The 70299-nt window shown below is 37.9% G+C and overlaps 7 protein-coding genes and 5 long non-coding RNA genes across 36 annotated transcripts; 7 read left to right on the top strand and 5 right to left on the bottom strand.

Annotated features, from left to right (window-relative positions):
* Positions 1-614: 614 nt before the first annotated feature.
* LOC112165512 (aspartic proteinase A1) lies at positions 615-4844 on the top strand. 2 transcript variants are annotated; one of them, XM_024302057.2, is made up of 14 exons: positions 615-751; positions 1371-1747; positions 1837-1897; positions 2019-2113; positions 2194-2306; positions 2457-2625; positions 2724-2763; positions 2861-2925; positions 3273-3386; positions 3513-3577; positions 3760-3916; positions 4004-4123; positions 4269-4357; positions 4525-4844. In XM_024302057.2, the coding sequence occupies exons 2-14, from the start codon at positions 1376-1378 to the stop codon at positions 4607-4609; spliced, it is 1545 nt and encodes a 514-aa protein (XP_024157825.1). In that variant the 5' UTR covers positions 615-751; positions 1371-1375; the 3' UTR covers positions 4610-4844. The 2 variants fall into 2 exon arrangements, with proteins under 2 accessions (XP_024157825.1, XP_024157826.1); XM_024302058.2 differs by having other exon boundaries at positions 740-864.
* A 2833-nt stretch (positions 4845-7677) lies between these two features.
* LOC112165916 (mitogen-activated protein kinase kinase kinase 18) lies at positions 7678-9453 on the top strand. Its single transcript, XM_024302620.2, has one exon. It carries the CDS (start codon positions 7981-7983, stop codon positions 9436-9438), a length of 1458 nt encoding a protein of 485 aa, XP_024158388.1. The 5' UTR covers positions 7678-7980; the 3' UTR covers positions 9439-9453.
* Positions 9454-27570: 18117 nt separating this feature from the next.
* LOC112165165 lies at positions 27571-28742 on the bottom strand. The gene is made up of 2 exons (XM_024301602.2): positions 28321-28742; positions 27571-27916 (listed from the first exon to the last, which is right to left on the bottom strand). The coding sequence occupies exons 1-2, from the start codon at positions 28685-28687 to the stop codon at positions 27825-27827; spliced, it is 459 nt and encodes a 152-aa protein (XP_024157370.1). The 5' UTR covers positions 28688-28742; the 3' UTR covers positions 27571-27824.
* Positions 28743-30813: 2071 nt separating this feature from the next.
* LOC112165166 (agamous-like MADS-box protein AGL30) lies at positions 30814-32012 on the top strand. The gene is made up of 5 exons (XM_024301603.2): positions 30814-30937; positions 31028-31096; positions 31314-31397; positions 31735-31796; positions 31914-32012. Exons 2-5 carry the CDS (start codon positions 31046-31048, stop codon positions 31978-31980), a joined length of 264 nt encoding a protein of 87 aa, XP_024157371.1. The 5' UTR covers positions 30814-30937; positions 31028-31045; the 3' UTR covers positions 31981-32012.
* A 4699-nt stretch (positions 32013-36711) lies between these two features.
* On the top strand, positions 36712-38630 carry LOC112165167. Its single transcript, XR_002922693.2, has 3 exons — positions 36712-37304; positions 37835-38031; positions 38192-38630. It is a non-coding gene; the product is annotated as an uncharacterized LOC112165167 (long non-coding RNA).
* A 3398-nt stretch (positions 38631-42028) lies between these two features.
* LOC112165163 (L-type lectin-domain containing receptor kinase IX.1) lies at positions 42029-44434 on the bottom strand. The gene has a single exon (XM_024301600.2). The coding sequence runs from the start codon at positions 44230-44232 to the stop codon at positions 42199-42201; it is 2034 nt and encodes a 677-aa protein (XP_024157368.1). The 5' UTR covers positions 44233-44434; the 3' UTR covers positions 42029-42198.
* Positions 44435-44709: 275 nt separating this feature from the next.
* On the top strand, positions 44710-46628 carry LOC121049405. The gene is made up of 3 exons (XR_005800041.1): positions 44710-44944; positions 45811-46311; positions 46392-46628. It is a non-coding gene; the product is annotated as an uncharacterized LOC121049405 (long non-coding RNA).
* LOC112165164 lies at positions 46052-47430 on the bottom strand. The gene is made up of 2 exons (XM_024301601.2): positions 46644-47430; positions 46052-46274 (listed from the first exon to the last, which is right to left on the bottom strand). Exons 1-2 carry the CDS (start codon positions 46915-46917, stop codon positions 46084-46086), a joined length of 465 nt encoding a protein of 154 aa, XP_024157369.1. The 5' UTR covers positions 46918-47430; the 3' UTR covers positions 46052-46083.
* A 337-nt stretch (positions 47431-47767) lies between these two features.
* LOC112166635 (L-type lectin-domain containing receptor kinase IX.1) lies at positions 47768-50225 on the bottom strand. Its single transcript, XM_024303510.2, has one exon. The coding sequence runs from the start codon at positions 49972-49974 to the stop codon at positions 47902-47904; it is 2073 nt and encodes a 690-aa protein (XP_024159278.1). The 5' UTR covers positions 49975-50225; the 3' UTR covers positions 47768-47901.
* A 6760-nt stretch (positions 50226-56985) lies between these two features.
* LOC121049130 lies at positions 56986-63406 on the top strand. Of its 23 annotated transcripts, none has more exons than XR_005799482.1 (9): positions 56986-57249; positions 57346-57419; positions 57785-57890; positions 58774-58818; positions 59990-60449; positions 60535-61882; positions 62027-62091; positions 62881-63035; positions 63272-63406. It is a non-coding gene; the product is annotated as an uncharacterized LOC121049130 (long non-coding RNA). The 23 variants fall into 23 exon arrangements; XR_005799481.1 differs by having other exon boundaries at positions 57746-57890; XR_005799480.1 differs by having other exon boundaries at positions 57732-57890.
* Positions 63407-64245: 839 nt separating this feature from the next.
* Positions 64246-64970, top strand: LOC112164680. Its single transcript, XR_002922422.1, has 2 exons — positions 64246-64438; positions 64567-64970. It is a non-coding gene; the product is annotated as an uncharacterized LOC112164680 (long non-coding RNA).
* Positions 64971-67944: 2974 nt separating this feature from the next.
* LOC112167475 lies at positions 67945-68778 on the bottom strand. 2 transcript variants are annotated; one of them, XR_005799251.1, is made up of 2 exons: positions 68519-68778; positions 67945-68347 (listed from the first exon to the last, which is right to left on the bottom strand). It is a non-coding gene; the product is annotated as an uncharacterized LOC112167475 (long non-coding RNA). The 2 variants fall into 2 exon arrangements; XR_002923785.2 differs by having other exon boundaries at positions 67945-68334.
* Positions 68779-70299: the final 1521 nt, after the last annotated feature.

Raw genomic sequence — 70299 nt, 5'->3', positions numbered from 1 at the left:
ATTAACCACTTGGTAGCATCACATTTTCAGGAAGCATAAAAACGATTTTATACATTAAAGAAGGCTGATGGGTTATTGCAGCTTTTGAGGGCATTAGAGAAAGACTGGCCAACTCTCTGTTTTTAATTCTCATTTTTATTTTTTGTTGGCCTTGATTTTATCTTATTGGCAAATCTTGATTATGTTAATGAATTTTGTAGCGTTGTTGTTGGGTCCCAAAAACCTAAAGGATTGGCTCGTTTAATAACAGTATGGGCTCTAGTGGTCCCTCAAAATGAAAAACTAAATTTGAGCCCGACCCGAGATACTCAGGCTTGGTCCCGGTCCCTGTAAAATTCATATCGGGCTCGGCCTGTGCCCAGGCCTAGGACTACTTTATAAGCTGCCAAGGTCTGAATTGGGTCGATGAGAACATTATAAGCGCCAGAAGCCCAGAAGGTCCATGTTTGACCCAGCCCGTACCCGTAGCCCGCGAAACCCTCTAGTCTGCTGGGCCTAGTCCATTCAGCACCGAATCAAATCCCCCTTTCCGTTTTTTCTTTCTTTTTTTTTTTAATTTCCAATTCTTCTGAGATAAGCAAAGTATATGCTTTTTTTTTGGACCGTACCGATGAGTCACCGCTTACACGTGTACGGCAAAGGCCTGGAGTTGTCCGCTTCGAGATACAAGTATCTTTCCACAACCCCCCACAACAGTTATCTGGCAAAAGCTCTGGTTCTCTCTCTCTCTCTCTCTCTCTCTCTCCCAACTGTGAGTTCGTCTCAATCTTTTTCTATTTTTAGTTTCTGTTTCTTTAATCCTCTCTGTAATTTCTGCTTCTTATAAACCCTAGCTAGCTTTCTTTCTTTGTTCATGATCGCCAGGTACTTATAGCTTTCTTATTTTTTTATTTTTTATTTTTCCTGCTTGAGCTTTGTTTCTTGTGTAATTTGATCTTGGAGACTCTCTGAGAGGTTAGGAGATTGTTGAAGTCAACGATCGTGTGAATTTCAGACGGGGTTGAAACCTTGCATGATTCAGTGTGATCGACTCTAGATTTTGTTTTTGTTTTTGGAAAATCGGATTATTTTGTTGAGCTTATGCGGAATTTTACCGACTTTGATTTTTGCTCTCTCTCTCTCTTTTGTTTTCTAATTTTTCTGGAAATTTATGGAAAAAATATGATGAAAATTGATGAGTTACACAGTGTTGACCTGTTTAAGCTTTTGAATTTATATCTGATTATATTAGTCAAGGTTTATGAGGTCCTAGTAAAGTTGACTACTCTGCTGTTATCGTTTTTTTAATTTTGGTTTCTGATGGATTTGAGTGGATGTGATGATTGATTGGTGTTTTATGCAATTTGGTAATCGGATTCTTCGGCGTGCAGATAACATGGAAGCCGAGCTTAGGTCTGTTACAGCGACGCTGTTTCTTTGTTTCCTCCTGTTTCCCTTGGTTTTTTCTGCATCCAATGATGGGTTGCTCCGGGTTGGACTGAAAAAGAGGAAGTTTGATCAAAACAACCGGGTTGCTGCTAACCTTCATTCCAAGAATGGGGATGCTGTGACAGCTGTTATCCGGAAATATAATCTTCGTGGAACTCTGGGAGATGATCAGGACATTGATATTGTATCTCTCAAGAATTACATGGACGCTCAGTACTTTGGGGAGATTGGTATCGGCACTCCCCCTCAGAAGTTCACTGTGATCTTTGATACTGGTAGCTCAAATTTGTGGGTGCCTTCTTCCAAGTGTTATTTCTCGGTGAGTTTCTTATTTCTAAATTTGGTTATAAGTGAGTTTCTGAGTTGGGAGACAACCAGACATCTTATGTATGTTTTGTATGAGTGCAGATTGCATGCTATCTGCATCCAAAGTACAAGTCGAGCAGTTCAACCACCTACAGCAAAAATGGTTTGTTTCTGCCACCACATTCTTTTGTCTATCTTTACTTTCTTTTAGACCTGGTGTATTTGTTGGAGGAACATTCCCAATTGATGACGGAGAACATGTTCTGGCTTTTTCTATTGTGCAGGTAAACCTGCAGCAATCCAATATGGAACTGGTGCAATCTCTGGCTTCTTCAGTGAAGACCATGTTACAGTTGGTGACCTCGTGGTGAAAGATCAGGTAAATCTAAGATCTTTGTCCTACATTTTTAACTTGTTGAATTTACCTTTAGTGGTACTGATACATGTGGTTTGTTTCAGGAATTTATTGAGGCAACCAAGGAGCCCGGCATCACATTCTTGGTAGCCAAATTTGATGGAATACTTGGCCTTGGATTTCAAGAAATTTCAGTTGGAAATGCTGTTCCTGTGTGGTATTTCCCATATCCTATACTGTTAATTTTCGTTCCTATTCTGTTGTTAATCTTGTAGGTTGTGTATTCCATCCGTTCTGGAGGAAAATTCATGGTATATGAATTACAGATGGTTCGTTTTCCAAGATTTTGACTTTAGGGGTTCTACAGGTATAACATGGTCAAGCAGGGTCTTCTTAAGGAACCTGTTTTCTCATTCTGGTTTAACCGCAATGCTGACGAAGAAGTAGGAGGTGAAATTGTTTTTGGTGGAGTGGATCCTGATCATTATGTCGGAGAGCACACATATGTTCCTGTTACACAGAAAGGCTATTGGCAGGTTGGTGTTCCAAACTTTCATTTGCTGTCAATATCAACAGTATGTTAGATGATTGTTAAAATATTCTAATTTTGTTCATTCTGATACTTTTGTTTCAGTTTGACATGGGTGATGTTTTGATTGATGGTCAAACAACTGGTAAGGAAAACATTTTTATGTTTGCTCTTTTTTACAGTTAGTATTTTCTTTCATACACTTATGTTAGTATCCTGTCTGACTGGGAGAGTTATTTCAGGATTTTGTGCCGGAGGCTGTGCAGCGATTGCTGATTCTGGAACTTCTCTGTTGGTTGGCCCAACGGTATGTATTCCTGTATCTGTGTCTTTGTTTGATTTCTGGAGTTCATTACCAATGATAGCTTTGTCATTTTACTTGCTGTTTGCTCTTTTGTACATCATTGTATAGAAATTTCACTCAGCAATTTGTCATCTATTGTTTTCTACATTCATGATCAGCCATTGACGATATTCATGCTCTATCCTCCTTGAAGTTATCTTTTGTTTTCTTCTCCATTCTATTATGATACATCATTGTATGTTCACATGTACATCATTGTTTGTTCCTTCTAATAATTTTCGACGTCTAGCGTGTGCATACTTGCAGACTACCATTTATTTTTGCTTAATTGTGTTTTATATCATTAATAGACAATTATTACTGAACTCAACCATGCCATTGGAGCCACCGGGATTGTAAGTCAAGAATGCAAGACTGTAGTTGCAGAATATGGAGATACCATAATTAAGATGATTTTAGCAAAGGTAACACCTTTTGACCTGCCATCTTAATACGTAAAGCCAGTAAATCATTTGGTTTTCACAACTCCTGAAGAGACTGTTTTGCGTACTTGTGATTTTTAAGCAGTTTTTTATTTTCAATTGTGGCAGGACCAACCACAGAAAATCTGCTCTCAGATTGGGTTATGCACATTTGATGGGACTCGCGGTGTAAGGTTGGATCCAATTTACTTCTTGACTTCAAGTTGCTTACATGTTTGAAATAAGTTCTTGTGAAGTCTTAGCAATAACTAGTTAACCTTGTTCTAAATGTATTTGTCTGTTATTTCATGAATCTATTTACTCAACATATCTGTTTTGTTCTAACTATGCACTCTAATCATGTGATTGTGGTCAGTGTTGGAATCAAGAGTGTTGTGGACGAGGACAATCACAAGTCATCTGCTGGCTTATCTGATGCAATGTGTTCTGCTTGTGAGATGACTGTTGTATGGATGCAAAATCAGCTCAAGCAGAATCAAACACAGGATCGCATACTTGACTATGTGAATCAGGTGAAGCAACTCTAACATCTAATGCGTCTCTTTAGGTTGCAGTTTATTGGCTTGCTCGTACTCATGGTTATAAGCTCATAATTGCAGCTCTGTGATCGGCTGCCTAGCCCAATGGGAGAATCTGCTGTTGATTGTGCCGGTTTGTCTTCCATGCCTAGTGTGTCCTTCACAATTGGTGGAAAACAATTTGATCTAGCCCCTGAGCAGGTCAGTCATAATGGTTATACATGTTCACATTTTTCTGAGACCAACTTGTGTTTGATGTCTATTGTTGTAAAAGAGTAAAAGATTACACCTTTGTTGACTTCATCACTAATCATGGTATACTTTTTTCCTTTTTGATGGAAAACAGTACGTGCTCAAAGTAGGCGAGGGGGAGGTAGCACAATGCATCAGTGGATTTACTGCTTTGGATGTCCCACCTCCTCGTGGACCACTCTGGTATAGTCCAAACTTTCTTCAGTTTCTGGAATCTTTTTGCTTATATGATCTTTAGATCCTTGAATGTGGTCGTATATTCTTTTGGTTGGTCTTTCGAACGTTGAGCGTGCGTTATCAATTTTGGAAGACTTTGTTCACTAATTAATCCCTTGTCTTGTTTGCAACAGGATTCTGGGAGATGTGTTCATGGGTCAGTACCACACTGTGTTTGACTATGGCAATGAGAGAATTGGATTTGCAGAAGCTGCATAGATAAAGCTTACCTTCTATAGTTACAGTTCAGCTTGTCGCGCTGTTGTGCCCCTTTTATAATGGCCACTACTATGTTTTCAATTTTGTGAAAAGATAAAAAAGAAAAAACACTTATCTAGTACTGGAAGCAACGGTAGTGAATGGTGTTTTCATGTAAATATTAATCCATCCGTCTGGCTGTTGAATATTGTCTGAAGACTGCACTTGAAATAAGAAAATGGAACTTTTGAGACCGTCCCATTGTGTACTTTATTATGCTGTGTATGGTTTGTATGCTTTGTTGCTTCTGCTCCTTGGGCTTAGATGGGGAAGCCATGTTTCCTTCAGTCTCTTTAATTGATAGCTGTCTTCTTGAATGCTTGACGTTTCCTCATAACTTGGTGAAGACATATTAGAATGTTACACAGGTACCAACTTATGGAGCAAGGTTTTGTTCAACTTGGAAAGGTCGGCCTCGTCCTGCATCTTAAAAAGCTCATTCGTTGGGCTTTTCCAATTGGAATAAGTTTTGTTTCCTCTTAGTGCATGAGAACTGTGTTTGTTGCTGCTTTGGGTCATTTATTTGGTATATCGTGTCTACCGTGTTCATGATATTTAGAACACGATTGCTTGGTGCGTGAGCACACTCCCCGACACGAATAAATCAGTAGACCCTGCGTGGAACAATTTAATACTTGTGTCGAGTTCCGAATTGTGTTGATGCTGATACACACTGTAAATAAGCATTTCGCGGTTGTATTTCACATGGCCTGTCTGAAATTCTAGGCAAATGTAATGAAGGCTCATTCATGTGTAGTTACGATTGTGAACTCACAACACTCTTTGTAATTATATGCTTGTACGTCTTGTACACACAGCTAGCTTAGGACAACGAAATGTCACTGCTAAAGTGATGGTCCGATTGCTTCTACACGCAATGGTGTGATCAAGATTCAGTCTCTCATTTCATTATGACCCAAAAGAATTTCCATCTGACATGAAGCTTTTGGGCATCTACGTTTTGCCTCATTGAGCTGTACTCAGATCTCACCCAAATGGGTTTGAGCGGTTGGTTGGTCTCTTTTCGCAAACAGATAAAAAGGGAAAGGTCGGTTGGTCTTTGGCTCAAAGTCTAGTCTGTGTGCTCCCATCTCATAGCTGTAAAGGGTTGGTTTGTGTTCAATGCTTGGCCTCTGCTGCACCACGCCACCCAGGTTTGTCTTGCACCGACACGACCATCCTTCGAAGCATAGTTGATGGCCTTCTTTCACATTGTGATTCCATTATGCTACTTTCTGTCACTAATGGGAAAGGAACTTGAATTCGACTTTGGCTAGACTGAGAATCTCTACTTTAGTCGTGGAAAAGTGATACTAGAATCCGATATCGGTCGAGTTCAAATCTCCATGCAAAAGCTAGCCGCGTAGAGCTTTTGGAGGAGGCCTTGGCAACATTACAAATGGTATTAAACCAATCTCTATCATGAAGAAAATCTTGCCTGGGGGTGCCGGTTGCCACCAAACTAAAATGAAACTTTAAAACATTTGCCGACTACGTACCAAGATGTCCTCTACATTTCTAAGATTATCCACGTGTCAATGTTGGCCGGATCGATCAGACATGCATGTTGATCAGCACATCTGATCGAAGATTGTCCATGTACGACCTTTTTTCATCCCTTCGGGACATTCAATAGAATTGAAATGATACAGAAAACATTAACATGATCTCTAACAAGAATAAAACATATAAATAGAAAATGAACGATTATTGGCAGTCCCATAGAAAAGGGTATCATCCTCCAAAGCAAAACCTAAAATGAAAATGGCTGCGGTAGATAGAAAACTGTGAAGCCCACATCGGCTAAGAGATTTAGAGCATATTTAGCAATGTTAGTAATTTTTGGTTAAATTTTAGTCAAAATAGCTAAAAAGTCATTTTAGCTAGTCACTCTAGAAATACGCAGTTCTCTCTCTTTTATCTAGATTTTGATTTATATTATTTATTGAATGAAGAAAAAATAATTTAAATGTATTTATAAATGACATATAATGACTTAAAAAAATTATTTTAAATTAATAAGATCTCGCTCTGGCTCCTTATATTTAGGAGCGAGATAGCTAAAAGTTAAAATGAAGAGTCACTGAAGAGTCTGGTGCAATCGTTAAAATTGATAAAACAATTAAAGATGTTCTTCAAAATATTTAAGAAGTCGAGATAGAGAGTATTCTAAAGATGTTCTTAGGTCATTTCATAGTCTTGTTTAGCTTTGCTTTAGATTCCTTCCTTGAAATGGTAACGTCTTGGTTTATTTATTAACCTTTCTACAATGGTCACAATACGCTACCCTCTGCCTGATTAGATGCATATACCTAGTGCTGTAGTTAGTACATGAATGTTCGTCAATTGGACAAAGTATTGTGCTGAATTTCCTCTCAAGTTTCCTAGGGTCCCCCGAAAAGATTAAAGATATTTGTTAGCTTTCAATCAAGATCAACCAGCCCACCATACATGAATATAACACTTACTAGTCACTATTAACCATCTCCTGTGTTGCAATCAGAAATTGTAAGACCAACGCTATACCTGATTTGTGAAGAATTGTCGATTTCAATTATATGCACATGCCAAAAAAAACCGATAAACTTGATGAAACAGAGATCAATGTCTTATCGACTTCACTTTAAATTTGGTCTTGAATTACATATCATATCAGATGCACCGGTCAATTTGTGACGCAGTACACATCTCAAGTTTACATCATCAATCGAAGAATCGCTCAAACACACGAGGTCAAAACTCCTGTATCTTAGTTTACTAACCGCAACCAACTTTGTCAACCGACGGAAGTTTCACCAATATCCTTTGTCCATGGCGAAGTGTGAACTCATTCTCCTATTCATACTAACAAGAAAAATTCAAAAGAAGCGTGTTGAAAGAGTAGAATAGAATCATAGATTAAGTGCTTTTGGCGCCGCAAAAATTCACTTGCCAAACAAGCAGCCTAATCTGTTCTTAATCTTGGCATGTGCCACTTAAAACACTTTCATGTGTCGCCATGTGGGTGGCTTTATTACAACCCCAAGTAACTGCGCTCCCAGACGGCCAGAGCTGTCAAGCTCCCTCTCCTTTTGACACATCGGCTCACTTCCAAGTTCCAACCCTCTTCACAGCTTGACATTTTGGGCAGCAAGAAATCTAGAAAACTAAATTATCAATCTTGATTAGTTTATACCCTAGTTTATACTTTGGTTTTTTTACTTTTTCGACCTACCCAAATGACCCCAAAGTCACATATAAAAATGTTGCATCGCGGAACCATTTCATAGCAATTTCAAAACCACACATACCTACACCAACAAAACCCAAAGAAAAACCTCTCTCTATATGCCATGGTGATGGAGTGGACTAGAGGACCAACGATCGGCCGCGGCTCCACCGCCACCGTCTCTCTAGCCACATCAGCCCTCTCCGGTGAGGTCTTCGCGGTGAAGTCGGCCGAGCTTTCGCAGTCGTCGTTCTTGCAAAAGGAGCAGTGTTTTCTATCTAAGCTGAGCTCTCCTCATGTGGTCAAGTACATAGGTTGTGATGTTAGCACTGAACACAATGAGCCTATGTACAACCTTTTCATGGAGTACATACCCGGCGGCGCGCTTTCCGATGCTATTCAAAGCCATGGAAAGGAGCTCGAGGAGTGTATGATCCAATCATACACGCGTCAGATTGTGCAGGGTTTGGAATATCTTCATTCAATTGGGCTGGCACATTGTGACATTAAGAGCCAGAACATTTTGGTGTCTGAAGAGAGTGCCAAGATCAAAATTGCTGATCTGGGTTGTGCTAAATTGGTGCATGAAGCATCCACGTCGGCATTTTCCGGCACGCCGGTGTTCATGGCGCCGGAGGTGGCACGCGGAGAAGAGCAGGGTTTTGAAGCAGATATATGGGCACTTGGCTGTACATTGATTGAAATGGCCACAGGGGGCAATAGCCCCTGGCCGGATGTAAGTGACCCTGTTTCCGCTCTCTACCGGATTGGATTCTCCGGTGACTTGCCGGAGTTTCCGAGGTGGCTTTCGAAAGAGGGTAAGGATTTCTTGAACAAGTGTTTGACGACATGCCCAAGAGAGAGGTGGACAGCTAAGAAGCTTCTTGAGCATCCATTTCTTAAAGACTACTCAATGGGGTCTACGACTCTGAGCTCATCTCCTATTAGTGTGTTGGATCAAGGCCTTTGGGATTCATTTGAAGTCTTTGAAGAAGCTCCTCAGAATCAAGTTTGTGAAAGCATTTGTTCCAGTTCTTCTCCGCAAGAAAGGATCAAGATGTTGATCGGAGGTACTTGTTCTGCATTTTCAGGTATACCCAATTGGGAATTTGATGGGAATTGGTGCACTGTTAGAAGCAATGGTGCTGAGGATAGCCAAGCCTTACTGAAGAGCAACAATGTCATTGTTGCTATTTCAGAGCAGGAATATATGACGGCAACTGTTGCATCAGATATGGATTCCATTATTGATGAGGAGCTTCACAGTTCAATGTGTGATGATAATGAGGAAATAGATTCTGAATGTTTTGTAGAGTCTAACAGTAGAATTGGCAGTGATGGAGATTTTGTAATTTCATACATTGTTACAGACGATTCTTTCGTAAACAATCTTGATATTGAACAAGATACTCGGAATTATTCTTTTATTCACTCCCATTGTTATCATTCGTGTTTTGATTTTTCTGGTCAATCTGTGGTGCTTAAGTTCCTCTTGTTAATGTCTTCTCTGTTTTGTGTTAGTTTGGTACAATGCCACATGACAGATCAATTTCTCTACAGGGTAAATGCATTTATATGTTAAGGGCCAAATGCCTTATTCGAGCATAAGGGTAAATGCTCTTAGCAACTAGAGTTATAAGTCTCCACACCAAAGTCGCATATCTTTACAAAAAGCATTTGGTGATCATGGGCACTGCTAACTTATACATCATTAGCTGGTTACTGTTTAGCATAGGTGTAATTGTGCAAGTGAGTTGATTGCTCCATGGAACTAAATTTATCCTTAATTTACCTCAGTGTTTTAAAATAAATACAAAGTGTTTAATGAAATATCTCAAATACATTAAATTAAGTAGTTAAAACAAATTTGTTTTTTTTTGAAATAGTCACCGGCTCGAGTTAATTAACCATTACCCATAATTTGGATATACATAAACTTTCCACTCCTTTGGCATCTAATGGCAATATGGCATCTCTCCCATAAAATTGAGGAGCAGTAGCTGTCTCTTGGAGTCCTGTCATAGCCAAAAGGAGAAACAAGACCAGCTGTCCCTCTACTCTCCTGCATCTGCATATATCTAGTCTGTAAGCATCTTCCTCTCTTCTTGTTTATATCCCCCCAATCACATACTCTTGGAAAATCTCATCAGATCAATCTGCACCTAAATTTCCCCATGCCTAACTACGCTTTTTGTTTCTATCATTACCAAACTTTGTGCTCTGATTAAACAAATTGTGTGGTTTACATAATTTTAGTCTCAGGAACATTATGCTAAAAAAAGACAGTATCATGTGGCTCATTAGGCTTTTACTGACATGCATGTGAAAGGTTAAATGCATTAGCTGTCTGTGAAGGCCATTGCTGTTGTAATTCCTTTGATTTTGCCAGTGAAGCAACAGCAACCTGTATTTTTTTTTTTGGGGTAAATACAGCAGAAGCCAGCTTTTATTTTGTTTTTTGGGTAAATAGAAAAACAACATTGTCTGTTTATGTAACATTTATACAAGTCTTATATATTGACTTGACATGGAAGTCAATTTAATTAATTGATATTTTCCTCTCTTTGATGAAGCTTCCTTGATGTGTGAACCAAAGAGACTTTTGTTAGGCAACTTGGGAGGGTCAACAAGTTTCGTTCTCTCTCCCTATTCCAATTCCATTATTATAGTAGGTGAGTTATACACTTAGAGCAACTCCAACAGCTTCTCTATAATTTTTGTATTATAGAGAAGCAAAAGTCAAACTTTTAGCCTATTTTTATTCTCCAACTCCAACAGATTCCCTAGTTTACAGTAATTTATAAAATCTCCATATTCTTCTTTAAAATTTTGGAGTTTGCTGTAAATATAGGGAATTTGGTTTTCTCTCTCCTCACTTTCCCTAAAATAGAGATAGTTATAGGGAATCTGTTGGAGCAAAAGAGGCTCATTTTTCCCTAAAGTAGAGAAAAATCAAAATATAGAGAATCTGTTGGAGTTGCTCTTATACTCTACCAGATTAATGTAAGTTTGTTGCTCTGATTTATTCTATCATGGACAGATACATGAATCTGTGCTAAAACAAAAATACAATGCCACCAGATTTTAATGGATTTTACTCATAAATGTAATCAACCAGATTTTCTGACATTATTCTATCCAGCTAGTATAGTTGGATCTAAAGACATGCAGACCTGTATGAGGCAACCGCTTTAATTTGCAATTTTTTTGTTCTAGATTTGTCTCAAATTTGGAGTCTAAATGTCGTATAGCTATAACTATATGTAACTCATTTATTAGCTCGTAGACCTGTGAGAATGTAAGACGGGTATTTTTAGAAATTCTCAACTATTTTATCTTTACATTAAATTAATTCATTGACACATTAGTGTTATTGAATTAGTGCATTATTTCAACAACTCTTAAAAACATCTTTTCCTTTTCTTTTGTCAAAAATTTAATTGTGTTGCAAGAATAGCTAGTCTGAAATTTGTGCACAATATTTATTTAGAGTATCTTCACATTTTCGATTCATTTGAGCCTCTAAACATTACTCAAGTCAACAAATAATAATTCATATTTACTTCCCTATATGTATGCCCTACAATTTTAGGGTTATTAATACGTACATGAGCTAAAGAGCAACAAAACCTTATCATTTGCTCAAGTTTAAATAGAAATTAGGTAAGACTTCTATTGAGGGATGCCTTGAGTATGTTCATTATTGATCACTTAGCTTAGCTTCAGTAGGGTTTTGCGGGTGGAGGTTCATTTCCTGGTCGATGGCCCATTTTCCGGCCGGCCTACTGATCTCGGCTGAATTTCTAGTGTCAATGCTGATAGCTAGAGGATCGTCTCTTTGTTCCAAAGGTGATCAGGAGTAAAGAGTTTGTAGGCTTTGTTTTTGTTTATCAAAAAATAGCCACATATTGTCAAGCAATTAAGGTTATCTCTGCTCGATCAGCCTTGAGTTTTTTCTCCATGAACTAATATGAAATTGCTTCAAAACAAAACAATCAACGTAATTGGATAGGCACGCACTTTCTGAAATTAGTTCCAATTCCATATTTGTGTTGACACCGCTAACTAATTAAAATTCGAGAAGAGTTTGAATTCAGTTGGCTAGTACATTGACTACAATAAACTAATTTAATTAACAGACTTTAAACAAAGTCAACTAATTCAAAACGTCAACTGACCTCCACCCCATGCATGAATCTTCCTATTCAAAACAAAATTAAAGTAAAGGAGACTTGGAGTTGGAAGTTCAACACCAATACGTACATGCATATACACCTTTTAAGTTTTCACACAACTTTTCCTCTTTCTCTCTTCAATAACAAATGCCAACATACTGACATTAAACTAATTAGATGAGTAATGAGACTAGTTAGATTTGCGGTCATTGTACGTAACCAAGTATCTAAATTACTCAAAGGTTTCTGTAGACGTCAATGCACATATAATGAGTGCATGAGCCCAAACATATATGAAGTCTGGTCAATGCATGCCATTCTGCTCAGCACCATCGATCTATCAATTGAATTTCCTCTAGAAATTTGAAGGGATGTGAGTTGAACCAGCAGCCATATGGATTTTCCGTCTAACCGTCTTCATATGTATCATCTAGAAAACAAAAGCTAACTAGGCTAAAATCTCTTATACAAATTAAGGTGATCAAAGTAGCACCACTATATCATATATATTAGTTTTGACTGTACATACACGGTTGGCCGTACTAGAACAGGTACACACTGATAACTTCTTAATGTTGGGTCAATATGGTTAGAACATGTACTGTGATTATCGGCCTGCAGGTGAGCTCAGCATGACGGATTGAGTCTTAGAACTCAGGATCGTAATTGAGTTTAGACTGCGCATGCCTTCACTTTGGTACGTATTGGATTTATATCTTTGTTCGACTATGAATCAATTACCATCCATTAGAACTTAGTCAGGGAAGTGCATGGAGAAGATGAAGCAGCTTTCACCTTCATGATTCCATGAATTTTCAGAACGAGGTGCTTTTGTTTAGAGATTTAGAGAAGTCGATTGAGCAAGAGTCTAGGGTTAGGGCCACTTATCCACGTCGGTATGCAGAGAACTATATGGTGAACCCTATAAGATGGATATTAAGTGTATATGTTTTAAATATGGGGCTCTCTCTAATGAGTATCTTATAATAAGGATTCATTGAGGACGTTCAAGTTCAAACAAGAAACTTTACACCCATCTTTTGAGAAAATTTTACATTTGATTTGTAATGGAGACATGGAAAAAAAAAATATTCAGTGATCATTCGAGCCCCTTTGAATCCATTATTCCTGGTAAGATCCTAACTGAAATTATTTGGTGTATTTGAATCCAATGAGCCACTATGGAACTTTACAACAGCCTAATAATGATGGCCTTATGATTATAAACATGATTTGTTCTCCTATATTATGCTAGTAGAACATAATTTTGTCCCCACATGAAGATTCAACTCATTGCATTCAATATTATGTAGAGCATCTCCAAATTTTGTGTACGTCATCAACTGCAGTGTGGAAGCTTGTGGTTGAAGTGGATAAAACGTTGATTCCATATATATATTTTTTTATTATTTGAGGATGATGCGCCTGGATTAAGAGTCATAAACAAACAAGCATTGAGTTTCGTACTTTGCAATTTGGATTCAGTTGGGTGAAGACCTGGGAAACATATTCTTTGTCTAATAAATTAATAATACAGGTCATTCCACTTAATAAACGTATTATTTTTCCTTCATTTATAGGTTAAAAAAAATTGATTTATTTTATAATGATGTTTGATTCATGATTGAATTGCCAAATAGAAAAAAGAAAAAAGAAAAAGAAACATATTTACAAGGGAGGGTAATTAGGGTAATTTATAAAATAAATTGAATTAAAGTAATAGAAAATTAGAAGGGGTGTGTGAATAGAGAAAAATGGTGTGTAAATAGCACCACCCATATTTTCAAGGGGTATTTCATAAGTTAATAAGATATTCTATTTGTAAGGTATGTATGTTATCTTCTTGTCTGCCTATGCCTTTAAATGATAGCGGAATGGTATGTAACGGCCTATTCTGGCTTGTGATGAATATAATATTAATCATTGATCTATTGATTCAAAAAAATGGGTATTTCATTTTACACCCAAATTTAATTACACCTATTAGATTAAACCCATTCATTATTTTTTTTTTAATGCCACAAGCTCTAAACAAATACACTTGATGAACGTACTAGACCCTTGATTGAACGTCTCGTAATCAATACCTAAATCAAGGTTTATTTCTGATTTTCTGTATTTTGTGGTATGTTTTTTCTATATAAAAGGTATGTTATTTTTTTCATATAAACACTTGAATTGGAAGCAAACATAAGTTAATAAGATGTGCTATTTGTAAGGTATGTATGCTATCCAATTATGTACAATCTAAAAGTTTTATCTAAAAAAGGTACATGATCATTAGAATACTTTTTTTCTAGATAATTTGATTTTAGTTATGTACCTAACATATAGGAAGTTTACTTTTTGTTTCTATATATTAGATTACAGCCTAAATGTTAATAGTTTTTTTTTTTTTTTGAATCAAGAAATAGTAATTTCTCATTCATCTCAAACCAGAATAGCACGAATACATACATTCAACTGCCAAAACAACAGGTAAGTAAGAAAGTGGCATGCTAGCACCACTCATTATACATTAAATGCTCACTTATTAAAAGTGAGCCTATAAAACCATGCAATAACCATAGTAAATAGACCCACCCCAAACATAAAGAAAATGGTGACCGACTGACTACCTATAAACCTATGCAAAAACCATAGTACATAGACCCACCCAAACATAAAGAAAATGGTGATTTGAGTCGATCTCCTGAATCCCAAATGCAAAACCCCATAGGACCATAACTCGATCATCACTTTGGGCCTTAGGTTAGAAATTAACTTGAGTAACCAAATTTCTTCGGACACCCAAAGTTGGTTGAACACCCAAACTGAATTCGGTCTCCAAACTGATGTTGGCACCCATCTGTGGAGACCAACGCCATCTGTGCAACCGAGCTGGACGTGCTGCCACCGATCAGCAAGACACCCACCGGTCAGTCTTCCACCTGCGTCCCTCATAGTCCCACATACATATTTCTTTCCCGTACGCACAGTACGGAGCTCCAGGAGTCTTTTCACCGCCATTGCCTTCCAGCCAATGCTAGTGCTGCTAAGGTGCACCACCACAACGCGCAACAGTTGTGGTCTTCTCCCTACATCTGGACATAGCCTCCCCATGACGAGGCCCTCATTTGACTACACATTCTATAGGGATTTGAGCACAACAAGCTCAAGCCTAGTTGTCGTGGTCCAAGCACAGACAAATTGCGACTGCCATGATTGATTGATCTTTGAAGGTGCCAAATCGAGGCGACCTCTCCATGATTTTGTGAAGTTTGATGCTTCGATCAAGTCTAGGTCTGCCTTGAAGTGATCTCTACGCGGATGAAATCAGATTAACCATTTGTGCCACCATCGAGCTTTGGGTCTCCCCGGATTAGACCACCGGCCAATCCCATCCTCATCCTATATTCCATTCTGATGGGAATCAATAATGGTAATGAAAGTTTTTGGGTTAGTTTGGGTGGTCGCCGCACAAGATCGGTGTTGGAGGGCCATCATTAGATGGCTTAGAAAGGAGACCAGTGCCGGCCGCCATTGTTGACACGCAAAGTTAGAATGGAATTTATTATTATTTTTTGTATCATGCCTCTTGTATCATAACATCTAGGCAGAAATATCACTTTGGTCATCGAACTATGGCTCGCTCGACACTTTGGTCATCCAACTTTTAAAAATTTCATTTTGGTCATCGAACTATATCATCACATATCACTTTGGTCATTCTTTCTGTTTTCTCTGTTAACTCCAAGGGTATTTTGGAGATTTAAAGGTTTACTCGCCATTTTTATAACTTAATCCAACTTTTCCCGCCCAAACATAAAACTTTAACCAATTTTGCCAACTTTTCCCTCCTTTTATAATTCCTCAATTTATTAAATCAATATTTTTCTTCCTATTATATTCCCTCACTTTGAATCATTCTCTGACTCAATTATTTTTCTTTGTTGCATGCTTTGATTATTGATGATGAATGCATGAATAAAAGGAAGGAAAAGTTGGCAAAATTGGATGGAGTTTCATGCTTAGGCGGGGAAAATTAGATTAAGTTATAAAAATGGCGGGTAAAACATTTCATCTCCAAAATACCCCTGGAGTTAACAGAGAAAACAGAGAAAATTGACGGAATGACCAAAGTGATATACGGTGATATAGTTCGATGACCAAAATGAAGTTTTTAAAAGTTGGATGACCAAAGTGTCGAGCGAGCCATAGTTCGATGACCAAAGTGATATTTCTCCCTAACATCTATGTATTAGCATTTATTATTATTTTTTGTATCATACCTCTTTGTTATGTTTTCTATTATATTATACCTATAATTTTACAAACAAAAATATTATATCTATGATTGTGGTATATATATCATTGCGATACGACCTCTATTAAGCTTGAATTTTTCTATTATTTAAGCCCTACCAACATGTACATATTTAATAGGTACATTAGACATGAATTATTTGAGAGAATGTAAAAGGAAAAATTAGACATATATGAAAATAAGAAAAAAAATATTGATTATAAGCATACACTCTATATGGAAGGTTTATCAATGTGACTTGGGTGTAAATTAAAAGAAAAGTATGTATAGCCATAAGGCCACCTAGTATTTCTTGTATATATAAGGCCACTTTCATCTTCAATTTATTTTAATCTGGACTATTTTGCCCCTCTACAAACAAAACAAACAATCTCTCTCTCTCTCTCTCTCTCTCAAATCAAAACCGTATCTCTCAATCTCTTTGTAAAATCCAACTACAATTCTCTCTCTCCCACACTCTCTCAGCCGTGAACCGCCTTGCACAAACCACCCACCAGTCCTCACCGAACCGGTCTGAGTTGTTCCTTAAATACCTAGGAGCCCTAGCTCAAATCCGAAACTAGCGAATCAACAACTCCAGATCTCACAGAATCAACTGGATCTCCCATATCCGTTCGATTCCGTCGTTGTCTCCCTTCGCCGACTCTTGTCTCCCATAGATCACTGTAGCCGCCGATGGATTCCCTTGCTTCTCCCATAGATCGACAGCGACGACATCGTCTCGGCCTTCGAAGGAAACTCCAACCCGGCGAAATCTTGCCTCTCTCCAGCGTCGCCGAACTACAACTCCGATGTGGAACGTCGAACTCGAAGAGACGCGGTCGATCCGGTGTGCTGTCAAAGCCATCCAAGACGAAAATCCAGACCTTCACTGGCGACAACGACTTCTCCCCTGACTCATTGACCGCCCGAGCTACATGTCGATCGGTTTTAGAAAGCTTTTTGATTGCATATTTTCTTTAGCTGAATTTTAGTTCAAATTGAGATAATGCTGCATAAGGAACAATTGAGGTGGAAGAACTGTGAACTTTTTTTTTTTTTTTTTTTTTTAATTTATGTGCTAATTTTAGGTCGATTTCAAATTAAACATATTATGATCCGATGCAATTTTTTGTTTTTATTCTCACCCGGAATATGTATGGTAGCATGATTCTTGTAGGCAACTGTTAACTGGGAGGTATTGTATACCTTTCGTCTAGTTTATCGTACCATTTTACAAGTTTTAGTTTTATATTAGAGTTTACAACGTGATCTTGTTTGTGTGGATTCATTTAGCAGTTTGAGATTCCTTTTGGCAACACCACACAATTTCAACCTATTTGATTTTAAATATGCTACTCTTTTGCCTCCTTTCTACCAACTTTCTGTTAAGAAGGAATATTGTAGTTTTGTTCCCGTTTAGATGGATGAATGTGATGATTACTTTATCAAGTCCTTGTTGTGTTTGGTTGAAATCGTAGTGTTTTGATTGGAGTATTTGATATTGCAAATTTATAGTTGTTTTGATGTTTTGAGTGGAGTGTTTGGAGTGTTTTTATCAAGTCCATTTCATTTTGATAGATTTCACGTTAGTAGCTCTTTATAACTGTTACAATGGTTTTTCAACAAAGTGATAGTAGCTTTCTATGTCTCTGTTAGTATATTTTCAAGTTGATGATGTTAGTAACTTTTGTTATAATGGTTTTTTAGCATATTGACAGTAGCTTTCTACATTTATTGTAATAAATTTTCACAACTATGGTAGTAGATTTTTAAAACTATGGAAGTAGTTTTTTATTTTCATAGCTTCGTTAGCTTCGTTAGACTTTGAGAATAGCTTTCTCAGTCTATGAGAGTAGCTTTTTTTCTACTTGGTAGTAGCTTTTGGTTTTTGTGAGAGTAGGTCTTGGTGTTGGTTAGTGTAGTTTTTGTTTTGCTTGATAGTAACTTTTGGTGATGGTAGGCCTCATCATTTAGCCTTTCGACTCTAAGCCCGCCCTAAACCCGCTCGGCCCGTAGGGTAGAAGCCCGACCAGGCCCTTGCATTAGGGCGGGCCGGTCCTACCCTTCAAATAGGGTAGGAGGTCATGCAAATGAAGCCCAGGCCCGGCCCGGCCCTAAAAGCCCTACCCGGCCCAACCCTAAAATTTATATATTATTTTCATTATTTTCTATTACATAGGCTTTGTTTTCTTTAATTTTTATTTTCTTTCTTACACAACAATTAATATTGGGAGATTTAGAAAAATAGTTAATTGAATATAATCACCTTAACTAAATTAATAAATGTTATAAGTTAATTTATATATATATATATATATATATATACGTGTGTGTGTGTGTGTCTTGTATTAAATATGATCAACAAAAAACAATGAGTCTTGTATTATCTATATAATCATTGAGCCACATTTTGAGGAAAAAATTTATATATATATATATATATATATATTTGTTAAACAAAATAAGGCCCTTTTCGGCCCTATTCAAAAGGTCGGCCTGATCCGGCCCTTTCGGCCCTAGCGGATCGGGCTTTTCGAGCGGGTAAGGGTTAGCATAGCCCCGGTCCGACCTTGCCCTGCCCGGCCCGGCCCGACCCTAAGCCCTAAAATTTAGGGTATGGCCGGCCCTAGCCTGGCCCATGATGACCCTTAGGTGATGGTGAGAGTAGGCTTTCGTTACTGGTGATGGTGACAGTAGCCATTTGTTGCTGGTGAAAGTATCTTTTTGTGTTGTTGACAATAGTTTTTGTTAATGGTGTTAGTAGCTTTTGATTTTTAGGAGCGTATCTTTTATTAGTGATAGTAGCTTTTGTTAATGGTGATAGTAGTTTTTGTGACCTCGCCGGAAATCTCACTAGCGTAGCTTTTGTTGCTAGTGGCAGTAGCTTTTATTGCTAGTGATAGTAGTTTTTGTGACCTCGCCGGAAATAGCTTTTATTGGTGACAGTGGCTTTTGTTAATGCTAATAGTAGCTTTTGTGACCTCGCCGGAGGTTGCCGGAAATTTCATCAGAGTAGCTTTTGTTGCTAGCCATAGTAGCTTTTGGTGTTAGTGACAGTAGCTTTTGTGGTCACCGGAGTTTGCCGGAGGTTGGCCTGAGACTCGCCGGAGTTGGCCGAAGTTGACCGGAGATCTTGCTGGAGAGGAGAGAGAGAATGGTTATTGACTTTTTGCTCTAGTGACATTTATGTAAATATGTTAGTTTTTATATCCAAAATATAACACCATTTTTAATCTAGTGGCTTTATGAGGGGAAAAATTAGTTGGTGGCCTTATGAGTAAAAAAAACATTTAAAGATGCACTTATATGTAATTAACTCTTGATTTTTTGGGTGTTCTATTAAGGTTGAATTTTTGGGTTTATATCTAATTTTCTCATATTTAAAATATTAATGACTAATCTATTTAAACAATTGAACGTTTTTGTTGTTTTGTTTTTTGAATCAACAACTCAATTCTCAGCCAACTCAAACTAGAATGGCACAGATACGTACCTTCTCTGTCATTTTTATGGGCAAGTCTAGGATGTGGCATGCTAACACCGCTTATTAGACAATCAGTGCTCACTTATTCAAAAGCGAGCCTATACACTATGAAAAGAAACATAATAAATAGGCTAAGTTCAAAACAAAAATAGGCATAACTCTGAATAATAAAATATCTGAAACTCATTGACCCTCATTAAAACTAACAAGCATAGGTCTCTATAAAAGTAAGGGATTAATAGAAATAAAAACAACTATTTCGTTTGCAGCCTAGAGGACCCCAAAGGAAAAGGCCCGGACTCAGAGCCCAACAAGCCGACCAGCCCTAGGCCCAATGCTCCATCTATCCACACAGAAGTCGCATGACATGGCAGAACCATCACGACAATGACCTAAGTCGCTACTGATATCGCACTGCCACCGATGTAGAACATTGTCGACGAAGCACTCCAACCCCATGAGCCTCAGTCGCTGGAAATCCAGACACAGTAGCCCATTTGAAGCCATCGCCGCTTGGAAGCAAAGTGAACCGAGATTTATCGCATCCCAATCCGTCGCAGACAACCATCAGACGCCTGACTGCAGTACCACAGAACTAGGGTATTCTCTCTAGTTTTGGTGATCGAGTGTACTATTTTAACGGTTGAACTTAGTCAAATAGAACAAGGTTAAAAGAATGAATTTACTGATAATCTTATTCATCTCACAGTGGAGGTATATAAAGAGGATTACATGAATACAATTGACTTACGTCTCTATTCTCTACCACACACAGAAAAGGTAAGTACTAACTACGATATAATTACAATATATTCTATTTCTAATGTTAAGCTATGACTCAGGCTAACACTCCCCCTCAAGTTGGCGCATACACATCAACCATGCCCAACTTGCTTAGTGAGTCATAAAACACCTTCCTGGAAACTCCTTTGGTAAGTATATCTGCAAGTTGCTCTTCAGTTGAAACAAAAGGAAAGCTAATAGTTTTGGCATCTAGCTTCTCCTTTATAAAGTGACGATCAACCTCCACATGCTTAGTACGATCATGTTGTACTAGATTCTGTGATATGTCAATGGCTGCCTTGTTGTCACAATACAACTGCATAGTACTTTTGAGTTTGAAACCCAGATCACGTAACAGATTCCTCAGCCACAACAATTCACACACTCCGTGAGCCATACCTCTATACTCAGCCTCAGCACTAGATCGTGCCACAACTTTCTGTTTCTTACTTTTCCATATAACCAAATTACCTCCCACAAAGGTAAAGTAACCTGATGTCGACCTTCTGTCTGTAATATTTCCAGCCCAGTCTACATCTGTAGAGCCACAAACCTCAAGGATGTTGTTGTGTTTAGAAAACAATACTCCCCTTCCTGGAGCTGACTTCAGATACTTTAAAATTCTCATAACAGCATCCATGTGACTCTCACTCGGGTTATGCATGAACTGACTCACCACACTCACTGCATATGCAACATCTGGTCTAGTATGAGCCAAATAAATCAAGCGCCCAACTAACCTCTGATAGCGAGCTCGATCAGTAGGCACCTGATCTGGATACTCAGCCAAACCATGATTCTGCTCAATGGGAGTATCAATAGGTCTGCAATCTAACAAACCTGTCTCTGTTAGCAAGTCAAGAACGTACTTCCTCTGGCATAAGTAGATCCTTTCTCTCCCCCTGGCTACCTCAATTCCTAAGAAGTACTTAAGTTCACCCAAATCCTTCATCTCAAATTCAGAGGCTAGCTGTCTCTGTAGTCTATCCATCTCAACAGTATCATTGCCGGTGATTACCATATCATCCACATAAATAATTAAAGCTGTTACCTTCCCTTGTTGATGCTTGAGGAACAAGGTATGATCTGAGTTGCTCTGTTTGTAACCAACCTTCCGCATGAACTGTGAAAATCTCCCAAACCAAGCACGAGGCGACTGTTTGAGACCATACAAAGACTTTCTCAATTTGCATACAAAATTACCAGGAGAAGCAACTACATACCCAGGTGGAAGGCTCATGTAAACTTCCTCAGCTAACTTACCATGAAGAAATGCATTCTTGACATCAAACTGTCGGAGTGGCCAGTTGAAACTAGCAGCAAACGAGAGCAGAACCCGAATAGTGTTCATCTTGGCAACAGGAGCAAACGTTTCATCGTAGTCTATACCATCGTAGTCTAAACCCCTTTGCTACAAGGCGTGCTTTGTACCGATTCACTGATCCATCTGCATTATGTTTCACAATAAACACCCAACGACAACCTACAGCCTTCTTGCCTTGTGGTGGAGGCACAAATTGCCAAGTATTGTTCTTTTGCAACGCCTCCATCTCTTCCTCCATTGCCTTCCTCCACTTTGGATCCCCCAATGCATCCTGCACTCTGTTAGGTACTGATACAGCAGATATTTGATTCACGAATGATTCATATGACTTAGACAACCTCCTAGTGGACATATAATTGGCTCCTAGGTATTTTGATTTGGTAGTAAGAGTAGGTTCATATCTTTTGGCTGATTGACCTCGAGTGGTCCTATTTGGTAACACATATTGCTCAACATTAGACTCACTACTGCTAGTACCAGTGGCTGGACATACCTCAAATAGGTGATCTTCAGTACCAGGAAGTTGTGGGTCAGGGGTAGAAGTGATGGCAGGAGGGGCAGTTGCATCTTCAACTTCATTTTTAGTAGTTTCAGTGATTGAAACTGGTGTCTGGATGTCTGCAGCTTCTGCTTCTGGAGATGACGAGCTGATGGTCTCAACTGGATCCGTCAAAATACCTCCTGCCTGTGTGACTTCTTCTCCTCCTTCTGATTCCTCCCCCTCTCCATGATACAGCTCTTCAAAAAATGAATTCTCCCCTTGAAGAGCTGTATCTGAAGAGGAAAAATAACTCATGTCTTCAAAGAAAGTAACATCCATAGTGACATAGTACTTTCTGGTAGGTGGATGATAGCACTTGTACCCTTTCTGATAACCTCCGTAGCCAACAAACACACACTTAAGTGCTTGAGCATCCAACTTAGACCTCTGGTTTTTAGGAACATGGACAAAAGCAACACAACCAAAGACACGAGCTGGAAGATTATGAAATGAAGGTAAAGAGACATGAGATGCAAGAACCTCAAATGGAATTTTTCCCTGAAGGACACTAGATGGAAGACGATTGATAAGATGGGAGGAAGCATAAACAGCATCACCCCAAAGATACTTAGGCATATGAGCACTAAAAAGAAGGGCACGAGCCATATCAAGTAAATGACAGTTTTTCCTTTCGGACACTCCATTTTGTTTTGGTGTTTGTGGACATGTAGTTTGGTGAACAATCCCATGGGTTTTAAAAAACTCTTGGAAAACATGATTAACATATTCTCCCCCATTGTCCGAACGAAGAACATTAATGGTGCTATGGTATTGGGTTTGAACAAGAGTGCGAAAGGTTTGAAAAGCTGGAAATACTTCATCTTTGGTTTTAAGAAGAGCAACCCATGACAATCTCATACAATCATCAATAAACAACACAAAATATCTCATACCCGATACAGTAGGCTCTCTAGAAGGTCCCCAAACATCAGAATGAATCAACTCAAAAGGAATAACACTCTTATTAGAAATACTAGGAGAATAAGTAGCACGATGACTTTTGGCCAAAACACATGTTTCACAATGTAAGACAGACTCATCCACACCAATAAACAAAGTAGGCATGGTTTTTCTCATGAGACTAAAAGAGGGATGCCCTAAACGGCGATGCCACAACCAAATTTGACTTAGCTTATCAGAACTCGAAGTCAAAGCAGCGCGGGACAGTGCTTCTGGTTTCTCCCCTACGTATGTCTGATCCAGATGGAACAACCTGCCCCTCAGATACCCCCGACCAATTACCTCCCTGGTGAGAAGATCCTGAAAAATCACATACATAGGATAAAAGGTTACGGAGCATTGAGACTCAGTATTCAACTGAGGAACTGATATCAGATGATGAGATAAGTCAGGCACATATAAGACATTATGAAGTTCTAAAGTAGGAGTAATACGAACTGACCCTGACCCTAACACAGGAAAAGCCTCACCATTGGCATTGGTTACATAGGACACTGGTGGGGAAGACAATTCAGTAAAATATGATTTATCATAAGTCATATGATCGGAGGCACCAGAATCAATAATCCATGTATCAGAACCAACAAAGTTAGAAACTTTTAAAACCATACCAATCTTACCACGACCAGCTATAGAGGCTGTAGGATGATAACCCTTCTTTTTAGGGTATCCGTTCAGTTTCCAGTCTTGTGGGACAGAAACCTCAACCTTCTGGACCTCATGGATCTTGGAACTCTGATCGTCATTGTCACCACCACCCATTGCAATAATACAATTGCAAAAACACACAAATCCCAAAGTATGCAGCGGAAATAAGAAGAAAGAAGGCTCCAAAAATAATAACAGATTTTTTTTTTTTTTTTTGAGACTTGTGGGAGTTGACTGGGCTGATGGGTTGACCGAGTTAGGCTGACTCAGTTGACCGAGTTGAGGTGTGTTGACTGGGCTGTCCAAACTGAACGATTGGAAGGCGCACTGAAGAGACCGGGCTGAGTGCGACCAGAAGGATGAGGACGGCGATCTGAAGGATGAAGCCGACGATCTGGGTGCTTTGGGGTGTCGCCGGGAACTGACAAACCTTGTTCTGAAAAGATGACGGCGATCGGACGGGACCTCGAACTGGTGCGGCGCACGTTGTGTATGCCCCGCCTTGTAGCACGGGTCGGGTCACCTTGACTGCAGAAGACGTCGACACCAATCTGGACAGAGAAAGTCGACGCCAGTATGGTGATCAAGAAAGGGACGATTCTGGGCTGGTAACCAAGAATGACTCCGGGCTGGATCAAGAGAGGATGGCGCCGATATGGATTGATGAGAGGAGCGGCGGTGGTCTCGAGCAGAAGACGAAGCCGACTCGGCAAGAGGAGCGACGACAGTCTTGAAGACGAGGCCGATTGGATTAGAGGAGCAACGGCGGACTTGGGCTGAAGGCGAAGCCAATCGTCCCTGTGAGATGATAAAGTTGACGGAGAAGAAGGATGACGTCTTCCAACAGTTGGAGAACGACGTCGTCTAACCCACAGAAGGTTCCAAGTCAACTGTCTTCCTCGTATTGAGAGAAGACTGAAGAAGAAAAAAGACAAAGTCCTTTGCGGATCTTTGCTCTGATACCAAGTCAAATAGAACAAGGTTAATAGAATGAATTTACTGATAATCTTATTCATCTCATAGTGGAGGTATATAAAGAGGATTACAGGAATACAATTGACTTACGTCTCTATTCTCTACCACACACAGAAAAGGTAAGTACTAACTACGATATAATTACAATATATTCTATTCCTAATGTTAAGCTATGACTCACGCTAACAAACTTTAAAGTTCTTTATTATATAAGGTTCTTATTAGAGCCTCTTCCTTTAAAACATGAAGGACAATAATAACGTATCCATGAAAATGGGACTATTAAAGGTATTGATTTCATCTTCTTTTTTATAAGGCATTGATTTCATCTTCTGTCCAAAATGGGACTATTAAAGGTTTAGTGATGTCACCCTCTGCTCCTGTTATATATCCACCATTTACTTTTTGCGGATGATTGCTTCTTGTTTGGGGAAGCTTCTGTTAGAGAGTGTCAGGCTTTCAAAGATATTATTTCTACTTATGCTCAGGCTTCTGGTCAAAAGATAAATCTTCAGAAATCTAGCGTGGTTTTCAGTGGCAATGTGGGGTTGCACTCAAGAAATCAACTAGCAGGCATTCTTGGTGTGGAATGTGTTAAGGAACATGGTATGTACCTGGGATTACCTATTCATGTTGGTCATAACAAAACAACTATTTTTGCTTACTTGAAGGAGCAACTTACTAAGAAATTGATTAGTTGGAGGTCAAAGACCCTAAGTGTAGGAGGTAAGGAGTTATTAATTAAAGTTGTGGCCCAAACCTTACCCAATTATGTTATGAATTGTTACTTGTTGCCAAAGTCTCTTTGTGATGATCTTCAGCAGCTCTGTTCTCAATTTTTTTGGGGTAGTACGGATGAAAAGAAAAAGATCCACTGGAGATCTTGGGAAAGAATGTGCCTTCCAAAGGAAAAGGGTGGGATGGGATTCAAGCATTTACATGCCCATAATTTAGCCATGTTATCAAAACAGTGTTGGAGAATTTTATCCAATCCTAGCTCACTTGTGGCTCAGGCATTCAAGGCTGTTTACTATCTCCATGGTTCGTTTCTCACTACGGATATGGGGGATAGACCTTCTGACTCATGGAGAAGTATCCTGGAAGCTCGATCTATTATTCAAGCTGGTCTATTTTGGAGAGTTGGGAATGGGACTTCAGTAAATATCTGGGAGGATGAGTGGATCCCAAATGTTGCTTCTCATTCTCTTATCAAACAGGTTGATACCATTTTTGAAAGAGTTTCGGATTTGATTGACACTAGTACTTGGTCTTGGGATAACACTGTTGTCCATGCATGTTTCGATAATGATGTGGCTCTGCAGGTTCTATCTATTCCACTGAGTAGAAGACTAGGCTGTGACAAGGTTGTTTGAAGCTTGATAAGAAAGGCTTTTTCTCAGTCAAATCTGCAGACTTAGTGGCTCGTGACTTCTCTATTGGCCATATCTTTGCTTCCTCATCAATTGGAGATCCTTATGCTCCATTATGGAAGGCTTTGTGGAAGGCAAAAGTCCCTAACAAGGTGGCTATATTTGGATGGAGGGCTGCTCATAATCTCCTTCCAACAAGAGTAGCCTTGACTGCTAAAGGTACACTGGCGAATTGCAGTGTGTAGTTTGCTCTCAACTAGTGGAGACACTTGAACACTTATTTTGTGAATGCAAAATTGCTCGGGAAATTTTGGGTTCTCCTCCACTTTCTATTCCCTCATCCTCTCTGCCTTGGAAAGAATGGCTTTTGGAGAGAGCCACATCGTTATCCTCTACTCTAATTGATAAATTGCTTATTCTTTTGTGGAGCATCTGGCGGAATCGAAATGATGCTTTGTGGAGAAATCATTCCCAAAATAGCTCTAATCTGGTGGCTTCTTCATTAGCTTGGTACGAGGAATATACGCAAGCTCAGGAATCTTCTAATGTTACACATGTTCGACAAAAAGCTAGTAAAAGATGGTTAGCTCCTGAAGGGGACATGCTGAAATTGAATGTAGATGGGTCTTTCCTACCAAGTATTCAGTATGGAGGCACAAGTGGGGTTCTTCGAAATGCTTAAGGGCTGTTCCTCGCTGCCTTTTCTCATAGGGTGTACTTTGTAAGTTCTCCTTTACATTCCGAGCTGTTGGCCTTAAAGGTGGGTTTGGAGTTACTTCGGGCTATGCAAGTAACGAAGGCTGTAGTCGAAACTGACTGCTTAGTATAGCAGTACAGGCAGTCAACTCGGAACAGATTGATTTATCCCCTCTGAGTGCTTTGATTGCAGATGTTAAAAGCTTACTAAGTTCGAGTGAAGATCTTAGTGTTAGGTTTGCTCCTAGACAAGCAAACACAGTAGCTCATAGATTGGCAAGCAATAGTTTTGATTTCAATGTCCATCATGATTGGTTTGTTAATGTTCCAGAGTTAATCCTGGATGCCCTCATATACGATTTAAATCGTACATAGTAATGAAATTTTTGCTTCTTCAAAAAACGTATCCATGAAAATATGGTCAATCATTCACTATGTATATCTATGTTACAAATTCAGCAGCCTCATTCTTTTTTTTTTCTCAGAAGTAATGTAAAATATTTGCAGCATATAATTCTTCATATATCCACATGTAAACGATGTAATGCGTATATACAACCTGTATTTATGATTTTGTATTAATCTTCGATATTTTAGTTAGTACCATCCAAAGGTTCTGCCTGCAGGGCTGCTTATTAGGCTCTTATGTCGATCTTTTTTATCACTGGGGCAGCACCGTGCATACTGCTTTGCCTGATCTTGCTCTGCTCATTGCATTCCTTTTTCAGTTTTCTTCCCTGTAATTTCTAAGTCGATAGAGCTCCTTGATATAGTAGTGCAGCCTATCTATCATCAGTGCCAAGAATAGGGAAAACCCTGCAGTACAAAATCGAAAACAATTGAAAAAAAAAAAAAATCGTTAATAGCACAAAAAAGGTAATGAGACTACATATATTTTGCATCATGATTGAGAATATTTATATTCTGAATCACTTTTTGAATTCATATCATGACAAGGAGTCACATTCTACAATGCTACATGAAGAGCATAAGAAAAAATTAAGATGGTCGGTCCAAAACTCCAAATTCCAAACTGATTTGGACCCGAGGATTGTCCGGTGTATATGAGATAATTTTCAATTCATTTGATTCATAGGAAAAAAAAATCCAATTAGTAAAAAGAAAAAATTACAAGAGATCGACGAATGTAGAAATTATTCTAGAAAAGGGTAATCAATGAGTTATTTGGATATAATTAATTGATGAATGATGATCATCACCTATAAGAGATGCTTCTAATAGACGGTATGCCATAAGAACCTCATCAGTGTGATTAACAAAGCCTGCATCAATTGAGCGTTTCTTCTGCACACTGAACACACTGTATATGGTAGAGCTAAAGAAGACGAGAATGGTTCCTCCCACACTCTTCACCACCAATGGCCCTCGTCCCTGCTTCGAACGATCCAATCCCATGATCACCAACTGCCTCAAAGGGCTTCGAAACAGAAGGCTCAGAATCAATACCATTTCGGCACACACAAGTGTAAATAAAATTTGAATCATTTCTTCAAATAGATAAAGTGCAACCGGAAAGCAAAGATCGGTTATCTTTTTATTTTGTTGGTTGAATGATTTTACTGACATGAAAAGACTTTGGAGGATGCAGATGTCGGAAATGTAAGTTCTGAAATCCAATCTTGTGATCGGGGGTACCTTTGTTCAATGCATGTAGATTGGGTTCCACATCTAGATTACTTTTTCCAAACTATTGCTTTAGTCAAAGAATTATACTTTCTAACACCACATGAGGAAAGAATGGAATGACTTCCTCGGGTTAACTTCATGTATACACTATACCAAAAAAAGCTATCAGAAAACAGAGTTCAGACGACAGAATAGTCATTTTCTGTCGTCTGAGTGTTTCAGACTAAACTCAGACGACACATAAATTAAATGTGTTGTTTGATTACAATGAGAAACCATGCTTGTTTCATTTTGAAGATATGGTCAGACTCAGATGACACTTAAATGTCGTCTGAAAAGATGAAATTTTTTTTAGCAAAAGGTTTAGATTTCCCTCCAACAAGATTAATTCTTTTCCCTCCTAATTGCTCAAACCCTATCGGTGACCAGTGAATGTAAAACTATTCAGACAACAGAGCTAAGAAATTCTGTTGTTTGAATAAGGAGTGTTTGACTTTTTTTATTTGAAGTCGATCTGTTTTGACATAACACAAAACCTAGCAGCTTCGTGTTTTTCATTCCCACAAACCTCTTTGTCTAAAACTCTCTTGCGCCAACCAGAAACTCTATACCTCTCAAAAATCGGCCCTCTCTCAAATCAAATCTAATTTCTGAAACCCAGTCCTCTCTCACCCAGATTTCTCTCCTAATCTCCTTGACGAATCGATGATCGACGGCGGTTGCATGACGGGCAGCGACACATCTCTTTTCGGGTTGCCACAGAAAGTCTAGAAACCCGTAGAGCAGAGAATCGTAACCCACCCGTGTACTTTCTATGTTTTTAGCCTCCACTGACCCTTCCAGAAGTTCCATGACTTCTAGATGTTTACCGTGCCAAATCTATACATAAGAGAAAAGCATCGGAGGAGAAGAGGTTTTTCATCGGAGGTGATGTTTTATTGATGCTTGTAGTTTTGTGGTTTTGAATCGGTGGATTTTGTTGTGGTTGGGTTTCAATTGATCTTGGTTTTTATGTTTTGTTGAGGTAATGATTTTGGTTTCTATGTGTTTGGGTATGGTTTTGTGGTTTTCAGTGGGTGGTTTTTGTTGAGGTTTGGATTGTCAGTTTTTATAGATGTTTGGGTGTTTTGTTGTTTGAATGGTGATGATTATTTTGTTCTTATTGTGTAGGTTTTATGCAAAGGAGTATTTGGGTTGTTCTTTTGGTGTTGTTAGTTGGTTTTACTTGGTTGTGCTACTGTGAATCAGGTATTTAAGTTTTGTTTTCTGATTATTGATGAATCTTCTGTTCTTTAAATCGGAGGAAAACAGAAAGCAAATAAGCTCGATGAGAGTTTCTTCTATTGAGTTGGAATGACTTGGAAACAAGGAGATTGAGCGATGAGCTCGCTATGTCAAATTAATGTTTGACAGGAATTGAAGTACTATAGAAATGTAGGAAATAGATTCTATATATATATATATATATATATATATATATATATATATATATATATATATAAAGCACATATACTAAACCTCTTTCTTTGGTTAACATAAATGGATTCTATTTGCTTTGAAACAATAAGATCTATATGTCAGGAATCACGATGCAAACTAATCTCTTGCTACCTTTTCATTATCTTTGCCTATTCATTGATGATTTTGTTATTTCATTATGTATTCATCATCCGATGATATCTCTGAGGTCCTTATGCTTTGACTCTTCAAACTTCACCAACCTTTTCTACCATTTTTCACAACCCTGGCTCAACTTTGTAACAAAATGCATTACAACTTACTATATGCTACCACAAGTAACGAACCAAAATCCTATTACTTGAATAAGAAAATGGCTAATCCATCATCTTGGGGAAGCCTCTGTCAACATATAGTGATCTATTATCCAGCCTCTGTCAACATATAGTGATCTAATACCATATCGGAATTAGATGGTATGCCAGATGGTCGATTCATAATCCTTTATGTGGATGAGATGCTAGAGGTTTAATTTTTTTTTCATCTACTCTTCCACAGATGCAAAGCCCAAACCTCAAGGTCAAAAATCCTCTCAGCAATGCCTCCACCATCGTCTCTCTCCAAACCCCCAACCTCGCCGCTGTCCCTAGACGCCTCCGACCCCCTCCGCGATGCCATTGAGGAGCTCCAACTTTAAGCAGACAGTCCTACTCTTCCCTGCTCGATCTTAAGGTATAGAGTGGCCTTTTTTTAATTTATATTTGCATTTCGTGGATGATTGGTTTTGTTCATGGTAGTGAATTTTTTTCTTTTGTTCATTAGTGCAATCTGCAAGACGGGATGGAGGGAAATCCTGTTGCTAAAATCATCCAACCCATCGATATGATGAAGGTGAGTGTTGAAATGCATCAAGGTAGTAATTTCTGTGAGATTTGGATTGGACCCATGATTCCAACTCGGGTCTTTGAGCTTAAAGTTGGTTTCTTTTGATGGGTTTCAGATCTATGATTGGTGGGTCTATTTCGGATTTTGATTTGGTTTAGTGGTGTAATGTGGTTTAGTGGGATCGATGGTTTAATTGGTTTTTGTTGTATTGGTTTTGGTGTAGTTGAGAATTCAATTGGGTCTGGGATCAGCTGGACAAGTTTCCAGGACCATGATCAAGGAGGAGGGTTTTGGTTCATTGTATAAGGTAAGCTTATTTGGTGTGAATACAGTTTGACTTTTTGATTCATGATTTACTTGATTTAGTGCTGGATGAGGAATTTATGTCTGTTTGAGGTCTCGAATTTTAGATTCTTCATGCCAATCAGATATGTATTCCTTTCCATTAAAATGGGGACTGTTAGATTGGTAAAGGTTAATATATATATATATATATATATATATATATATATATATATCAGGCTGAGACACTAATATATAGATTGGTAAAAATTAATATATTTTTTTCCAGACAAGTATCTTGATCTTAACTGTTTATGGTTGCAATTTTTTTTTCCCTTCGGCTCATATTATTCTCTGCACAGGACCTGAGTAACCAACCTAGGTTATTGCAAACCCAACGTTCCGAAATAAAGAAGAGATTAAGGTGAATGCTAGAAAATTGGGGTTTGAGTTGTGTTTTCTGGTTTCATTCACTTATGTTGCTGTAGAGCCCTTGGTTAATAATCCCATACTAATGTTATGCAAATCTTGAATTCTGCAGCTGTTGGACGAACCCTGATATGATCAACAATGTAGATCAGTTGGGGCAAATGGATGATTCAATTTGAGAATCGCGTAACCAGATTCGAACACATAAGGTATCATCCTGCTTCAGTTGTGGATCTCATTATAAGAAATTATGTGTATGCCCTGCTGATGTTAGGATTGTGTTGTTTGAATAATGTCACATGATTAATCTTTTGCATTTAATGTTATGTGGATCTATTTGGTCGTCCGTTTGATTCCAGTAGTTTTGTAGGAATAAGTTGAAGATTCTGTTAGTTTTATAAGTTAGGTGATCAGTCTGCAGAAACTGTCTGCAGTTTGATCTGTGCTTCTTGTTTTCAAAAAAAAAAAAAAAAGGTGTATTTAGCTGATCTTGTTTTGGTTATAAGTTCCGTTGGAAAACCTGTCATGAAAGACCAAATTATTTTCAGAAGGGCATTGAAATTGAGGTAAAAGAATAAAAGCATACTCAAATCTTAAAGGAAGCAGTTAGTTGGATGTACAAGGCCTCCTAAAGTACTTCCAGAACTGTAATTGAAACTGTGAAATACTGAAATGCTTCGAAGACTTTAAAAAGTATGCTTAAAGTAGCTTTTGGGCAAGTTCTTCTCTATAAGTTAGAGCCAAATCAGCATATCCAATTGGTTAACATTATACACATCCTCATCTTGGAATTAAGCTTCTGCTGGTGTCATTGCTCCTTCTGACTTTGTGAATCATTCACTGAAAGAATCTTTTCCATACTTGGTTTTCAGCTAAGAAGTGTGCCCAGCTTTTTTGTCGATTATACTAGATGTTTCACAAACTAATAGAACTAATGAACAAAAGTTTTGATCATGTGGGAACTGCATTTGTAATTTGGGCTATTTTGTGTCAAAGGTTCTTAATCACATGTCAAGAACCTTATTTCTAGTTATTGTATCGCCACTATAGTAATTATGCAGATCTTTGGCTCAATCTCATGCTTTAGGTGAAATGTTTACTCGCATTCCTTGTATGGAATGAAAATTATTTTTCTCAAACTGTAATCATGCATTCCTCATATGAACTGCCATAACTGTGCCCCAGCATTGTCTGATAGTTGTTGACTTGTTGTCGTCTTTCAGATCAGTTGAGCAGCACCGTTTCGCCACCAAAAAACAACACCGTTTGATTCTGTTGTTCCCCATTCTTTCAAATTCATCATTCTCCAATGTTATCTCAATACTGTTACTCTACTTGGTTCTCTATGCTTAGTAATAAATGTGAGTTGATGTGGTAGTATTAGTGACTTGGTTTTCAAGTGGGAAATCATCTGCATGTAAAATGTGTATGTTGCTGTCAATACCTGTTTTGTGCGAGTTGGTTTACTATTGTGCTACAGATGTGGCCAGATCATTGGCCTGTAATTTGGTTGCAACCCTCTTCATTCTTCAAATCAATATTTTTTTTTGGAATAAACATTAATTATTATGCATTTCTCACTTAAGGAAAGTATTCTTTTTCTTTTTACTATACTTCTCTTTATTATTTACATGTACACTATAACTTAAATTGTTCCTGAGTTCACTATGTATTGCTGCAGTATTTGGACGAGAACAAGTCATTGATTCTGAAGATTGTTGAGAGCCAGAATTCAGGGAAATCACTACTAGCAAAATAACAATACACACGGATTTACTGTAGTTAAAAGCCACAGAAATCCGTGTGAAATAGAAATACTAACAGAAATCCGTGTGAAATGAGCATAATCGGGCCCACAATAATTTATACAATAACAATATCAACGGAAATCCGTGTGCATAAACAATAGTCACAGATATCTGTGTAAAAACAAAAACATTTTCACACGGATATCTGTGTGAAAATCAATTCACACTGATTTCTGTACATATTATAAATTAGTTTATTTCGAAATAATTAATTTTTATGTTATGTGAATTATGGAGGGACGGATGTCCGTTACAATAAGTATTTGATACAGATATCTGTGTGAAAAGAACATAATTGAGCCCTACAGTGATTTATACAATAACAATACCGACTGAAATCCGTGTGAATAAACAATAGTAACAGATGTATGTGTAAATGATAAAATATTTTTACACGGATATCTGTGTGCAGATCAATTCACACTGATTTCTGTGTGAAAATCCGAAATTAGTTTATTTCGGGATCATTAATTTTGTTTGTTATGTGAATTACGGAGGGACAGATTTCCGTTATAATAAGTATTTGATACAGATATCTGTGTGCAATGAGTAATACACACGGATTTCTGTGTGAAATGAGTAATACACACGGATTTCCGTGTGAAAATATTGACACAGATATCCGTGTGAAAAGAACAATGAGCTACAGAATTCCGTGTGAAAAAAGAGACTACACACAGAAATCCGTGTGAATAAACAACAGTAACTGATGTCTGTGTAAAAACTAAAACCTTTTCACACAGATATCCGTGTGCAAAGAACAATTAGCTACAAAATTCCGTGTGAAAAAGTATATGTGTATATAAGGTTAACCACTTATTTGATATTGAAAGAACGGCGGATTGAGTTAATTTTTTTACACCGTACCTATTAATACATTATTACCAAATACCAATATCAAATTTATCAATTTTTTATTTTTATTTTTTGGATTGCACAAAATTCTTGTATGTCTACTAATGTGGTATAACTAGTTTTTTAGTTATAATGAAAAGTATATCTTCTATAAGCAACAATGCGTAGGAAATAGACTTTATCAAAATCGACCGTAGGATTTTATCATGATAAAAATAAATGGTTGTGTTCAAAATTTCAGCTATTTTCGTCGTCGTTTGGGCTTCGATCTAGTAGGTCAACCCTAAACCTTAAATACTACATAAAACTAATATGTTCATCACCGCTCACTCGTAACTTATTTTTTCAATCTGTCAGCTCTCATACTCTCATGAATATGAGATATACCAAATAATGTAAAAATTTTGAAAAGTTTATCTCCTCGTGGTTTTACTCCCCTTAGAGAAGTATAGGTGTATATAAGGTTAACCACTTTATTTGATATTGAAAGAACGGCGGATTGAGTTAATTTTTTACACCATACCTATTAATATGCTATAAATACATGGGTAATGTCAAATTTATCAATTTTCAATTTTTATCACATGTATGACACAAAATTCATATATGTCTACTAATGTGGTATAACTAGTTTATTAGTTATAAAGAAAAGTATACATTCCATAAGCAACAATGCGTAGGAAATAGACTTTATCAAAATCGACCGTAGGATGTTATCATGATAAGAATAAATGGTTGTGTTCAAAATTTCAGCTATTTTCGTCGTCGTTTCGGTTTCGATCTAGTAGGTCAACCCAAAACTTTAAATACTACATAAAACTAATATGCTCATAACCGCTCACTCGTAACTTATTTTTTTGATCTGTAAACTCTCATGCTCTCATGGGTAGAAGCTATATCAACTAATGTAAAAATTTCTGAAATTTTATCTCCTCAAGGGTCGGCTCCCCTTAGGGAAGTAGAAGCGTTTAAAGGGTTGACCGGTTTTTGGTACAGACATCTGTGTGAAATGAGTAATACACACGGATATCTGTGTGAAATGTTAACACGGAAATCCGTGTGAAAAGAACAATGAGCTACAGAATTCCGTGTGAAAAATGAGACTACACACAGAAATCCGTGTGAATAAACTACAGTAACTGATGTCTGTGTAAAAACTAAAACCTTTTCACACGGATATCCGTGTGAAAAGAACAATTAGCTACAAAATTCCGTGTGAAAAAGTATATTTGTATATAAGGTTAACCACTTATTTGATATTGAAAGAACGACGGATTGAGTTAATTTTTTTACACCGTACCTATTAATACGCTATAAATAGATGAGTAATGTCAAATTTATCAATTTTTTATTTTTATTTTTTGGATCACAAAATTCTTATATGTCTACTAATGTGGTATAATTAGTTTATTAGTTATAATGAAAAGTATACCTTCCATAAGCAACAATGCGTAGGAAATAGACTTTATCAAAATCGACCGTAGGATGTTATCATGATAAGAATAAATGGTTGTGTTCAAAATTTCAGCTATTTTCGTCGTCGTTTCGGTTTCGATCTAGTAGGTCAACCCAAAACTTTAAATACTACATAAAACTAATATGCTCATAACCGCTCACTCGTAACTTATTTTTTTGATCTGTAAACTCTCATGGGTAGAAGCTATATCAACTAATGTAAAAATTTCTGAAATTTTATCTCCTCAAGGGTCGGCTCCTCTTAGGGAAGTAGAAGTGTTTAAAGGGTTGATCGGTTTTTGGTACAGACATCTGTGTGAAATGAGTAATACACACGGATATCTGTGTGAAATGTTAACACGAAAATCCGTGTGAAAAGAACAATAAGCTACAGAATTCCGTGTGAAAAACTCTATTAGCTACAGAATATATAATAGAGATAAATACACACGAAAATCAGTGGTAAATATATATGTATCTCACACGGATTTTCGCGGTAAATTTTTTCCCGCTCACTTTTTTGGAACAAATTCAATTTCCCTCCCCTAGTAGTATTACACACGGATTTCTGTGGATTTATTCCCGCTCAATATTTGGATATTCCCACGGATTACTGTGGGTGCTGTTGTAAATATTACCGAGGTAAATTCACACGGATATCTTTAGTAAACGCAAATGTATTTCACACGGAAATCTGTGTGAAATACTATAAACACACAGATTTCCGTGCATAATGCTGCTTAAAACCAGAAAACATCTAAAGCCTCCTCCGAATTCTCTCATGTCTCCCTCTCTCTCTCTCTCATCTCCTCCACCCACTGCCCCCTCCCCCACCCTCTCTCTGCTCCTCCGCCCACTGCTCTCCCTCTCTCTCATATCCTAGCTCCTCTTCTCTGCCTCCCTCTCTCTCATCTCCAAATTTTTTTGGTTTAATGGAGGACAGAGGAACTAGATCTGTTTTCTCTCTCCTTCGACACCCACTTCCGGTCACCACCGTGACTCACCTCCACCATCACCGACCTCCGACGAGTTTAACGCATCCTCCTTGAGTCCCTGCAACAACCCACGCACCGACTCTGCTCACTTCCACCGTCAAGCACCGCCTCCCTCCACTCCATCGGCATAGCCGACCCGCGCAGACCGCCTCCCACTAGTCCATCCTTCCCTCTTCTCTGTGCCGGCGTCTCTTCCCCCGCCTCTGCCGCCGCCCAGGAAATTGGCCGGCACCGACATGCTTCTGTTCTTTTCCCTTCACTTTTTGTTTTGTTTAACACTGTTCTGTTTTGTTTAACGCCGTGTCCGGAGGTGTGGTCACATGATTTCCAACAATCCGAAGGGACCAATCTGTCGCATATGATCTTTTACCCATAAAGACCAAAAATAATGTGAGTATATTATTATGTATGCATGCTGGGTTATTGAAACTCTAATTGTATCAGATTAATTAGCCTAGCTATTTGATCTCTCTCTCCAGCTCCTTGAATCCAGATTCACACGATAAAGAGAATTAATCATGATTAATGGTAGTAATGATAATAACAATAATAAATAATTTGATTTCTTTCATGTTTTGATCAAATTCTCAATTTAGTGATTTTCAGGCAGATGATACCCGAAATCGATTTCTTAATTTTGTATTATATGTTGGGGAATAAACTTTTGTTTCTTTGCAATCGTAAATTCCATTCTTGATTTTTTAATCATTTCCATGCGTCCAGTATTTGTTGCTTAAATGATTCGATTTTAAAATCTGAATTTTTCTGGTGGCTTCTTCTGACCAAGTTTGCAATGGCTAAAGCATTATTGGTATAGTAGGGTAGGGAATATAGATCATTCACATTAATTTTACAAGCATTGAGTTGTAATCTGTGTGATAAGATTTACTGATAACGTACTTAATCCTGTCCATTTTCAGCAATTGTAACCAGCTAATTAAGAAGAAACAATTCATCCGTACATGCTGGGAATTGTAAGTTGCTAGCAGGTGCCATGATGAATAAGCTGGAGTTAATTGGTGCCATTAAGAAGAAACAATTCATCCTTCTTATTGTTGCTTACATGCTTCTTCTAACAGGTGTATTAAGATTGCAATTGTGCATGACATTGCAGAAGGTATCTTTTGCCTCCTTCATCTTTCATTATGTTTGACACTGTGTTAGGCTTTTCTGATTAGGAATACCACCCCAAATTTATCAACTTTTTTAGTGAATTGCAATATTCTATGGCGAGTTTTGAGCCGGCCCATTTTTGAGTTGGCTGCCTTTGATTACAGTGCATACAAGGAAATTTTGGAGGTTGAACCCCCTGAATGGCTTCCTGACAGTTCGACTAGAGTTTGCATGCAGTGCACTTCTCCTTTCACTGCCTTAACTCGTGGCACTATGAGGAAATGGCCAACCTCTTTAAGCACATCTGCTACCTGGTGCACAAAGTTCCAGAGATGATTCCTCTAGAACAGAGTAGGAGCTTTGGGCAATAATCTCTTCAAATGTACAATTGGGATGGTTGAAAGGCCCAACCTTGATCGGATTTTGTGGTTCAACTGTGAAATATGTACTTTTGATTTTTTTATTTATGTAATTTTGTGTGAATAATTTTGTGTGAATTGTGGATTTCTGTGAAATGTAAAGAATATCTTGTTATGAATGTAAAGTTTTAATATTTTCGATTGAGTTGTGGATTTGTTCATTTTATTGTAAATATTTGTAGTATATTTATTGCAGAATTTTTTTTTTTAATATGCTGTTACTTTTACACACAGAAATCAGTGAGAGTTAGGGTATAGGAATTTCACACGGAAATCCGTGTCAATAGTTATAAGTTTTGACACAGAAATCAGTGTGAGTTATATCTCACACAGAAATCCGTGTGAAATACAGTTTACACATTTGACACAGAAATCCGTGTGAAATAGAGTTGTTGACACGGATTGCGTTCTATTCCGGTAATTTATATTTATGGAATTATAGTGGGGCCCACGTAACCTTTTCACACGGACAACATAATCCGTGTGAGATGAGCATTACCCCCCCTCCAAACCGCACGGTAACACCAATCTGTGCGTGTACTGTGTGTAAAGGCTATCACACACTGATATCCGTGTGTTAAAGTCTTATTACCCACAGATTAAAATCCGTGGGTAATTGTTGTTTTGCTAGTAGTGAATTGAGTGAATGTGCAGAGTGAGCATTTATTTCTTTTATTCTCCTACTTTGCAATTTATTAGCACCACGCAGTAAGTTGGACCCTCTAAAGCCTAGGATATTGGAAACTGCTTTGTGGGGTTTAACCTATTAGTTTCTAGTAAAATCAGAATTCTTGTTTTGAAAGTTAGCCCTATTTGGCTTGGAGGTAAAACGTGTACTTTCAGAATTTACTGCTAATTAAAGCCAGTCAATATATCTGGGTGCTGCCTAGTAGTGCACATAAACATGTGCCAAGGTCCTGCTGAAGGCAGACTGGATATTCGAAGTGACATACATTTTTGATTCATGAACTGCTCTTTAGTATACTATAATGATGAAGTTTTAATTTTTTTTTCTTTTCATTCATAAAACATGCAGTAGAGTTTGTTATTAGGTCTCTGGTTTCAGTCTCTACTTCTCACCATTTAACAAATCTATTAATCTCTTTATGTTCCATTATTGTTTTCCAAAGTATCCTATAAGTCTCTCTCTGACAAGTTATGGAGGTCATGAAGATATTGGAGATTGACCTTGAAAGTGGATGGATTTTGCCCAAGTTATTTCAGGTAATTGATAATAACTTTTACTTGGTCAAATTAAAAGCATGCCTCCAGAGTTTTTGTTGTATCTTTAGGATTATTTGTGATAAATAAAGACAGCAATGTATGAAGTGCTTAAAGCTGTTGACTATGAGTGTGCATATAAACTTTGTTAATTTTCGCTTCTTTTACTTGCTACCTATTTACCAATTTCTTTCTCTCTCGATCTGTTGGTATCATATGCCAAAGCTAGCATATTTGCATCATCTCCTTTCGAATAGACTGCAGCTAAAATCTAAGATGTATGAAAACTATTTTCACTATTTGAATGAAATGTGATGATTTTCCTTTTGTATGTTATTTTTCTAATTTACTCACAAGAACAAATTCCGCAGCAAAGCGCGGGTAGTATTTCTAGTATATATATATATAAATATCAACTCCTTCCAATTCTGATTACTGTTGTGAAACATATCCATTCACATTAACTTGTATTTTTTTTTTAATACTTGCAGTGGGAAAGGAAAGCAAATCACTTCTACACACAAAAAGACATTGATCAGGTCCCGGCCGAGTGGGCAAAGTATGTCAGCCAATTTCAACAAAGCTAGTGTGTCGAGAAGATTCTAATTTTGGACATGCATCATCTATAACCCATATTAACTAGTTATGCAGTTGGTCTAAGTATCTATTTTTGGCCGGCAAGTACAGTTTATGATCAGTAGTATGAGATATCAGTGTTTTTTGGGTTACATTTGTTGATCATGCCAACTGCTATGGGTTATTGAACTGATGTTTATTAAGTTTAGCTCCATGATGGATGTATGTATAGCTACAGGAATAGATTGATCAAATATTGGTATTTTTGTGAATGGATTTCATATTTGATGAATGCATTGTGTTGTTCCCAGATTTACATGATTATGGCACAGCAGGGATACGAGTATGACATCTGGAATAGAAAGCAACAACAAAATGATGTTGTTGGACGCGTCAAAGAACAACAGAAACAAGAAAAAATGTGTTCATATTTGGACTCTCAAACAACAGATAATTGTTGTCTTCATGTCAAAACAAAGACAGAGTCGAAAATGAAACAACATTTAACTGTCGCTCAAATTAGCTTCAAGCAACAAATAATTGTCCTGTTTGTGCTCTTCAACCTTCAGTTAATTGTTGTAAAGTATAAACCACAACAATAGATAAATGTAACCTTAACAACTTTTAAACCACACTTAATTGTAATTCAAAGTTATATGCCACAACAGATAACTATTACTATAAGTTAATAAAAACCACAGACAACTGTTATTTGTATTCTCTTTAAACGTCATTTAACTGTCATCTGTGACTAAACTCAAACGGTAAATAAATGTAGTATTAACTAAGTTCAATGTACACTTATCTGTGACTATAATGCATATAAAACAACATATAAATGTTATCGTAGGCGACTAAAGACGATAAATAATTGTATTTTAAACTGAATAAGAATGACAGTTAACTGTTATTGAACTGGAATAAAACAACACTTAACTGTTATTATAAGTCCATTCAGACCACAGAAATTATAAGGAACTGTTATTTGTTTCTAGTTCACACGACATTTATCTGTCGTTTGAATTCACTAGCCTCATATCTCGATTTCATCAGACAACAGAAGACCTAACAAATTTCTGTCGTCTGATAAATAAGACGACAGAGGAAATCTGTCATCTGATGCCCCAAGAGACGGCACCGTACTAGACAACAGAAATTTTTTTAATCAGACGACAGATCTCCTCTGTCGTCTGATTGCTTTTCTGGCATAGTGATACCACATTACCATGGTTTGGAGACACCTTGTAACTTGTTATGTATGTTAGAATTCACCTAAGCTTGTTCCTTAGGAATGAGTTACCCCCATATATGTAACAATTTCAATTTTGATAATGTCAGAACAAGTACTCTTATCATGAAAGGTAAAAAGAACACGCAGCATCTCATGCTTAGTATTGCACAAGATTTTAATGAAGCTTCTGATTCCCAATTAAAGTATTAATTGTTCTTCTCATTGTTGAAATTTTGTATTTAGAATATAAATATATTTGCTTCTTTCGGATTTCCGGTTTACCCGATCGATGCTGACTGGACACTGGAGGAGAGTTAACACAGAGGTTCGAGTTGGGAAAGGGTGCTTTGCAGGCTAGTTGCAGTACTGCACTATTGCCAATTTGCCAGGGTGGACCATTTTGTATTTCTTTATGTAGTTTAAGAAAATGAGAGAGTTTTTTAAATTTCTATTTCCCGTCTACATTAATTTTAATTCTTATGGAGAAATTGTCTCTCTCTGATTTAGGTGAACAATATAGATATGATCTATTCCTTTTCAGGTCTCAAATTTTCTGGAAGAAAAGTACTGCTATTTAATTACATTAAAAAGAATACAAGAATCTCGACAATCTTATCAAATAACCAGAAAAGAAAAAGAATTGGATACAGGTTGATGTAAATCATTATATTACACTTATTGCGCGCCATTACTGATGTGATGCTGTTGCAGAAGATGTTGTGAACTATGAGGAATTGGTGGTATAGCCATTGCCTGAAGACTCAGTTTGCCCTCCTACAGAGCTGGTGGTATAACCAGACAACGTGGATAATGATATTGGAGGAGCAAAGGTGGTCATCGGCATATGTGGTGGTAGACTAGGCAATGGAACTTCGAAGTTAAGCACCTGAATTGCTTGTTGTATTGAAGGCCTCATACTGTAATTCGGATGAGCACACCATAACCCAACGATCATCAAGCACTCCATTTGTTTCTCATCAAAATCTCCTGAAAGTACAGGATCGGCAGCTTCAATGACTTTCCCTTCTCCATAAAGCTCCCAAACCCACTGCACCATAATTATTTGATTACTTATCAACGTAAGATCAATAGGTTTCCTTCCGCAGGCTATTTCCAAAGCAACAACTCCGAAGCTGTAAACATCCGATTCCTTGCTAGCCTTTCCTGTGGTAACATATTCCAGAGCCATGTAGCCTCTGGTTCCAGCTACAGTTGTTGTTTCCCACTGTTTTCCATGGTCCACAAGTCGAGCTAGCCCGAAATCCCCAAGTTTCACATTGAAGTTTGAATCCAACATAATGTTGCTGGATTTGATATCCCTGTGCAAAACACATTGTTCCCATTCTTCGTGTAGGTAAAATAAGCCAGAGGCCAACCCTTGAGCAATCTTGTATCTTACCCTCCAACTTAACAAGCTTTTTAATTTGAATAGATGGGAATCTAAACTACCGTTGGGCATGTACTCATAGACAAGTAGGAGCTCACCTTTTTCATGGCACCAACCAATTAGTTGCACCAGATTTCGATGCCTAAGCCGACTGATGATCCTTACTTCCGATACATACTCCTTTAGTCCTTGGTTAGACCCCTTGGATACCCTCTTAACAGCAACATATGAGTTCAAGTCTTTTATGAAGCCTCTATAAACCCCACCAAAACCTCCCTCTCCAAGCTTCTCTCCCTCTACAAAATTATTTGTTGCTCGAGCCAACTCGCTGTACGAAAACTTCCTAGGGCCTGTCCCCTTTTCAAATTCGTCATCAAGTACCGTGGGATCTTCATCATCACTTTCCCCTCCTTCCCTCTTCTTCCAAAAGATGAACCAAACCAATGTCAACCCACCAACCAAGATACTGAATCCACCAATACTCAACCCAACGACTAGTGCTATACTCACACCATGGGCATTTCCTGGGATAGCCAGGTCAGTAGAAGTAAAATTCCACGAGAGGATCTTGTGCACAACAAACTTATCCCTCGTTGCAGCAGAGAACCCGACAATGACCAAGTCGGGCAAGTGCTCTATCAGATCAACACGGTGAGAAAGATAGTCCATCTGTTGGGTACCATTAACAAAAGTAGTGAAGGCAACGCTAAGATTTTTTGTGCTAGAATTGTAACTAACCGTAGCACTATTGTGTTGTCCATATGTAATATTACCATTCCAAGGCTTGGTGTTCAAGGACTTGAGAGAGTTGACGTCGATACCCACATGGTTGCCGGTGGGATCCTTGATGAATGTTTGATTATTCTGGGAGATATCAAACTCCACCGCCACAAAGTTGTACCCAATTTTTCCTGACGTCCTTGCCACAGGGAGGCCGAGGGCACCATCTCCTCCGAAGGATGTGTTGAAAAGGGATCCGGCTGGCGCTATGAAGAACACTAGCCCTTGTGCATAGTCGGGTGCCCCTAGAGAATCGATGACAAAGGTGAAATGTGTAGTAAAATCAGCGAGCTTTCCGGTGGCAATTTCGCGGAGGAGGAAGGGTTCTTGGCAGGTGGCTCGGCCGACTCTTTGCTGCCGTGGTTCATCTACAACATTAGTGGTGAGTCGGAGGACTTGCCTGTCGATGGTGGCATCTGCCTCGGTTTTTATTATAGAGTATGCACCGGAAAAGCTCGAGAGATTGAAGGTTAATGAGGTTGCAGAAGGGGTTAGCAGAAAGAAGAGAAGAAGAAGGAATTGAAGCTGTTTTAGTGAGTACTCATGAAGGTGTGTCATGATCCGATTCCCACAATTGTTGATGACAACCATTCTAAACTTTTTGGAGAGACACAGGAAGAAAGAACCGGTAACTTCTTTGGTATATATAGTCTTCTTCTAAAGACCCCTGTTCACCAGTTCCAACAAATATATATTTTTCTTGCATTGAAGGGAAGTGTTCGGGATTGACTGGTTCAGAACTCATCACAGTTTTGAACCAATCCAGTAGTACTAGAGATACAAATGATGAGTTCTGAACCAATCCAGTAGTACTAGAGATACAAAACGAATCACACATTCATTATCCTTTGGTTAGATACAACGCGAATCACACATTTCTTCGATGGGTCCTGGCAGCGTGCTAGTCACGTGGCTGTTAAATAAGAAGCCTCTCATGCTTAGTCAAGGTTTAGGTCAACAAATGAGCTTTGTCCAAAAACAAAAGGTCAAAGGCGGTCAAACAGAAAATTTTACTACATATCCACGCGCGATGCACGTGGGAGTTAAAAGATGAGGGCTAATTAGACCTCCAAAAAGCGGTTTCGAGTTGCAGCCGACTCTGGCTCTCTGACATCTGAGAAGACAAACAAAATCGATTTGAAAAAATTGAGTTGCAGCATCGTGGGCAAGTTCATTCTGGTTCCTGCAGCCCAAGTTCAATTCTGTTTGTAATTAGAATCAGAATTAGAATTGTATCCTCGAGAGTCTTGCGAGGGCGGTTAAGCAAGTGGATTTGGTCCCCATATCATCGGAGCAGCTTGAGGTAACGATTACTTAACCAAGAGCAGTTATGTTTGTGTTTGTATTTGTACTCCTTAAGGGCGGACAGATTGTAGGAGGTCTCTCTCTCTCTCTATTTTCAATACTTCTGATGTTTATCTCTCATCTTAGATTTTTATCCGGGTAGTGCAACTTATTCAGTTTCAAGTCTCGTCTCTTACATATAAATAATAAATTGGTCGAAATGAAACAACATCCTGCTTTGTGCGAACAAAACTGGGCAAGAATTTTCTTTTTCTTTCGGTTGCTGTTGCTGGGTCATTATCTCACGACATGCTGAAAGGAAGGTTAAGCTAAGCTGTACGTCAAACATATTAGATTCCTCTAGTTGCCTTTTCATCGTGTAAAATTTCCTCTTTAGCGCACAATTTATACCCTTAAGCGTAGGTTCTTTGACCCATTAGAGTAGTCTGCATATATTGTGAGTCTCTGAGACAACAGGTGCAGCCAGCCCTGCATCACTCAAGTCTGATGCTTCCAGTCAGTATCTCCACCATTTTTTTAGACGATAGCGAGACAAGAACTGATATTGATGAGCGTAGCATCTTCACCAACTCTCTCATTTTCTTAAATTGTTTAATCTCGACACAATTTGCGTTGACAGTTTCCAGCTTACCAAAGGCACAGATCAACAAGTTTCACTTGTAATGAATTAACTTTTGTCTATTGCATTACTAAGGTGTGCTTATTTTGACTTTTTGAGTGATTTCGACATCTCTTGTGTAAATGAATGTTCTTGCCACATAATCTCTACGTGCATGTGCTCAGTCTTTTGATCTCATGCTTAATATTATGGGGTTCAGAGTCTAGAGTTTATGGATTGTGATTGAGTGAATAAATATATTTCAGAAGAGAGGGCACTTCCCTAAACACTGGAAAAACCGTGGTACTGGTTGCTTATGCTGTGAAGAAAATAGCCAGAACACCTTGTTATGAACACAAGGTCTAAAGGGGCTGCATAAGATTGGAATTTGTCTGTTTAGAGTCTCATTCCTTGCCAAACCTAAATTTGTACGACTATTTTGAGTTACTGAGTTGTTGAGCAACATTATAAGCTCCGGGATCCCTTCTTTGTATTTAAACACCGACTATTTTTGTACAGTTGTTGCAACAGTTATGGCTTTATGCCTTTGGAGTCTTGGACAATGGTTGTTCGTCCCAACTCTGGGATCCCTGCTTTATGCTTTTCCTGATCTTGCTATGCTCATTGCATTCCTTTTTCAGTTCTGCTTCCCTGTAATTTCTAAGTCGATAGAGCTCCTTGATATAGTAATGCAGCCTATCTATCATCAGTGCCAAGAATATGGAAAACCCTGCAGTACAAAAAAAATCGTTAATAGCAACAAAAAGGTAATGAGACTACATATATTTTGTATCATGATTGAGAATATTTATATTCTGAATCACTTTTTGAATTCATATCATGACAGGGAGTCACATTCAACAATGCTATATGAAGAGCATAAGAGAGAATTAAGATGGTCGGTCCAAATTCCAAACTGATTTGGACCCGAGGATTGTCCGGTGCATATGAGATAATTTTCAATTCATATTCATAGGAAAAAAAATTCAATTAGTAGAAAGAAAAAATTACAAGAGATCGACGAATGTAGAAATTATTCTAGAAAAGGGTAAACAATGAGTTATTTGGATATAATTAATTGATGAATAATGATCATCACCTATAAGAGATGCTTCTAATAGACGGTATGCCATAAGAACCTCATCAGTGGGATTAACATAGCCTGCATCAATCTGCACACTGAACACACTGTATATGGTAGAGCTAAAGAAGACGAGAATGGTTCCTCCCACACTCTTCACCACCAATGGCCCTCGTCCCTGCTTCGAACGATCCAATCCCATGATCACCAACTGCCTCAAAGGGCTTCTAAACAGAAGGCTCAGAATCAATACCATTTCGGCAAATACTAGTGTAAATAAAACTTGAATCATTTCTTCAAATAGATAAAGTGCAATCGTAAAGCAAAGATTGGTTATCTTTGATTTTGTTGGTTGAATGATTTGCTGACATGAAAAGACTTTGGAGGATGCAGATGTTGAAAATGTAAGTTCTGAAATCCAATCTTGTGATCGGGGGTACCTTTGTTCAATGCATGTAGATTCGGTTCCACATCTAGGTTACTTTTTCCAAACTTATGGTTCAGTCAAAGAATTATACTTTCTAACACCAAATGAGGAAAGAATGGAATAATTTCCTCGGGTTATTTTCATGTATACCACATTACCACGGTTTGGAGACACCTTGCAACTTGTTATTTATGTTAGAACTCACATAGAAGCTTGTTCCTCAGGAATGTCATTTATGTAACAATTTCAATTTTGATAATGTCAGAACAAGTACTCTTATCATGAAAGGTAAAAAGAAAGCAGCATCTCATGCTTATTATTGCACAAGATTTTAATGAAGCTGCGCTTCTGATTCCCAATTAAAGTATTAATTGTTCTTCTCATTGTTGAAATTTTGTATTTAGAATATAAATATATTTGCTTCTTTCGGATTTCCGGTTTACCCGATCGATGCTGACTGGACACTGGAGGAGAGTTAACACAGAGGTTCGAGTTGGGAAAGGGTGCTTTGCAGGCTAGTTGCAGTACTGCACTATTGCCAATTTGCCAGGTTGGACCATTTTGTATTTCTTTATGTAGTTTAAGAAAATGAGAGAGATTTTTAAAGTTCTATTTCCCGTCTACATTAATTTTAATTCTTATGGAGAAATTGTCTCTCTCTGATTTAGGTGAACAATATAGATATGATCTATACCTTTTCAGGTCTCAAATTTTCTGGAAGAAAAGTACTGCTATTTAATTACATTAAAAAGAATACAAGAATCTCGACAATCTTATCAAATAACCAGAAAAGAAAAAGAATTGGATACAGGTTGATGTAAATCATTATATTACACTTATTGCGCGCCATTACTGATGTGATGCTGTTGCAGAAGATGTTGTGAACTGTGAGGAATTGGTGGTATAGCCGTTGCCTGATGACTCAGTTTGCCCTCCTACAGAGCTGGTGGTATAACCAGACAACGTGGATAATGATATTGGAGGAGGAAAGGTGGCCATCGGCATATGTGGTGGTAGACTAGGCAATGGAACTTCGAAGTTAAGCACCTGAATTGCTTGTTGTATTGAAGGCCTCATACTGTAATCCGGATGAGCACACCATAACCCAACGATCATCAAGCACTCCATTTGTTTCTCATCAAAATCTCCTGAAAGTACAGGATCGGCGGCTTCAATGACTTTCCCTTCTCCATAAAGCTCCCAAACCCACTGCACCATAATTATTTGAGTACTTATCAACGTAAGATCAATAGGTTTCCTTCCGCAGGCTATTTCCAAAGCAACAACTCCGAAGCTGTAGACATCCGATTCCTTGCTAGCCTTTCCTGTGGTAACATATTCCAGAGCCATGTAGCCTCTGGTTCCAGCTATAATTGTTGTTTCCGACTGTTTTCCATGGTCCACAAGTCGAGCTAGCCCGAAATCCCCAAGTTTCACATTAAAGTTTGAATCCAACATAATGTTGCTGGATTTGATATCCCTGTGCAAAACACATTGTTCCCATTCTTCGTGTAGGTAAAATAAGCCAGAGGCTAAACCTTGAGCAATCTTGTATCTTACCCTCCAACTTAACAAGCTTTTTAATTTGAATAGATGGGAATCTAAACTACCGTTGGCCATGTACTCATAGACAAGTAGGAGCTCACCTTTTTCATGGCACCAACCAATTAGTTGTACCAGATTTCGATGCCTTAGCCGACTGATGATCCTTACTTCCGATGCATACTCCTTTAGTCCTTGCTTAGACCCCTTGGATACCCTCTTAACAGCAACATATGAGTTCAAGTCTTTTATGAAGCCTCTATAAACCCCACCAAAACCTCCCTCTCCAAGCTTCTCTCCCTCTACAAAATTATTTGTTGCTCGAGCCAACTCGCTGTACGAAAACTTCCTAGGGCCTGTCCCCTTTTCAAATTCGTTATTAAGAACCATGGGATCTTCATCATCACTTTCCCCTCCTTCCCTCTTCTTCCAAAAGATGAACCAAACCAATGTCATCCCACCAACCAAGATAATGAATCCACCAATACTCAACCCAACGACTAGTGCTACACTCACCCCATCTCCTGGGATAGTCAGGTTAGTAGAAGTAAAATTCCATGAGAGGATCTTGTGCACAGCAAACTTATGCCCCGTCGCAGCGGAGAAGCCGACAATGACCAAGTCGGGCAAGTACTCTATCAGATCAACTTGGTGAGAAAGATAGTCCATCTGTTGGATACCATTAACAAAAGTAGTGAAGGCAACGCTAAGATTTTTTGTGCTAGAATTGTAAGTAACCGTAGCACTATTGCTTTGTCCATCTGTGATACTACCATTCCAAGGCTTGGTGTTCAAGGACTTGAGAGAGTTGACATCAATACCCACATGGTGGCCGGTGGGATCGTCGACGGATTCTTGAGTATTCTGGAATATATCAAACTCCACCGCCACAAAGTTGTACCCAATATTTCTTGACGGGCCATCTGTCGGGTTTTCGACAGGGAGGCCGAGAGAGCCACCTTTTCCTAGGGTGCTGTTGAGTAAGGAACCATTTTCCGCTATGAAGAACACCAGCCCGTCTCCATAGGTGGATTCAGATCCAGTATCGATGGCAAAGGTGAAGTGTGTAGTAAAATCAGCGAGCTTTCCGGTGGCAATTTCGCGGAGGAGGAAGGGTTCTTGCCAGGTGGCTCGGCCGACGCTTTCCCCCCGTGATTCATCTACAGAACTATTGGTGAGTCGGAGGACTTGCCTGTAGATCTCAGCATCTGGCTCGATTTTTATAGTGTCTGCATCGGAAAAGCTCGAGAGACTGAAGTTTAATGAGGTTGCAGAAGGGGTTAGCAGAAAGAAGAAGAGAAGAAGGTATTGAAGCTGCCTTAGTGAATACTCATAAAGCTGTGTCATGATCCCATTGCCACAATTGTTAATGACAGCCATTCTAAACTTTTTGGAGAGACAAGGAGAAAGCTAGAACTGGTAATTACTTATAAGCTTTTGTATAGTTTTCTTCTGAAGACTAAAATAGGGCAGCCGGCCTTGTTTACCAGTTCCACAAAGATAATTTTCTTGTATGTGAAGTGTGTGTTTGGGAATTGACTGGTTCAGAAGTTTGAAGTTTTCAATCAATATAATGCTGTAGTACTACTGATACACACGAATCAGACATTCAGTATCTGTTTTTTTTTTTTTTAATAGAAGTTGATTGTTATTCAATAATCAATAGCCAATAGGCCATAGCTTACAAAACTTACATAAGAATTCCGGCAAGAAAATCCGGTAAAACCTATCCAAGCTAAAGCAAACTAATTAACATCATTGGGAAGCTCACAATTAAGCTTCGCCTCCTACGGAAAGAAATCATTCAACTAGCCCTCCCTTGCCAATCACGCAATTGTAGTACAAGGAAGGAACTAGAAACATCATAGAAGACTCATAGAAACTTAATCATGCTCACACAGGCTCTAACCCCTAGCCAAAACAATTAACCAATAAGTAGCTCCTTCTCATTCGAGTTGGAGCATAAATCCACACCTCCCCAAATATTGGAGATTGCCGTCGAGAACGACGGAAGCACCACCGCCTTCTCGGACAGAAGTCGGCCACAGAGATAGAAAAACTAATCGTGGACAGCATCCTCTCCACCAACCAGATTCACCACGGCCTCCTATGACAGTGAAGGAGACACCGCTGCCATCTTCTTTTCGGGCTCGATCAGTTGCACGGCTAGGGCAGAGCAAAGTCGACAAAGTTATCTATGAATATATTAAATCACTACAATTATGTTTTTACATGAAATATGACATTTAGTATCCTTGATTATACTATTAATCATAAATTAATGGTCCAAGTCATTGGATGCACGAGGTTGACAAAGTCCAGTATTGATTTTTTTGATACAACAGAAACCCCCCCCCCCCCCCCCCCAAATATTGGAGATTGCCGTCGAGAACGACGGAAGCACCACCGCCTTCTCGGACAGAAATCGGCCACAGAGATAGAAAAACTAATCGTGGACAGCATCCTCTCCACCAACCAGATTCACCACGGCCTCCTATGACAGTGAAGGAGACACCGCTGCCATCTTCTTTTCGGGCTCGATCAGTTGCACGGCTAGGGCAGAGCAAAGTCGACAAAGTTATCTATGAATATATTAAATCACTACAATTATGTTTTTACATGAAATATGACATTGAGTATCCTTGATTATACTATTAATCATAAATTAATGGTCCAAGTCATTGGATGCACGAGGTTGACAAAGTCCAGTATTGATTTTTTTGATACAACAGAAACCGCCCCTAATCTAACTGGATCGCTGGGACACAGATAAAAGGAGGCAATTAATTGAACCAAACCGAAGTAGTAGGAATAGTATGACCAAGAGACGTAAGATGATATGCTACAAAATTAGTTTCTCTATAGATATTCCTAAAAACTATAAAGGAAAACTGAAGAGGCATAGTTTGATATTAGCCACATGAAGAGCTTGAATTTTTCAAGGAATCCCATTTCATTGTTATTCAAATTTCTCGTCCATGATTAGACTGAATGCCTTCATTTTCTTGAATGTCTTAAATGACAGAGCACTACCTCATTCTTGGGCAAATGCCTTAATTTACTTCGGTCGTGGTTTGGTTTTGGCCATGACGAACCTTGTAGTCCAAAGTGTTTGAAGATTGCTAAATTTAGGTTCAAACATATGAGTAGAAATCCTAACACACCATTGTAATGTGTTTCTCGATTCCTTATTGGTATTTAAGGGTTCGTAGTTGTTGATATTTAAAACTTATAAATGAGCTTCTGTTGACACTTGCATAGATTACAATAAACATCAAGAGATCATTCTGAAATAATACCATGAGTCTTATATTATTAAAACAAATTATATTATCGTGACATATTAACTTTTGTAACATACAAATCAGTTTCTTCTAACACTTGAGTGAATTTAATGAGATTACGCTTGTGGTTAAACAAACTATGTATGTGGCGTTCGTAGCTCTTAATTGACTTTTATAGCCTATACATCAGTTTCTTTGATGCTCCCCTAAATTTAGCGAAGCTTATTTGTAGTTCAACAACTTTTAGCTATTTATTTCTCAACTTAAATCAGTTCCTCTAACACTTATGTGAATTTACGTAAATTTCCCTGGTGTAAACATGGAAATTATTCTATGCACCGACGGTGCAAGTGACCCAATCCTTATAAAATAATCTCAACCCTTGATATTTATTATTAACTTTATTTTTAATAAACAAAAAGTGTATTTAATGCAATCTAACCATTTATTTGTGTTGGTGCAAGTGCACGGCGATGCTCTGAATACTCCCTCGGTATAAACAAACTATTGTGTCCTCTAGCTATTACTTTTGTCAACTTAAATTAACGTGAGTCTCCAGTAAATTTAGTGAAACTTATATGTGGTTCAACAACTTGTAATGTCTCTAGCTATTTATTTTTATAACTTATGTATGAGCTTCTTCTGACACTCACCTGAATTTACTAAAGTCGGTCTATAGTTAAACAAACTACAATGTCACTATTTATGACTTTATATGACTTGGACATCAATTCTTTTAATGCTTGCATTGAATTTTGTAAACTATTATCTGTAGATGAACAGACTTTAGTATTGTTAGCTATTGATTCCGTAAATTAAGCATGCATTTCCTTTAACGCTTATTTAAAAATTATGAAAACCTTATCTGTTGTTCAACCAACTTTAATGCCGCTGTTTGCTAGCTATTTATTTTGAAAACAGATGCATGCATTTTTAGGAAGTCGTTTGAAATTAGTGGAAAGCTTATTCCTAATTCAACAAACTCTAGTCTTGCTATCCGTTTTGCCGTCCTAGCTTTTATAAATACTACTCAGCCTTAAGTACATTAAGTATCCCTTAATCCCCTTTCAATATTTTGCTATCTTTTTTTTTTTTTTTTTTTGACTTTGTCAAGGGGAACCCAAAGGCTTCCTAGGCCCAAGATAAACCCCTTCGGCGCATGTGAAATGCTCCAACTGTGCATTGCAGCACAGTGCCTGACCACTTTGACAGCTTCGGGGTTCGAAGCTAGGTTGGGGAGCAAATATTTTGCTATCTTCATTGGAGCTCAAATGGGAAAGCACAAATAGAGATCTGGTCTCGAGCACATATGGGGTCCCAGAGAGCAGTATTGTAACATTACTCGTATAAATTTAGTAGTTGATAGAAATGGATGGTATGGAAAATATAGGAGGGCAGACATGGGAATTAGGGATGGCAAAAATCTCCATCGGGTAGGGTACCCATAGGGTATTCGACCCTAATGGGGAGAAATTCGGGGAAAATCGGGTAACAGGGATGGGGATCCCTAGTATTCAAATTTTGAAATCGGGTACGGGGCGGGGATGGTATTTTGATCCCCATCCCCATACCCACCCAATAAGAATTATACGAAATACATATATATATATATATATATTTGTTTATTTATTATATATATTTTTGATATTATTTATAAATAAATATTTATGTAAACTTCATCTTTTTGTCAATATTTAAATTCTGTTAATAAATATTTTCAAAAAAAAGAAGATTCTTTTAATAAAAGATCTTTATCAATATGTTAATTTTCCTTGATTGAAATAAGAAATTTATTTTATTTTGATGTTCAATTTTAACTTCATATTTTACAATCCATAATTGTTTGTATAAATTTTTATATAATAAATTGGTAATATTCTTAATGGGGATTGGGGCGGGTATGGGGACCTAATCCCCAATAGGGACGGGGACGGGGAATCCCCAATATCTTATTACGGGGATTGGGGAGGGTATAGGGATGGAGAATGAAGTCGGGTATAGGGATGGTAATTTAATCCCCTTACCCTACCCTCCCCATTGCCATCCCTAATGGGAATAGTTGCCTCGGGGAGGTGGAGGTGTTCTAAGAGACATGACATCTCTCCTTTTTCAGCGCAAGGTAAAACATCTTTGCTTGTTATATATAGCTGCTTTCATTTATGCAGTCGATTTTGTCAAGTGATTAATTCTATTCCCTGAAAAGAAGTTTGGTATATTTGTTGGTTCTTTTACCTTATAAGCATTCATTAATTGTCACAACAACATTGCCGGAAAGGCTCATAATGTCCACTTTTTGTTTTAATAATGTCATATACTAATGGTTGGTGGTGAATTTTCACTTACCAAGTTGAGGCTGCGTCTCCCTTTGAAGGAAGTGGCAGAAACCTCGTGCAAAGTTAGGCAAACTAAACATTATGCCATTGTTCACCGCCGCTCGAAGCAGCCACCACTTCTCTGCCATGCATGAGGCTTTAGCTTATCTCAAAGAAGGATCCACTGGAATCTGAGCTGCCAAGTCTTTCAATGGTGTTGGTCATGACTTCTAAGATCTTGGCAACTCGGAGGTGAGAATCCTTGGAGGCGCCAATAGTGTTGAGCTCTATGAATTTGATCATATTCTTTGCAACTTTTGCATCTTTCACAAGAGCCCACCTCGAAAAGACATGTATAGAAGAAAAATATTTAGTAGAGCAACACAATTGAAAGCAAGGAGTGCAAATATTTTTCTTTAATAGGATCATTGCTTACCCAACGCGCATCCCAGCATGACAAGTGGCTTTCAAGATTGTGAACTAGGCCTCATCATATGGCCCTTGGGCCTAAATCCCTCCCTAAGTCCAGCCGGCCGGTAGGGCCGAAGCCCAGCCCGACCCTTCCATTAGGGTGGGCCGGCCCTACCCTTTTTAAAATAGGGTAGGGTATGGGTCATACAAATGAAGCCCAGCCCTACCCTACGGCCCGGCCCGATTGAGCCATTTAGGGCTAGGCTCGGCCAGACCCTAAAAGCCCGGCCCTAACCCGACCCTAAAATTTAATATTATATTAATATATGTTTGTTATTTTCTATTACAATATTACATGTGTAAAAAACTATGGGAGTTTTGATGAATTATTTGAATCTGTCAATCTGTCATATTACAAAATGATAGAGTCTGTGTGTTTAACACCCAAAGGCTGAAGGTACGAAGCCCAACTGTCGAAGTCCAACTCAAGTAGCAATAGGCAAAAGCAAAACCTAAACGGCAGAGTAGCAGACGTTTTCCCACATTCCCAAATCTCACTATCGAGTCTCTCTCAAACATAGGCCGCCTCTCTCTCTCAGACTCAAACCCATTGTTCCTTTATCAGAGTCCAGACCGCCTTTCTCAGCCACCACTAACGGCAGACGGCCAGACGTTATCCCAGTATCCCTTAGACGCGAGGCGAGCTTGTGTCAAGTCGGATCGAAGATTGAGGTGGAGTAGTCGCGAGGCGAGTTCCGGTAGGCTTGTGACGAGTCGGACCTCAAATCGAGACTTGTTCTGGTAGGGCTGTGACGAGTCGGACGGTAGATCGAGGAGTAGACGGAGTCGGCGATGTGAGCTAAGGCTGTGATGTTGACAGTGTCCTGTTCTGACGCGAGCTGAGGAAATGGAATAGGCGACGTCGACGCACAAGTTGTGGTCTTCGTTCCCAGTCTCTGTTATGCATCCACCGTTGACATAGAAGGTGAGGACCTCGTTCTCGATTTTTGTTTGTTCTGGCCTTCTGAGTTTGAATCTCTTTTTGGATCTCTCTCTCTCTCTCTCTCAATCTCACAGTTCTTCCTTGATCAAGCACTATTTGTGTGAACTGAAATATATGTCCAGTTTCTAAATTATTTATATGTTTTTGTGTAGGTTCTTTGTTTGGTGAAGACTTGGTTGTGTAAACAGCAAACCTTTGCAACTTTTTGGGAATTGATACAATTTTTGTATCAAACATTACAACGTTTTTGGGAATTGATGAGGACTTGATTAGTTCTTGTATCAAAGCAGTTTTTGTAGTTTTTGTAGCCTTAGTGGCTTAATATATACCTCAGTGCAATTAATCAGTGAGACTCTGAGGAACTGAGAATGTGAGTTTGAGACTTGAGTTAATGTGGGATTTGTAATTATTTGTATCAACTCAGGTTCTACAATATCAAAGTATTATTCAGTGATCTTTTTATTTTTTATTTTTATTTTTAATTTTTTTTTAATTTTTATAGTTAGCAAAATTTGATTTTATGTGAGTTAGACAAAAGCTCAACCCGACCCTATTCGGAAAGGCTGGCCCGGCCCGGCCCTTTTGGCCCTTGCAGAATAGGCCTTGAGGGCGGGTGTTTGCATTTTGAGGCCTCGACCCGGCCCTAAGTCCGGCCCATGATGAGGCCTATTGTGAACAATGTAAGATCATGATATGTCGGTGCGAAATGGGGGTATACTGTGGCCAGTAGTAATAAGCCAAATCATGGACCAATATGCCTCCACTTCGATTCACCATAGAGTGCTTGACGAATCCATCAGGTTTGTTTAGAGGGGTGACCAACAATGTGCATACCTTCTGTAGCTTCAGGCATCTCCAGCCCAATAGTACAGGACTGACTTGAGGTAGTTAGTCATCACGGGGTACGACTGCAAAGAGATTAGCAAGAACTAGCATAAGATTGTAAATTTTACAATTGACCATTTATATCCAAGAAATAAAAAAATAAAACACCATTAGCCATATTGCACCTGTTAATCGAACCCCTGATCTGCTTGCATTTATATATAGACCATCCTAAGCACTATTCAAACTGATAACTTACAATAAAACCTGAAATGAAAATTAGGAAACAAATGCAGTCCTAACTAGCTAGAAGTGAGTTACTTGAAATAGTAATGGAAAAAAACATATTATACATATACTAAACGTGAGTTGGGGGTTACTATTTTCAATTGTTCATCAAGGGTAAGAAATGACGCAACTGTCCCTGGCTTTGGGTTTGAATTACAAAATTGCTATAGGTGTTTTTGGGAAGTCAGAAAATTGCTGTGGGGTTTTTGGGGAGAGCATGTATTAAAACTGAGTTCAGGTGGTGAGTTGAGGTTACTATTTCCGATTCTTCATCGGGGGTGAGAAAGGACCTTTTTGTCCTGCTTTTTCTTCCGCAATGTCATGTTGTTCTTGGTGTTTGGCAAGATGTCGGCTGGGCATGTGTCTTTGCGGAGTTGAAGATGTCGTGGGGTTTAGAAACACAAAATATAGATAAACAACAAAGCTGATCTATACTCTTCGGGAAGCCTCCATCCAAATCAAGGTTCACTGTTAACTGACCTCAGAGTCGGTGATCAAGATCAAGATCAAGAACAAGAACAGTGACAACTCGGTGAGACTTTAGTTCTTTCAAATCTATTCATCTATTAGTCATATTACTCATATACCCAAACTGATTTCGTTGAAATTCTTCTTCTATGATTTGTAGTCTCCATCAAAGTCCAAGCAATCAAATAGAAAAAAGGAGGACGGGCCACTTTCAGTTTTTTTTTTCTGCAAAAGGTAGACAACAATATTTTGATTCGTGATTAGCTTGGCATGGAAAACAAACTCAGGAGAAAGAGATCATTCAACAAATGAAGTTCAAATTTATAGCAATTTAATAATCACTTTTGACTCCGATTTATAGTGATTTAATCAAGGTAATAATCTGAACTTCATTTGTTAAATGATCTCTTTCTCCTGTGTAAAGTGATTATTAAATTCCTATAAATCTGAACTTCATTTGTTGAATGATCTCTTTCTCCTGAGTTTGTTTTCTATGCCCGTCTCAATTGTTCTATTTCTGCTTTATTCAGTTTGGCATGCATGTAGTTTTTGATATGCAGAATAACTACAACTGCATATATGTACCTCAATGATATAAGGGTAGGAAGGGAAAATGACAGAAGTGACTGAGAAAATTATTCACTTACTTGATCAAACTGTCTGAGAAGTCTCCTGATCCATTTCAAACCAGCCAGCAAAATTTCTGTACGCATTTGATTAGTTAACTCTATTTCTCTTAGCAAAATTGTTTGAGGGAGGTTAGCTCTATTTCTCTCAGCAATATATTTTTTTTTTTTTTGGATGATTTTGATTGAACAACTCTATTTTTTTCAGCAAAATTGTTTGAGGGAGATTAGCTCTACTTCTCTCAGCAATATATGTATATATATATATATATATATTTTTTTTTTTTTTGGATGATTTTGATTTTTGTACGCATTTGATTAGTTTGTTCTTGATTGTGTAGAATGACTTTATGAGCTTTTTTGTGTAGCTTTTAAGCTTTTGTTGTGAAAAGATTTGAACTTTGTTTGGTAGACAGTTTATATGTTGTGCATTATGTTGTGCATTATGTGTTCAAGGGACTTCATTTGTGATATGGTTTTTGCAGCACAAGTCTTTCTTGAAGCAGATGCTTGTAATGTTTTTATCAATCATGGGCCAATAATCTTAGTTTTCTTTATGCATAGAACCTGAAAGTGGGTACTGCTCTCTTGCCGCATTTTTTCAATATAAGTAGTTTATCTGTTTACCAAGATTTAGCAGTGCATATTTGACAAAAAAATGACTCTTTTCATATTATTCTTTGTAGACTAATTTTCACTGTTGTGATTTGCTGTCAGTGAATTTTAAGTTCAAATATTAGAAATGTAGAGTATCTATCTTATTTATTTGGATTGTGAGTATCTGTGATGTTGTTGGATATTAGAATATTAGGATTTTCTGTACATATTATGTAGGATTTGGTTGGAGTGGATTTGATGTGGTGTTGTACCCTGGTTTGTCCTGATGGGAATCAAATCTGCTTTAGATTCCACAAGCATTGAAAAGGTTTTTATTGGGATTTTGTTTATGGTTTGTTTCTCAGTTAAGGAATGCTTCCAAATTACAATGGCGTGATCATGCCCTTTTGGTGCATGTTTTTCACACGATGCTTAATGCACTACTGATAAGAGAAATGAATGCCTTTATTGTGTTTTAAGTGCCTTTATTGTGTGCAATATATTTTTATATATATTTGTTTGTGTGCAAGTGTTTTAAGTGTTTGTTTTATATATATATATATATATATACAGATCCTATCTAGAGCGGAGCTCCGCTTTGAAAATTAACGTGTGAAGTTCAAGTTTTTGGTCACTTTTTGGTCGCATATCCACATCTCAACCGTTCAGTTTTTAGGTACTAGTATATAGATCGTTTCTGCAAATTTTCAGCCGAAATGATGATTGTTAAGACATTGATATTTGCCTTAAAGTTAGTACGGTTCAAGTTAACAGATTCAGTCTATCCATTGGTTTAATCGAGTTAGATACCTTAATGATCATCAATTTGACTGAAAATTTGCAGAGATGATCTATACACTAATACCTAAAAACTGAACGGTCGAGATGTTGATATGCGACCGAAAAGTTATCCAAAACTCGAACTTCACACGTTAATTTCAAAGTGGAGCTCCGCTCTGGATAAAATCTGTATATATATATATATATATATATATATATATATATATTTTATTTATATATATATATATATATATTATATTTGTTTGTTTGTATCATGATCTTTATACTGATTAATTTTTAAAAATTTTTCCAATTTATCAACACAAGTATCTTTCTTCTTTCCTTCTTTTGTTAATTAAAGATCATTTAATTCAATTTTTTATATATCGAACTTGATTTCATTCTGTAGTGTCTGCTGTGACTTCTGAATATATACAGAAACCAAACCTTTTTGGCACTGTGAAATAAAGACAGCAAACCAAAACTACAGTATTTGTTATATAGTATATAGGTCAATGAAAAACTTTTCAGTAAAGTCAATACATGAATATAGGTGTTATATTGTGTGCACTACATTTTGATTGTTATCAACTAAGATCTCTATCATCAACTCATCCTTTTACCATACCATACTTAGTTCTGTTGAAACTAAGCTAAAAGGTAGATACTCGAGTAATATCTAAGCTAAAGGTAGGCATAATGTCTGATTGCTTTACAAAGTCTTTTCTTCCATTAGTGATGCCATGTTTGGTTTTCTTATGTATAAAATTCTGATGGACGTCTAATCTCTGTACATCACAGGCTATTCTCATGTGGGACAGATAAAGAAGGGGATCCATACTTGGTGGAATGGAATGAAAGTGAAGGAGCTGTAAAGCGTACCTATCATGGTCTTGGGAAGCGAACTGTTGGGGTTGTGCAGTTCGATACCACCAAGAATTGATTCTTGGCTATTGGTGATGAGTTCATCGTTAAATTCTGGGACATGGACAATGTTAACCTTTTGACGAGTACAAATGCAGATGGTGGACTGCCAGTAGGCATTACATCATGTTTATTTATTTAATGAAATCGTTCTTTCCAACTAATCATCATGGTCTTAAAATTCTGCAGGCTTCTCCTCCTATTAGATTTAACAAAGAAGGAATACTGTTAGCTGTCTCAACAAATGACAATGGTATTAAAATTCTGGCAAATTTATATGGAATTAGGTTGCTGAGGACAGTGGATGCTTCAAGTTGCTTCTGTGGCTGTTGTGAAGGTAAAGTTTCATTTTGGCTAATCTTCAGATTCATTAGCTTTCTTTGGTGGTATTCACAATGTGTGTCTACTTCATTAATATGCAGGCCTCAACAATAGGAACATTTGGATCGTCTAACATTACTATTGGAACAGGCATTGGAGATCGAGTGGCTCCAATGCCAGCCATGGTTGGACTGGTGAGTGTCATCATTATCTCTCATGGGTGACTCAAACCCCAGAAGAAATAAATCAATGCTAACGTAGCTACAGATGAAGTAGCTACACATGTTACTGTCATGAATTTGTTATTTGATGGTAAGTCCTCAGAAAGCATGCTCCAATTGAGTTCCGCAGGCCATAATAAGCACACTTGATCTTTCTAATATCTTAAAATTTAAACAGTCCTGTAGTACAATTGCTTTCTGATGTTTCAGATTGTATAGTGCATGTTATTTCTGTTTCATAATTGTTAGTTTATTACATGGAATAAGAACCTGTTGGTTGTTTAGCATTATTACTAAAACACTGCTGATGAACAACTTATGGTGAAGGAATATTAAGCCTATATGTATGTCAAAAGGTAAATTGAAAGTATAAATAAAACTACATTTGTTCCTTTTATTTAGGTTGAGTTAAATGGAGCATTTGAAACCATGTGTTAGCAAGGATTTGGTGCATGGTCATATAGAATGTTGGGATTTTATCCGCAAGCCTTTTCCATCATATCTGCTTTCCTTATTCTATAGAGTACATCATTCCAGGGTTGTATACAGAATTACAGATCGAATTAAAATATGTTCATGAACACACCAAGTCGAACAAGTCAGAGATAATAATCTGTGCCATTAAGGAACCTCAATGCAATATCTCTGAAAGCCAAAGCAAAAGCCAAAAAAAATAAAAAATAAGAAGAAAAAAGAACAAAAAACTCAAAATGAAGTTCAATAGATTCTGAAAGTTAGATCAAGCAAATACACTTTTTGGTTTAGATGGCAATATAGCCTATAAACCAATAAAGTTCTATAGCATTCAAAAGGTAGTCCCGATGTTAAGTTTGGATCTTTTTAAGTGTGTGGTTTCTGGGTTTTATGGGGTTTTCAGATTTTGAATTGAAATGGCTAGAACGGGTAGGAAAGTTTAGAACTTTGGGGTTACCTTTTGCTTTCTAGGTTTTTTAGGTTTCAAATGGAAAAGGGTAGTCTAAACTCTACATGTGGTCCCAGCGCTGCCTCACCTTCCCTGTCATACAGTCATATTCCGACGAGCCATTAAAAAGTACTCGGGTCTTCTTCACTCACTCAGCCACTTCTAATTTTCTGTATCTGCATGCTTTAATTATGACATTCAATTGATGATTTCAAATTTTAGATCAACGGCATCCCTTTGCTACAAAATGTTGAATCAACTAGCATAAAGCACAACTGAAGAGCATGTGACTGCTGTAAGAACAAGGTTTAGTCTTGACATATTTTTAGTCTTGACATATTTTTTCTCCAAAATTTTACTCTGATTATCTATACACAACCTCATTTATGTACCCCAAATATTTTTTCGATTCTGGTATGGGAATCAGTAATTTTGATTGAGATCTTACAGTTTTGCAGTGTTCTAAGGTTGAATTGCTCTGACAAGCCTTGGAGATCCGGTTTCGTTCGCAGAAGGTATGACCTTCTTTAACAATAACATCAGTTGCTCTGTTTCTATTTTCTTCCAGTAGAAAATTGCATGTAAAATTATTTTCTCAACTGAACCATCCTCTATTCTTACCTGTTTCGTATGCTTAACTTTTTATGCTGGTTCTCTCCAGGTTATAAATACTTTCCTTTCTTCATTTGTTTCTCTTACTGTTGCCTATATTTGAACTTTGTTCTTTATTTACTTAACTCTTAAACTAAGAAGATATATCATTTGTCTTTATCTATTGGATGTTTGTATTGCTTATGTTAATTTCGTCCATGGTTTCTTGGGCTAAATGTTTTAAATTTCAGTGTGATTCAATTGAATTTAATCATTTGTTCCTTATTCAAGGTTTCAAGCCTAGCTATTTTGTAGTACTTGCATGATTAGCAGTGTATTGTTTTGAAATCAAAGTGATTGAGTGGTCCATGTTTTCATTAATTCATAGATACCCAGGGTACCCACCCACCAATTCATCAAGAAGGTATTAATTGTTGAATTGATCTAATTGGAAACATTGAAATTATAGTCTTTCTTTTGTTTGATTCAAGATTTTGTGGGTGTTTCAGAAAGCAGAGAATTCAGTGAAGGTACAGACCATTGTGGGTGTTTCAATCCCAGTGGCTGCTCTTGACCTTGATAATGAAGACACTACAAAAGAAGGCACATACCATTTTGGGTTTTCTTGATTTCTTCCCTATTTTGAAATTTTAATGCTCACTTCTTTCTTTCATTGTTCTTTTTTATTGAAATTTGAGTATTTCGATGGACAGAGAGTGAGAAAGAGAAGGTAGAGCCTGAAATTTTTGTTGTGAATGAAGAAAAGAGAACAGGAGAAGATGAGAAGAAGGGTGAGAGGTCTGGTGCTTCGTGCTGAAGCTCAAATCTTCCTTGCATGGATAAGCTCAGGGATGAGCTTTCTTGAGAGGTAACAACTTGATTTTTTTTCAAGAAATTTCTTCAAAATCAGTGTAAATCAATTCCAACAAATGAAACGATTGTACATGTTCCAAACAATATTCCCCTCTTCTAATCAAGATGACTCTTAAGTATTCATTAGCTGATTTGCAATCTGACTTGGGTTTGGCTAATCTCTCATATACATAACATTCATATAAAATGAAAAATTAATGTCTGAGTATGACTTTTGTACCTTTGCAGCAGAGCCAAACATTGGCAAGCAAGGAATGTTCCCATCACAGATATTGAGCCCGTATGAAGCTGAAGTCTCTGGAACTGAAAGCGGATGTGGGTGATCCACAAAGTCAGCAGCTGTGGAATTGCTAGGTTGAGGCAAGTGTAGTATTACCATGTTCTTCATTGACAAACAGATTTTCATTGCAGTTGTCTTACTCTAGAGGAAGCTAGACAAAAGAAACAACTGGGTATTGTTGGGTTGCATTGAAAATGTGTTCTTTCTGCATTTGGAGAGTTATAGAAGTTCTTTGAATTAAGAATAGTCAATTGAGTGACTGAAAATTTTTGCAAAGCTTTAGTCTATCGGTTGCACTTATGATGTCAAAATGTTGTAGTTATTCACCAATTTGAGCTATTTGGTGCACTGATTTGTCGATTGTCAAGCCTTAACATGATTTGTCATTGATTTTATCTTCATTGTTATTTGAAATCCAAGACTGATCTGTGGCTATATGAAATTGACATAGGAAAGGCTTGGTGAGGTTTCAATCTCATATGACAAATATAATATGAAAATGGAGCATATGAATAAAAGCCGGGTTTATTTTTTTTTAGGAATCATATTGTATCAATATTGAGAAATGATTTGTGGAACATGTAGCAAATTACTAGATTATTCACCTTAATGATTACTAGATTATTAGATTTCAGTCTCAGTTACCTATAATCAGTTCGTTTACTTGGATATTCACTTTCATCTGTATACATGGATTAACCAATTTTTCAATGTTTGTGATTCACATAACTGAATAGTCTTCCTATTTGTCTGTTTTCTTAACCAAAACAAATTCAATTCAATTGTTTCTGTCCAGAATGTTATTCTCTATCATAATCTTCGTTTTTTTTTTTTTTAAACTTTTGAACAGCTATGAAACAAAAGGTTATCTTGGCTGCAAAACATTGCAGAATAAAGTTCTCACCATGAAAACTTTTGTGCACAGATGACAAGACGACGACTAAACTCGAAATGACTGAGTGGAAAGTTACAAGTTCATTTGGTTGCAAATGCACTGCAGACAGGAAATGAGCCAACCACTTCTACACCAGCCCACTCTCTTCCTGACAAAAAAGAGAGTCCTCGACAAAGGCAGAAGACAGTTGTTCGGCACTGACTCGGACAAAAAAAACTTGCAGGTAAACCTCTATAAAATCTTTCTTCATTCAGCTTCATTTATCTTGAGAGCTCAAATGTAAAATAAAAATAAAAATAAAATAAAATAAAATAAATACCACTAACTATGTTTCTTTTTTAACAATGATAGGGAAGCTAACACTGAACCACCAACATCATCAATGAAGATTATCAGCAAGGAGAAAACCGACTGAAGTTCCAAACCACTTTTTGTAAAAACAAAACTGGAGGAAGCGACTTGGGCTCCACTACATAAACTAGCAACCTACATAAAGATAAGTTCATGTACCCCGTTTGCCGCGGCCACAATTGATTGATTATGCTGTTTTTGATATTAGATTGTCATGGATTTTGCTAGCAGATTTCACTTACTACTGTTCCTATCATGGATTGGTTGCCAAGACCATTTGCTATTTTTTGTATTGTTAATGGCTCCCAAAAACCAATGTTTCCTCAACATTCCTGGTTTGATTTTCATGATTCTTTGTGGTTTTTTCATCACAAGAATATAAATATTTTGGCTTTCGATTCTCAGTTCCATTTTTTTTTTTTTCAGAAACTTTTGTGGGTCATTAGCAGGGTAACATTGTAATGATTATGTACTGTTTGAATGAACCTTCAAGTTGGCCTAAGCTGTTCATCTAAAACAAAAGATGAATTAGATCACGTCCTACCTTTGAGATCTTATCAAAGTTTCTAATATCAATAGCAGCTGCCACCGAATAGGGTATCTTAGTTTATATACTTACAATTAAAAGGGGATCAACAAAAGGGTCTAAAAAAAGGCACTGTAGTAAATAGAAGCCTTCAGTTCAGAGACAAAGTTGCCTAAACGTAAGTACATTTCGTGGTTAATTCACATCCCGCAGCAAAGCGCGGGCACCGTTGCTAGTTTATTACTAAACGGAAGAAAGAGCATATGATCTTCACTTCTTAAAAAATGAAATCTTGTATCTCCATCATATGACCAAAAGTGCTATGAAATCGAATCACCATGACCAAAAGTCGCCCCAAACATAACACTATATCAATAGTTTTTTAGTGTATGCTAGATTGACCCATAAGTAAAAATCGAACATTTTTATAGTACTCAAGAGTATTGAAACTTTGAAGATATGAACCGTAGTCTATACAATTATTAAGAGAAGAGGTTTTGTTAGCTGAAATCCAAATTTTTGACAAAAGTAGCCCTAAAAGATTAAAATACTTTGAGATTTGAGAATAAATTAAATTATAAAGGTAAATATGACAATTACAAAATAAATTTTTTCTTAAAAAAAAGAAGAAGAAATTATCCCACAATCCACCTTTCTCTCCCACTACATTTTTTCTTAATAGAAGATGCAAAACAGAAAAATTAACAAGTACAAAGGCCTTTTTTGGGGGGGGGGGGGGGGGAGGGGGGAACTAAAACCCCAAAACTAAGAGCCATGAGAACAGTACAAAATTGAAAGACAAAATTAAAAGACAACAACAGCAATACAAACAAAGAGAAGACCTTGAACCGCACTAAAAGACCATAAAGCAGTAGCATGAGATTTACTATGGACACCCAAGTTACCCAAGCTGCCAAACGCGCCCAACATGCTTGCAGCGCAGCAGGCCGACGAACACAAAGGAGCAACTAGACAATCCCGCGCGCCGTAGCTTGCCTTGCAGCAAGCACTCATGCACTCAGCTGCCAAAATCCGGTGCAACCCATTCCGCCAAGAACTTGACTCTATCGACGCCCTCCCAAAATGATAAGGACACCCATGTGTAGCTGAAAAGTAACGAGATAAACAGGCCAACTAATTTCAAGTAACAACCAACACATTACCTAAATCTATAGGATACCAGGGATGACAAATCCCTACCATACCTCTCTGAGACGAATGGAGGGAGAGAATTCCACCACATATAACCATCATTTGAAGCACTATATCGAGCAAGACGATCTGCCACCGCATTGCCCGCTCTAAAGATATGAGGTACCCGAAAGTTAATCTGACGAATGAAATGTAAACAATTAAGTCATTTAACTCTTAGTTACCAAAGAACCATATGGGGATGCTGAAAATAAGTCGCCACAAGAAAGGAATTTGTTTCGAGCCATATGTGTGTCCAATTGCGAACCCAGGCAAGTCTTATATCATCAAGCACTGCAAGAATGACAGAACCCCACCTGAATTTCACCCCGAAACTTGAATCGAGCCTGTGGGGTTCACCTTACGAGAAATTTTACTGAAAAATCGGTAAAACCTCCCCTAAAATGGACTACCCAAAGTTTACAAAACCTGGACATGAGCCTAACTAATCTCACAACCATAAATACATTCCAAATATTTACATTCCAGGTATAATTTACATTCCAAAATACAATTCCACCTTAACACCATCATAGCATTCAAATTCTCAAGTAATAACATTTCTCCAATTTAAACTGATTATCAGAGCAGTTCTACGAAAGAGAAACAAGCCGATATCAATTTCCTGGATGCGACCTCAGCAAATCTAAAATCTGGGCATTTAGAAAACCAAAGGGCCTAGGGCAAAACATTTAAAAAACGTTAGAGTAAGTGGACAAAACCAAAGTAATTTACGAAAATAACTAATTAAATGCTTTCCCATTTTCTTGCTATTTAAATCCGGTATGCAGTGCAATTTATAAAAAATCCCCAAATTCGTTCGAAGTCAACCTTTCCATAAAAAACATTCAATGACTAGAGAGGGCTGCTGACTAGTCATCTCATGCCATCTGGTGGGGACTGCCGCCCAGATGACGTATCGGAAGGGACTGCCGACCAGAATTTAGGAGGCGGTGGTTAGAGGGGACTGCCGACTAACCACAGGTAGTAGAGGGAACTGTCGACTAACTATCTCATGTCATCTGGAAGGGACTGCCGACCAGATAACTCACCGAAGGGGACTGTCGACCGGAATATCCTGGAGGAGGCTGCCGACTAGGTAATGTACGCATGCGCCGGATAGTAGCCTCCTTGTCAACTCATTTCTTTCAACGAAATCACATTTAAATAGTTAATTATTTTCAATTCACAATTTAATCCCATGCTTGAAAATCCATACTGCATGCATAGTTTGATTAAAACAAAGGTCCATTCACAGGTGAGTCTCGCAGCTAATCCTGCTGTTTGCTGGTGTCCTCCTCTCTCGTGGGCTCAATACGTCCTGTACAATTTGGCAACATATAAATAACTATAAGAAGGGAATAATTTAAAATCAACAATTCATTCCCTCGAAAATTAATAACTCATTAGTCAACAATTCCTCTAAAAAATCCAACTCTTCCAATTTAGAATTTATAAGACCCGAATTCGGAATTCTTAACTATTTCAACATCCTCAAATCATCTTTAACCTTCTCAACTCCTCTTTCAACATCTAAATCAAATTCAATTTCAATCTCCCAACAACAAATATACTTTTAACTAATAAATTAAAAACAATTTCCCTTTCCAATTCTCCAAATTCCTCGAAAATTAAAATCCAAAACTCTAACACAACAACAATTATTTTAAACAACTCTCGATATTAATATTCTTGTATAACAATCATACATATCCAATAGTTCCAAACTTAACACTCTTGAACAACGTCAAATCATCGGAATTTCATGATATTAAGGTAGTCAACGATTCCCATACACAGGATATAATTAACAAACTAAAATTAAGCATTTTTTGGTGGCGCCACCACCAGTGGCGGCGCGTGGCTTCGTGCTCCACCTCACCAACTCCCAAATCCGGCAAACCCACCTACACTACAACGATCTCCACAATTTGTAGAACAACTTTAATACCTGCCACAAAACATACTCAATTCACGACCAAATGACCGGAAATTGGCCCAAAAGCTGCAAACCCGGGTGCGTTACTGTTCACCCTCGATTTCTCCTCCACCTGCCAAATTGAGCTGCAAGGTTTACATCAACATGATCAATGGCTTCACAGCAACCAAACCCACTAAGATTTCCGACCGGAAATAGCCGGAAATCGAAAACCCAACCAAAATTTCAAAAACCTCGATTGGAGCTTCCTCCCCTTGATTTGCTCAAACCACGGCTACTCAACGTTAAATACTCACCTAAGATGGAAGAGGAGGAAGAGAGGAGCGTTCAATGATCGGTGGTGCGCCCGGCGGTGGACTGACCGCGGTGAAATTGCCGGAAAACAGTGTGCGGCAAAAAAAAAAAGAAAAGAGAGAGAGGATCGAGTTTTCCCGATTTTGGCTGCTCAAATGCTTTCTCTCTCCTCTTTCCCAAAATAGAAAGCTATTTAAAACCCAAGTCAAGAATAGAAACTTCCGTTTTTAGATCGTACTTTTCCGTTGTAACTCCGATTTAAGTAAACCATATGTCTACGAACTAAGTTTAACGTGTTCTACGATATTCACAAGGAAATTTCCTAAATTATTGGGTCAAAGAAAAAGTCAACTCTTTGTCCACTAAACAATATAACATAATTCATGAAGTAAAAACGTCCTTTACTAACTGTAAATAATAATAAGCTAAGATTTTTTGGTACAGGGTATGACAGAGAACCTCCCCATCTATGGTATAAGGGATTGAAACCTTCACAGAGAAAGCACCTTGAAAGAGGCCAAGGTTGTCCCTGAAGATGCCCTCATAACTAGCAGAGTTGACATCTTGAAATGAATCATCAGTGTTGGCTTTTAGCCAAAGAGGAGGAGGGTAGACCCAAGTGACCGGAAGAAATCTCAGAGCACGAATGTTTAACCAAGAGAGGCCTAGAAAGTTGAAGATGGGCAGAGATGAAGTGTATGTGGTACAAGGTTTAAAGCTGAGAGAGGCTAAGGCTTAGTTTGGCATTGCTTTTGGAGCTTGATTTTGGACCAAAAGCGCTTCTGGTGCAAACTGATGCTGTTTGGTAAACTCCAGAATTTTAGCTTTTAGGCAGAAGCGCTTCTGTGCGCAGCAGAAAATCAGAAGCTACTTTTAGTAGCTTTTGAAAATGGCTTTTGCCGAAGACAACTTAAAAAACACGAAGCTATTACAATTATTCTCTCCTCCTTCCTTCTCTATGGTCAGTTCATCAGCAATCATTGTCATCATGAACTCTCAAAATCATTCAGCAAAGCAAACTCAGACCAATCCCCCATACCTCAAGAGCTCATCACATCGAAATTGAAACCCAGAAAAACCGTCTCAGAATTCTCAGAAAAACAATTAGTGTAAGAGCACAAATAACACACCAAATTCCACAAACACATACTCAATTTTTTTGCTTTGAAGATGGAGGCTTGTAGCTGAAACATCACTTCAAACACTCCGAGATACAATTAAGTTTTTCAAATCACCAAAGACCCATCATTTGAATCTCAAAAACAAAACTACCCATCTAAAAAATTGATGAAATCTTGCAAAATTCAGCTTTTAAAGGCACTCGCCACCATGCTCCTCACCATCTACATGGCATAGACGCCACCTAATTTCTTCTAATCAAAGGCTGCAACTGCGGCATGCTGCTCTCCCTCACTGTCAGCAACAGTGCATTTTCTGAGCAACTCAAATATCTCATCGCTGATCTGACCCAAGCATCCTATTCCATTGATGACTCCACTTTTGCATGCAATGTTTAGAACTACCAAATCCCAGAATGGCTATAAAAAAATCCCAAAATCCGAAGATATCTGGTTTCTAGTTTCTGGGTGGGAAAAAGAATGAATGGAAGCTGGATGGATGATTGAATGATTTAAAGGAAAAGACGGATATGTGAGAGAGAGAGAGAGAGAGAGAGAGAGAGAGAGAGAGAGAGAGGGGAGGGGGGGGGGGGGGGGGGGGAGGGAGGGAGGGAAGAAATGGATATGAGAGTTGGTGGATGATTGTTGGTATGAAAATTGTGAGG

The sequence above is a fragment of the Rosa chinensis genome, chromosome 5, assembly GCF_002994745.2.
Source record: "Rosa chinensis cultivar Old Blush chromosome 5, RchiOBHm-V2, whole genome shotgun sequence".
In the NCBI taxonomy this organism is placed as follows: domain Eukaryota; kingdom Viridiplantae; phylum Streptophyta; class Magnoliopsida; order Rosales; family Rosaceae; genus Rosa; species Rosa chinensis.
The sequence above is the reverse complement of the archived record's forward strand: the minus strand, read 5'-3'. Positions and strand labels throughout refer to the sequence as shown.

Coding starts and splice junctions, on each gene's coding strand:
- LOC112165164 (XM_024301601.2), bottom strand. CDS start 46,917: ATGATTCAAGTTTTATTTACACTAGTATTTGCCGAAATGGTATTGATT. Junction 46,275..46,643: donor ATTAGAAGCATCTCTTATAG/GTGATGATCATT, acceptor TTTGTACTGCAG/GGTTTTCCATATTCTTGGCA.
- LOC112165163 (XM_024301600.2), bottom strand. CDS start 44,232: ATGGTTGTCATCAACAATTGTGGGAATCGGATCATGACACACCTTCAT.
- LOC112165165 (XM_024301602.2), bottom strand. CDS start 28,687: ATGTCAGTAAAATCATTCAACCAACAAAATAAAAAGATAACCGATCTT. Junction 27,917..28,320: donor ATTAGAAGCATCTCTTATAG/GTGATGATCATC, acceptor TTTGTACTGCAG/GGTTTTCCCTATTCTTGGCA.
- LOC112165916 (XM_024302620.2), top strand. CDS start 7,981: ATGGTGATGGAGTGGACTAGAGGACCAACGATCGGCCGCGGCTCCACC.
- LOC112165512 (XM_024302057.2), top strand. CDS start 1,376: ATGGAAGCCGAGCTTAGGTCTGTTACAGCGACGCTGTTTCTTTGTTTC. Junction 1,898..2,018: donor AACCACCTACAGCAAAAATG/GTTTGTTTCTGC, acceptor TCTATTGTGCAG/GTAAACCTGCAGCAATCCAA. Junction 3,917..4,003: donor TACTTGACTATGTGAATCAG/GTGAAGCAACTC, acceptor TCATAATTGCAG/CTCTGTGATCGGCTGCCTAG.
- LOC112165166 (XM_024301603.2), top strand. CDS start 31,046: ATGGAGGGAAATCCTGTTGCTAAAATCATCCAACCCATCGATATGATG. Junction 31,097..31,313: donor AACCCATCGATATGATGAAG/GTGAGTGTTGAA, acceptor GTTTTGGTGTAG/TTGAGAATTCAATTGGGTCT. Junction 31,398..31,734: donor GTTTTGGTTCATTGTATAAG/GTAAGCTTATTT, acceptor TTCTCTGCACAG/GACCTGAGTAACCAACCTAG.
- LOC112166635 (XM_024303510.2), bottom strand. CDS start 49,974: ATGGCTGTCATTAACAATTGTGGCAATGGGATCATGACACAGCTTTAT.